General features: G+C 42.6%; 1 protein-coding gene across 1 annotated transcript; it reads left to right on the top strand.

The window, feature by feature from the left end:
- Nucleotides 1–20,434: 20,434 nt before the first annotated feature.
- LOC148021984 (thermosome subunit gamma) lies at nt 20,435–67,329 on the top strand. Its single transcript, XM_087697537.1, has 5 exons — nt 20,435–20,992; nt 64,556–64,593; nt 65,824–66,106; nt 66,209–66,495; nt 66,604–67,329. Exons 1-5 carry the CDS (start codon nt 20,675–20,677, stop codon nt 67,046–67,048), a joined length of 1,371 nt encoding a protein of 456 aa, XP_087553663.1. The 5' UTR covers nt 20,435–20,674; the 3' UTR covers nt 67,049–67,329.
- Nucleotides 67,330–72,089: the final 4,760 nt, after the last annotated feature.

The following is a 72,089-nucleotide window of genomic DNA, read 5'->3' as shown; positions in this document are numbered from 1 at the left end:
TGCTTTCAAAGAATCTATTTTACTTGCATTTGGTTGAAGAAGAGACCTAAACAAAATCAATATCACAAATCAATACAATTAATTATAAATAAATTTATATTTCATATTTTAAAAGTAAGTGAAAAAAAATATACATTGCTACTTGGATTCTTTTACTACAACCACCTCCTCCTCGTCTAAGACTCTCAATATTTCTAAGAGCCTTTTATCGATTTTGAAGTCCTAAAATAGTTTGCTTTCGTTGATAAGAGTTGATGCATTTCTCCAACAAATGAATCCTCTATTGATAGCCTTCTAGCTTTTGCAGTAACTAGTTGTTATGTTTTGATAAAAGATAGTTCTCCAATTTGAGGACATTCTTTTCTGCAACCAAGTTAAGTGTATAGCCTAGAAACCCATTATAAATATCACCAATGGAGAGTTATTATAGAAAGGTGAAGTGCTATTTTTGCTAGAATCTTTGGGATATAACATGCCATCTAACCAAAGATCAAGATTATTCTTTCCTTCAGACCTGAGTATATGTTTCGTAGACTCTATAATAGTAACGGGTTTTGTTCCCTTCCTTATTGGTCTGATGTGACCATAAGAATATCACGACAATGACTTATTAACAATTTTTTATATATTTACTTACCAAAATATAAAAGTTTTTAAAAATAAAAAAATAATTTTATTTTCTAAAACATTTTCTCTTTCTAGGATTACTTACAGGGCATTTTTGAGACCTCAAAACTCCCCTAATGACCTCGTGAGGATGTAGCAATGTATCGACGAGTTGCAAGGTTGTACGAAGAGCTGCAAGAAGAAAGCACGAGAAGAAAGGGCATGTAGGTATCAAAAGGAGATAGAAAATTTAGAAAAGGAGGCAACCTTGGGGCAGGAGGAGTAAAAAAGGTTGGAGAGAGAGATTGAAGAGAAAGAGCAACATCTCATACTCCTGGCTCAAAGGCAAGGGGAGAACCTTGAAGAAATGAAAAAGAGAGCATAAGATTGGGCTAACCATAATGAAAAAAGAGTCAGAGACTTGGTGTGCTATTTATCCTGCATGGAAGGAGATAAAGTATTAGCAAAAAGCAAGGCAGATGCCGCTCAAGTGAGCCTAGAGACCCAACAACGTGCCTTCCTTAACACAATCGTGGATATCGCTCAAACAGAAGAATGGGAGGCCATTGAACCATTGAAGAGAAAGCTAGGGATTGCTCCCAAGGCCCTGAGAGCACAATTGTATATGCCAGCGCAACCAGTGGGTGTTAACCTTAGCCTCAAAGAACAGAGGACTTATCTACTAAGGGCATCCTTGACCCCACAAGAAGTGGATGCCCTAGGGTTTGCGGAGAGGGACAACTGGAGGACAGAGAAGAGGAAGAGGCAGGAACAAGTTTTGAGATGGAACCTCAAGAGGAAGAACTCATCCCACTATCCCCTTCCCCTCGACAAGAAGAACAACAGCAAGTGGATACCTCTGCAGAAAGGAAAGCTACACTTAAAAGGAAGAGAGAACAAATGGTAGAGCAAGCATGCAAGAGGCTAAATGCTCAACCAGTAGCAGTGCTAGTAGCACCTATCCTGCCAGGTGAGGAAGACCTCCCAAGAAAATTCCATGCTGAACTCATAATCTGGGAGCATCAAGAGAATGCTCGCAAGCTGTTCGACTTTAATTTCTGATTCCCCACCAATTTGAACAAAGTACTGTCAGTCAAGGTGGTGGAAGAGGTAATTAATGTTGGAAGAAGGCTAGGAGACATATGAACATCCAAGAGAGCACAGAACCCTACCCGATGGGGGACAGAGGATGCAAATTATTGGCAGAACAAATTTTTTGAAGTGCCTAGGTTAGTGAAGGGCTATGAATGCCAACTAATGTGGAGAATGCACATTTTTTAGGGAAAGATGGATGCTTGGATAACATTTTGCAACACCCTACCCTTCAAAAAGAATAATCCCGACTTTCATGCCATATCCAAGAAGTGTAGGAGTGTATTTTAATCCAAGCATTCATGGCAGATATGACTTTCCATGGATCTATAATGCGAATGCTACTAAACCCAAAGAAGCCCATGTCATAGAACCTATACAACTCAATAGTCTGCTTCATTAATGAGTTCTCTTGGTGCCCCAATCCCACCTTCATCACCATGTGTAACTATCTTAGATTGCTTAGGATACTACTAAGGCAGGATATGACACCACAAGAGCACCGCCTCCCAATGGCATAGACAACTGTGCTATCGTTAGATTAATGATGCGAGCTACTCTACTACCCTCTTTTTTCTTAGCCCTCCTAGAAGATATGAATGATAGCCACTTCACATGCTACAATCATCCATTTCTTTCCACCACCACTCTAGAAGTATGAATGAACCTCAAGGGGTACATGCAAAGCTATAAATTCCTTGAAAAATCCCTTAAACCCCCAACTTCACCCTCTCATGACTCTGATAATGAAGACTAGCTTCTCATCATAGTTATGTAATTCAAAAAAAAGGAGAGAAAAAAAGAAAAAGAAAAGCAAAGGAAAAAGAAAAGAAAAAAGAGAATAAGAAGAAAAGATAAGGAAGTCACGAGAAAAGCAATCAAATCACCTCACTACACGTAGATCACAGTCACTGCACCTAGGGGTCCTCAAGTTAGGGCGTTCGGTGGCTTTGGTCGGCTAGCTCTGCCCCTAGCCCCCTAGCCCATTTTGAATCCCCACATCACACTTAGCGCACATCAAGGGCAGGACATACCTAAGGAGGTCACACTCTCCTATGGCTAGACTGGTCTCCCTAAACCACACCCATTGCACCTCCCTTACACACAAATTGGGTCCTCAAGTATGGGACAATACCCAAGCTTGCATGGGTCAAAACCAGCTCCCAATTCCACTAGCACGACACAATGCACCACACGGTAAGGTAGATACTCCCCCTAGGTAGCATATTTCTTTTCTTTTCACGTACAAATAAAGGCTGCAAACCACCAACTTTGGATGCCCTGTCATCCCCTTCAACCATTCTCAGCCTCCACCACCTCAACATTTTGATCAGCTTCTCTCCAACGACTAATCCCCAATAGGCCCCATCATCATCAACTCACCAACTACCCTTTAGATCATGGAGCCCTCAACACAAACACGCAAGTGCCATGGGATTGGCACTCGTCTAGCAGGGGGTAATGTTAACCCCAGTTCGAGACGAAGAAAACGGTCCTAAGAAGTCCAAGAAAACTCCAAATGCAGACACAAAGGAAGAAGCAGGAAGGGAAATTGCCAAAAGCGCAAGGGACAAAGAAAAAGAAGTCCAAGAAGACTCCAAATGTGGACACAAAGGAAGAAGCAAGAAGGGAAATGACCAAAAGTGCAAGGGCGTCCTCAAAATCTAAGTCAAAGGCAAAAGTGCATTTTTCAGTGCAAGGCGCCCCTAAAACTTTTGTTAAAAAGTGCATGCTCCCTCCTGTGCAAATTGTAAAGGGTAGACAGGCGTAGGTAAAGAGAAAGGGCAACTAGAAGGGAATGGGAAAAAGGGGACCTTGCCACAATGGCCGGTCATGTTAAAAAGGGGATGGGTGCCCAAGGGATTTAGGGTTTTTCATATAAACTCAAAAAGTGAATGAGAAGCTCATTCTTTGGTGTGTGGCAAAAGCTCTTCTTCGTCTCCTTCTTGCTTGCTTGTGTGTGCTTGAGAGAGGGAGAGAGTGTGAAGGAGTGAGTGTGTGAGGGTGAGGTATCTTGGAGAAGAAGCTCTCCATCATCTCCTCTCTTCTTCTTCTCTTCTCTTGTCTCGCATGCGACTATTGAGGATGGAGCTTCAAGGAGAGGAATTGCGAGCTTGCATTACGAATCTTGGAGCTACTGGTGTGCACAAGGAAGGAGGGTGCTCAATCAGGCATCAAGGTAAGCTCACTACACTCGTAGAGAGGGATAGTGAGAGGTAGCCATTAGTGCTCGGCTTGAAATGCTTGAAAGAATAAGCGGTCCATGGGTCTTGGCGGTCAAGGTGAGCTCCAAACATATGGAGATTGTGATGGGATTTTGGCTAGGAGGTGGGTAGGATATTAACAACAAGTTGATGAAGATATAATTCCTAATGAGGAAGATCAGGATAGGACCCGAATTTGTTGATGTTTCTTTCTTTTTTGTGTTAAATTGAGTATCTTCACATACTTGCCACTCTCTCCTCTATACAGTCCCTCTTCTCTCTCTTTCACACACACACAATGTGTGTGTATGTGTGTGTGTGTGTGTGTGTGAAATCTTCAGAATTAGAAGAATTGGTTTTTGATTATTGAGAAAAAAAACTTGAACTACAGGGGAATAAAGCTACTAAATAGCTTACCCCTTCCCATTCTTCTAATCAACTAATTGCCATCGTTGGACTCTCTCTCTCTCTCTCTCTCTCTCTCTCTCTCTCTCTCTCTCTCTCTCTCTCTCTCGTTAGAAGGCTTGATTTTTTATTATTAAAACAAACTTTGAATCATGGGGGGAAAGGCTACTATATAGCTTACCCCTATCTCTTCTCTTCTTTTAATCAACTGGTCTCACCTCACTCTCACTCTCTCTCTCTGTCTCTCATCATTTAGTATAACTATGGGTGTGTGGGCTTTTTCTTTGTTTAAGTTTAGATTCATGGAGGTGATTAGCACAATGACCACTTCATCGATAGTTATGATGGAGGAAACAATGAAAATGGTGGCAACTAGTTTTGCTTCTTTTTTTAAAAACAATTCTTCCATTCATGTGTGCAACATTATAGCAATAGAAAGGTGAATGGTATCTCTCCTGCATTGCTTCTTTCATTTGATTGTATGTAGCAATGATTTCCAAGGTCTCATTATCTCAACACACTATTTCCACCAAAGGTTCGCCTCTCTTGTTAACTTCAATTTGGCTAGCATGGTTGGTTTGGGATGTTAATTCCTGAAGCAAGGAAATAGTCCTTCGTGGATTCTATCCATACTTCAACATGTCTCAACATCTTTGTGTCAAGATTGTGGGAGAGAAGGAAGGAGTCTCACTTGTAGCTTTCTTGCTTGCACAATGGGGGAATACACACAAGGGTGGAGGCTGAAAACAGTTTTTCCTCTTCTTAGTTGTGTAAGCCAAAAGAACTCAAGTACAAAGAAATAGAAGAACCCTAGATATGGGTCTCAAACCAAACTCAACTAACTAAGGTGGCATACTAACTGAGCCACGAACTAGAGTAGATAAGGATAGCTATCATGTAGCTATTATTCATGGGCGGTGTACCAACCGCATCTGCAACTGACACGTCGGTGGTATAAATGCACAACGGTCACCCTGGCGTATCACGAGTGGAGCTCGATATCTCAACACTCCCCCTCGAGCTCAATCCCAATTCCTGCACACCAAGCAGGTCTCTGAACTTGCGCAGCTTCCCTGCGCCCAATGTCTTCGTGAATATGTCAGCTACCTGATCCTCTGTACTGACATAAACTAGATCAATAAGACCTAGTAAAACCCTCTCTCGCACATAGTGATAATGCACCTCAATGTGCTTTGTTCTAGCATGATAGACTGGGTTATTTGCCAAGTGTATACTACTCATGTTGTCACAATAAATGACAATTGGCCCATCTGTAGGCTCATGCATATCATAAAGTAGCTTATGCAACCAAGCTACCTCACATGCAGCCATTGTTGCACCCCTGTACTCGGCCTCTGTGCTCGACAAGGCAACTGTAGGCTGTTTCTTGCTGCTCCAAGTGACTACAGCACTCCCAAAAGAGAACACATATCCACTGGTAGATCGTCTATCAGAAATACTACCAGCCCAATCAGCATCAGTGTATCCATGCAACTGTATCTGAACCCCAGTCTCATAAAATAGTCCATACTGCAATGTGGACTTCACATACCTGAGTATGCGTCTAGCCGCATCCAAATGTGGTTTCCTTGGAGCCTGCATAAACTGACTTACCAATCCAACAACATAGCTCAAATCTGGCCTAGTAATAGTCATATAAATCAAGCTTCCTACTATGCGTCTGTACATAGTAGGGTCTTCCAGAAGCTCACCTGCATCTGCGCTCAGCTTCACATTCTGCTCCAAAGGAACTGAAATAGGCTTACAGCCTGTCATCCCATATTTGGACAGCATGTCCAATCCATACTGCCTCTGCAAGAGCTGTATCCCACTTGGTGATCTAATCACCTCAATGCCCAAGAAATAACGCAGCTCTCCCAAATCCTTCATCTCAAACTTCTGCTTCAATAGCATTTTCACATGAAGGATATCTTCATCACTGTCACCTGTCATAATCAAATCATCAACATAAATGACAAGTAGCATAATACCTTTCTCTGTTTTTCTCACATAAAGTGAGAAATCTGCCTTGGAAATCTGAAAGCCAATAGTGACAAGATACTGTCCTATCTTGTCAGACCATGCTCTAGGTGCTTGCTTCAAGCCATACAAGGCTTTCTTCAACCTGCAAACAAACTCAGGATGAACAGCATGCACATAACCTGGTGGCTGCTCCATATAGACCTCTTCTTGCAAATCACCATGCAAGAAAGCATTCTTTACATCCATCTGATGTAAAGACCATCCCTTTGACGCAGCCATAGCAATGACTGCTCTTACGGTTGCCATCCTTGCAACCGGACTGAATGTTTCTTCATAGTCAATGCCATATGTTTGTGCATACCCCTTGACTACTAATCTTGCCTTGTATCTGTTCACAGAACCATCTGCATTGTGCTTCACCTTATAGACCCACTTACAGCCAATTACATTCTTACCTTTAGGCAAAGGTACCAATTCCCATGTAGCATTTGCTTCCAAGGCATCCATTTCTTCATCCATGGCTTTCTCCCATTTTTCTTTTCCCATGGCTTGCTCAAAAGATGTGGGTTCTGGTTCATGTATCACCTTGACCATATATGCATAGTGAATGGCTGTAAATCCATCATATTTCAGCCTATCCATAGGATACCTAGCTCTCGTAGACCTGCGCAAAGTAGGTTCACTCCCAGGTGCTCTCAAAACATCCCTGGTCTTCCTTACTCCAGGTGTAACAATAGAAGGAATACCCAACTCATCATCAATGCTCTGTTCTGAGCCACTGGATTCACCATCCACATAAGAGTGACCTGCATTCACATCAAACATGGGCTGATCAACCTTCTCTTTTCCTTTTCGTGATACCTGCATACCACTATCTGCATTGCTTTGAGAAGATTCTCCTGATCTCAATCTGCCTGTCCATGGCGAAGAATGTGAACCACTGCTAGAGGACGCTCCAGGTCCACTAATATTTTGTGACTGCTGCTGTGAATTCTGTGCAGCATTACCATTTTGTGCATCTACATCATCAATCACATTTACTGGTTTATACCAGCTACTCATCTCATCAAAAACAACATCTCTGCTCACTGTAAACTTACGAGTAGAAGGGTTATAGCATCTATACCCTTTTTGCTGCAGAGAGTAACCAATAAAGATGCACTTCTCAGCTTTTGGATCCAACTTGGATCTCAGCTCATCTGGCACATGTACATAGGCAATGCAACCAAAAATTTTCAAATGAGAAATATCTGGTTTCCTACCAGTATACCTCTCCTCTGGAGTCATTCCATGTATTGCTGCAGTGGGAGTCCTGTTCATTATGTAGACTGCTGTAGCAACTGCTTCAGCCCAATAAAAATCTGGCAAGTCTTTTTCATTGAGCATGGCACGAGATACCTCTCCAATATGCCTGTTTTTCCTTTCTGCAATTCCATTTTATTGTGGGGTATAACTGCATGAATATTGCTGTTTTATGCCATGCTCTTGCAAGAACTTTGCAAACTCATTTGAGAGGTACTCTCCCCCTCCATCTGACCTCAGGCATTTTATTTGCAGACCTGTTTCTTTTTCAGCCATAGCTTTAAGGGTTTTGAAATGCCCAAAAACTTCACTTTTCTTTTTCATAAAATACACCCAAATTTTTCTGCTATAGTCATCAATAAAAGTGACAAAATAATGACAGTCTCCAAGAGATGCAGCTTTAGTAGTCGACACATCAGAGTGGATTAATTCCAATGGCTTCTCACTCTCTTGAACATGTCTAAGAAATGGTTTCCTTGCCTGTTTTCCAAACTGACAGGCTTCACATACCTTATGCATTTCTGCAACCTTGAATTTTGGCAATCCTGCAACAATATTTTGGGCCTGCATTGATTTAAGTCGCTGTACATTAACATGACCAATGCGTTTATGCCAGATATCAATATCTACAACTACACCGGTCCCATGTGCAAACATTGCTGCACTCAATTCAGACATGTCTGCATCCAACGTAAACATTCTGCCCTTCTTCTTTCCTTTTGCTATCAAGCGACCTTTATTTTTCATATCCTCAACAAAGCATCCATGAGGATTAAATCTGACCTGCAAGCCCTGCTCAACCATTTGACCGACAGAAACCAGATTCTTGGTGATATTCGGGACATGAAATACATCGGACAGGTATTTCTTTTTCCCATCCTGCATAGACAAGGGAATTTTTCCAATCTGCACAATAGGATGTGCAGTATCATCACCAGTCTCCACAAATCCTGGTTTTTCCATTTTCCTTGCATCCTCCATCCATTCTGCATGACCTGTCATGTGGTTTGATGCACCTGAGTCAACATACCATACATCATTGCTTTCTTCTGCACTTGTCACAGAATTGTTCATGTGCTGCACCATGAACAAATGCTCATTTCTGTCATCACCCTGTCTGCTAGAAGATGCGTAATTCCCTTGTTGCAGTTTTCCATTCATGATGTCATTCTGCTTTTTATAGCAGTCTTTAGCCATATGACCCATTTTACCACAGTAGTAGCATTCAACATTACTGTTTGCATTTTGACCTCTTTGCCATCCACCACGACCTCTTTGGCTCCCCCTGCCTCTAGAGTTACCACGTCCTCCTCCATAGGACTGGTTTTCTTGAGTTTGCTGCATATTCTGATTTCTACCACGGCCTCCAAATCGGCCTCCTCTACCTCTGCCTCTACCTCTTCCAGCATTTGAGTAGAAGACAGCTTCTTTTGAAGTTCCTCCTGAAGAAGATGCACCACCATTTCTCTGTTCCTCAGAAATTAGAAGAGCAATCAACTCCTCAAAATCAGGAAATCTTTCACGAACTGAAATGGATGTCCGAAACTGTGCATAATCCTTTCCTAGACCATTCAAGGTCACAGAAACTAAATCATCATCTTCCACTGGTGACCCAATGGAAGCAAGTGCATTTGCAATCTTCTTCACCTTCATATGGTAGTCGTTGATGCTCATATTTTCTCTTTGCACATTGTGCAACTCTTGCTTGAGCTGCATTTTCCTGGCTTGCGTATTTGTGCTATACATTTTTGACAAAGTATCCCATGCCTCCTTTGGCGTACTTGCATCCTGAATATGCACAATCATAGAGTCTGAAATGCTGATAGACAGCCAATACATAACTTTCCTGGCTCTCTCATGCCATGCTTTAAATGCCTGCATTTGCTATTGATTGGAAACATCAGGAAGAACTGGTTCTTCTTCATTTCCTGCAACAAATTCCCAATATCCTTTTCCCATAAGGAAATTCGTCATTCTATACTTCCATGCTTGGAAGTTGTTCTTGTCAAGCTTTTCAGTGACAATCTGTGAAAGAGAATCAGATGCCATTATAGAAGACTGCAAAAAATTCTGTCACTGCAAAAACCACAGCTTCACCCTCACAAGGGAAAATCTGCAAAACTGGCGAAAGTGGTATTTGACCACACAGTCACTTCCTAGTGACGATTTTGCATCAACAGGCAACAAGGATGATTCTGCAACTCCCAATGTCTCTGCGCACAAGCATACAATGCAATTTTTACAGTAACTATTCACCGACCTGTAGAATAGTGGCTGCACAGCATAAAACTGGGCCTTTTCCTGAGTGCGTGTAGAAAACTTCCGCCTCCAAAACAGGCCCCGAAATGGCCTCAAATCAAAAAAATAAGGTCGCCAAGGGCTAAAGCCCTTTCCCGCAGCATATACTGCCCTCTTGCTTCACCGCGAAGGGCGTCTCAACCTGAGACAATGCACTCCTGCACTTTCCGGCTGTGCTATCTGCAGAGATCTGCTCCCAAAACAGAAGATGAAAGCAACACTGCTCCTCTTACCAGAACACCGCGAGCTTGGCTTGCTTTCTTGAGCTCCTTACCACGAACAAGGCTCTGATACCATGTCAAGATTGTGGGAGAGAAGGAAGGAGTCTCACTTGTAGCTTTCTTGCTTGCACAATGGGGGAATACACACAAGGGTGGAGGCTGAAAACAGTTTTTCCTCTTCTTAGTTGTGTAAGCCAAAAGAACTCAAGTACAAAGAAATAGAAGAACCCTAGATATGGGTCTCAAACCAAACTCAACTAACTAAGGTGGCATACTAACTGAGCCACGAACTAGAGTAGATAAGGATAGCTATCATGTAGCTATTATTCATGGGCGGTGTACCAACCGCATCTGCAACTGACACGTCGGTGACATAAATGCACAACGGTCACCCTGGCGTATCACGAGTGGAGCTCGATATCTCAACACTTTGCCTTTACCATTGAACTCGAGAGGTTTTGCTTTCTATAGGAGGGATCTCTTCTCTTGTAATTCAAATACATTAGTGGACATGCATGGCATCCTAATTACATTGAACGTATTATCTCGATATGAGTTATCAAAGTGTTAATATAAAGTTTTGTCCATGCTTCATCGCAAGATTAATGACACATTGATTTGTGTACAATTGGAAAGAAAGAGGAGACATCTTTTATTTAAATTTCAATAGTCAAAAGTTACTACATAGTGACACAGAACTTTCCAAGGTCTGGCATACAATTCACTTTCCAAGGTTGAGCAAATATATCTAAGGTTCTATATGGGAATGGAACCTTTGGATAATACTCTTTAAAATAATTATGGCAATGAGAGCAACCTAGAATAGTGACTCTTTCATGTAGAATTACTTGTGTTGCTTTCTTATAAATATACTGGTCTTGGCAAGTTCCTTGTTCTCTTATGTGAAGAATGGCACTTGATCTTGATTCTTCGAGTATTAAAAAAATGAATACTTTTAGGCTCTCCATCCATTGGGTTTGTGTCCCAATATAGGTGAGATAATCGGCATTGATGAAACAATACATGACACTACATGTCCACTATTATCCATAGTATAATGGTGATGGATTGTAGATGTGATTGAGGATCCACATGACTTGATCTCTCAAATCTTTGAGGAGGTAAATATGGCTCAAAATATTGTTGCCAAGCCTTATTATTTTGACATAAGATCCATTACACATTAGTGGCTATAGTAATGCACACAAGAATATCATCAATTCAATTGTAACTCTTAATAAGATTTGTTGCACACATTTTCCAGTTGGGGAGAAATGGTTTAAAGGTTCGAAGTCTTGCAAGTTTTCAATTTCATTCAACATTGTTTTTATGAACAATTCCTAAGGTTAACTATCAATAGTGCTTTAATACCAAGTGTAACATGCCTACGTAACACAACCCTAATGGCAAGTTTTAGTAGTCTATCAAGTGAGGTGTCTAGGTAGTGTCTAGGTAGTGTCATTTGGAAATCCCATTTGAAATAACAAATATTTATTACCTAATGTGGCTTAAGTGCACCTCACAAAAGAAGCTTGAGATTGACATGTAGGTCCTCATTCATTTCTAGGTCTCCTATTGGAATTTCTATCATCGGTAAGGGTACTTGCTTAAGCAACATCCAAGATGAAGCAAACTAGTTCCACACTTGGTTCATTGAGAGTGAGAAACAAGGGGGATCTAAACATATCAACCCCTATACCCATAGGGTAAATTCTCACCCCAACCCCCTAAAGTGGCACTAAGTTAAGGTTCTATGATGACATTCTAGGGTGATTGATGTTTCAACCCTCCCTAATTTCCTAATCTAATGTTTCTTTTGGAAATATATCAATTAGCCAAAACCATCGTGCCATAGGATGAATCCATTAGGGAATTCACCCCCCCCCCCCCCCCCCCCCGCTTCCATCAAAGGCATTCTTCAGTTTTCTAATTAAATCCTACCACATTTACATAGTCCACATAAAGATAGCTTTCTTAACTTACCTTCACATAATATCAAGTAGAAACATTAAAACAAGTACAATAGTCCTGTAAGAAAACATGATATTTATTCCAAAATATGTTTGTACAACCATAATTTTATTCCATCAATCATAGTTTGAAAGTCGCTAACAAAATAGGTGATGTGGCTCTCACAATTACAACTAGTCTAGCCTAGTATCTCATGACCCCCTTATTCTACTAGCATCGTATAATGGATATACTGTGTGAGTTCCACTGCATTGGCTTTGTTTCTATCTAATCTAAATGATTTTTTCATTTTATATGTCCTCAAATATCCTTTAGGAAAATGTGTGGTGCGATATTAAAATTTCAACTACATTCTATGTGTTCATAAGTTGTTGACCTATATTCAATTTGTCAAGTGAATGTAAAAGAAAAAAGATGAAGTTGCTATAAACATAGAGAACTGAATGGAAGAACAACAAAACATTAACTTAGAAAAGAAATCCATATACCAAAGCATAAGAGTGTGTACAAAGGGATCATGTGCATGTATCAAATGATTGTGAGATGGAGGAGAGGTAGTCTTTAAATAGGATGAATTAATGCAAAATAATATATGGGTTAGCCAACATTTAATGATGAATGCAAGTTAACTAGCCATAATTATACTGCCTACTCAAAAATGAAATGCACTCATTTACTGTGCCCATACAACCATGATATGTACATTGTTAACACCCTATCTCAAATCATCAATGTTAAGGACAATAAAATATAAAATGGTGAAAGACTCATCATACTACATACAACAATTGCAATCAGATATGACCATGGATACCAAAGCACTGTGGGGTGATCAAGCTAGCACCAAGACATTGATTGTACCAATCCCTAACCACATAGAATAGAAATAGTTGAATCTTTATGTCTATCATGAATGAGCTCCATGGAAAGCACATCATGACCATGGATTCCCCACCTTTGTCTAGGACTATCAAAGCATCCCCTCATGTGGGAATAGACTAGGAGCAAAGCCTACTCTTTATCTCACTTCCCATCATGAACCTGAAAGATAAACTAGCATTGAGATTTCAATCTACCAAACTTCATCAGTGCCCATAAAAAGGCACACTTAGGGTCCACCACACACCTACATATGGATGATGCTCACATGCCCCACCACCACCACCACCACACATTCACACACCCTCTCTAGCATTGGAGAGTCATAAGGGATGGTGATACCATCATGGCTAGAAGAATGGAGTTTAGAGCTATCGCAGCCTTTGCAATATGGTCTAAATTTGTGTTGGGATTTGAGGAAGATGAAGATCGATAGGAGTCCTTGCCCTTCTTCTTCTCCTCCTCCTTTTGTTTTTGCAACATCACTAGTTTCTAATAGTCCTTGTGGAGGTGCCCTTCCTTGCCATAGAAGGTGCCCCTTCTTCACATAGAAGTGGCACTAACCCTTCATCTCATCATCTTCTACATGTCACCCCACTCAAAGCACTCAAAGGGTGGCCATCAAAATGAGATTGAAACCTCCCTTGTCATTGTAAGGTAGAATCTTGCTCAAAGAGCATAATGTCATATGTTAGAAACTAATGGGAGAATTTGATGTCTAAGGTATTTGCAACACAATCAAATTTCAAATATAGTTTGTAGAGAACACTCCCCACCAACTAGGCTTTGGGAAGAGAAGACTACATTTTGCAAAATTGATATTAGATCTATGTCACTAAGAGAATAAATAAGTGAATTGTTATTTGGAACTGATAATATTCCAAAGGGTGCCACCACATGTGTCATAGCTAGGGGACAAACATATCAAACAACAACCATCCTTTTGTGTGAGATTCTTTAAAATGGGCATGGTTACACTATGATTCCATTTGTATGTGTAACATACCCTCATCTATCCTAGACTGCATGTCTCATGGAAAAATGGATCCCTACATTATAACATGATACCCAAGTATACTTATGAGTCTATCACTTCCACCTAGTTGCCTCTATAAGTGATTAGTACCTCTCTCATAACTTGTTTAGACATGTATAAGACTATGGGCCTTGGTTTTTCTAAGATTTCGTAAGAGCCCATTTTTGTGGACTTTGATTTGTCGCATGATACTAACTTGTTATGTGTGTGTATGCATGTAGCATTGGATGTATCGTGCTTAGTGGATAAATAGCAAGAAATTAATCTGTTTTGTGTTATGGTAAGCTGATTATTAGATGAAGTTATGCATAATTATTTTGAGTAGAGCACATTTTAATGTGCAATGATTAATTATTTTTGGATGCTTCATTAGTAAAAATTTATTATATTTTATCTATAATATCTGGGATTTAATCTATATCGGATTGTTATTAATCCTTTGATACCTTAAATTTTATTTTAATATTGTCATGAAGTTCCTCTAGGTTAATGTTACCCGCCTCAGGTTATTATGACCTTACACCCTTTAAGCCTATTCAACTCATTAATATAAATTTATTGGTCAATATATTTTATCTATTATGGCAAAAAAAAATCGAGACATGATTATTAATGTGTGATGAGCTTATGCAAGTCAAGCCAATAAAGTTCAAAGAAAATGATTTAGTATAGCTTTATATTGAAATGAGGAGACTCTATAACATTGAAAAGCATTCAAAGTTTGATTTAGCTTTAGCATTTACACTTAGATTCATTCCATAGTAGTCTTCTGAAACTTTTCAAGGGAACACTACTTGTGACTCCAATTGTAGATGATCCTCCATTATTAGAAGAATGTACTAAAACTCTAGTATCTAAAGTTATCCTTGACCATGACTAGACCACTACCAAAATATGTGCTTAATATCATAAGTAATTAGTTAAACATAATAACCATTCTGTTGAAGAACCCCAAATGGATACAAAAGTTATCACTATATGTACATACCACTCATTGCCACGTAAACCTCATTTGTTTATGAGCACAAATTCGATGCATGATGTAGTGTTTCAAGAAAATCCATGGCTGCCTTATTTTCACATGGGATATATAGATTCACTACATTGTAGTGGTGCATTGATATTTTGGATTACCTCATTGTTGATATAGTATGTCATGTGAGGCAAAACTAGTATGTGGCTAGCCACCCATGCAATTTGTTTTATCAATTGAAGATAGCTGCCTTTAAACCCCTAGGCAATGTTATGATAATTGCAATGAAAATAAGATGATTTCTATTTACTTGTTTTTGTGGATTTTCATTTATCTATTTGTCACATGATAGTGACTTGTTGTACACGTGCATATGTGTAGCACTAGTCATATTGTGCCTGGTAGATAGTTGGCAATAAACTTATGTGTTTTGTGTTGTGATGAGCATATTTATGTAGAATAATTATTTTGAGTAGAGAGTATGTTAGCATGCAAGGATTAATTAGTTTTGGGCACTTCACTAGCATGAAATTACTATATTCTTTAGGTTCTCTCTAGCATGGGATTATTGTGTGAATAAGACCTTATTTATTTATTTGTAATCTTTGTGTAAAGTCTAGAGGTCTAGAAAATTATTTTAGTAAACCATAGAATAGGGTTATTAAATATAAGTTAGAAATTATCGTGCCAAATGTATGGCATTCAATCAAAGAAGGCAATAATTGCAAAAAGGATGATTTTTCAATGTGTTTTGAGTAAAAACAGATGATGCAAGCCCATCAATCCATACATGGGGGAGATGCTCCCTTGAATGGAGAGAGATTACCCATGATTGTGTCGTGCACTCTTTCTCTATTTGCTTTCTTCTTGCAATTTATTTCTATTAATTTTCTTGGGATTAAGTTTATTATATGGTGAAAGACTATAACACAATGCATCCTTGTAGCATAGTAATCCCACATGTACTGAGTCAAATATCATAATGATCTCATTAGTATAAAGCAATTGAGCAACTAGTCCAAAGAGTGATGCATCACTACTAGCTCCTTTATATATAACCTTAGCAATCTCATTAATGCGTAGGCCAAAGAGTGTTGGGAATAGTGGCCATCCTTGCTTTACCCCCATATGCTCAGTATCTTATTTGACAAACTACCTCGTACAATGGAATGATCCCCCATATTATCTCTCATGGTATCTTGAGCATCTATAATCTCTCAAGAAGTTGATCTTGTGGCACTTTTTCAAATGCTTTGTTCAAATCCACAATACAATGGTAAAAGTGTATTGTCACATGCCTTTGCCTCCTCAATCAAGCCCTTCAAGTTGAAAATGCAATCTAGTATGCCTTTGCCTACTCAATCAACCTCCAAGCTTGTCAAGTGGCTTGGAGAGGCTTCCTTTTCACTAAGTCACTACGCTTTACCTCAAATGTTGGTCCATAACGGTCTTGTAATTTTTGGCATCCATGGGTCCCTCAATTCTTGATGGAGGGTCATAGTGTGCATGCTCCATGTGTAGAAAGCTCTCTTAAGAGTGCCTATTGAAGGGATATACTAGAAATGGAGCTAGAGTGGTATAGGCATACAGGGAGTGCTCCTCTTAAATCCCTCAATGATTTGTTGATCTCCCTTACTATAACCTCCTAATGGCTTTTTGTACCAAGCCCAAAGTGTGGTGAGAGGGAGATAATGGGGGCTAATCCAGGACTCGGTAAATGGACTATGCATAGGTGTGCGAAGTGGTGGGATCAATTATAAGTATAGGTGATCATGTCTCGTGAAGCTACCTCCAAGCCTTCTTTGAGTTGATGCTCATAGGTAGTTGGTCACTATTTCTCAATCTCATATTGCCATTTCCTATGATGAGCTTTCAATAATCAAGCTTCTTGCTTAAAGATCCCCCCCATTTCCTTTTGTTGTTTGAGTTGTGCATGAGTCTTGTGATACTCATCACCATACTAGCTATTTTGAGGCATTGTCACTACTTTGGTTTTAAGAGGGATTGTGATGGAGGAGAGGTAGTTTGTCAAGGGGGACTTAGAAGTCCTATACGAGCTAGGATACCTTGCATGATCCCAACATATAATCTACTTCTACTACTCCCTCCTCAATGTGGCAAAGATGTGCATCCACTGGATTGTGGCCACTCATTTATTCCATCATAAATGAGGAGACGATGCTAAGATCCTAGGTCTAATAGCTTCTATCCATAGTGTGTGAGTGCCCCAATGGTTGCAAACACTTTATGATCCAACATCCTCCTCTATCATAAGAAAGTGTGTAGGATCTCCCTCAAAATCAAAGGTAATGCAATGTTTGCATCCTCCTCACATTGACTCTCTCTCTCTCTCTCTCTCTCTCTCTCTCTCTCTCTCTCTCTCTCTCTCTCTCTCTCTCTCTCTCTCTCTCATCGAATTCAGGGGGGGCAACATGCTTGTAGGCAACCTTATTCCTTTTATGTGCATGCAAGACAATGCACAATTCTTTACCTTTTTCTCTAGTAGAAGGTGTACATCCAATGCAATGTGCTTGATGGAAGAATGTGAGAGCGATTAGCTACTTTGAATAGCTATTTAATGCCTTCTACAAGTGGCTATGCTATGAGAAGCTAGTTATATCTCCTTCAATGTAGGCATTTTAGGAGTAGAAAGCTCTCATATGGTACTATCAAGCATAGTCCCCCCCCCCCCCCCCCCTTGGGATGCAGGCATGAAGGGAAACTATGCCAATAGGCCATCAAGCTTGGTGCAGGCTATGGCCTTGCATGTTTTTGGGGCTTGCCCTACTTGGCCTTCACACCTTCCTCATCGACATTGCCCCCTTCCTTCCTACCTTGAAGTGCATGTGAAGAAGAGCATGGCTATTACATGTCTCAAATCGAATCTACATGTTTTTCATTTTTGCTCTATCTATAACAAGTGGGTGTTTTTTTCACTGAAAAAGAGCAAATGATTGGCATCATTTCTCTCTCTCTCTCTCTCTCTCTCTCTCTTGCTACATGCATTGTGAGCATATTGCAAAATATATGTTCTCTTAGAGCTATGGAGATATATATATATATATTTGCTACATGCATTGTGAGCATTTTGCAAAATATATGTTCTCTTAGAGCTATGGAGATCTATATATATATATATATATATATATATATATATATATATAGAGAGAGAGAGAGAGAGAGAGAGAGAGAGAGAGTAGAGCATGTGTTTTTACTCAATTGATATCGATTAATCTTCTTCGGATTCAAGGGTGGGGTTGGTAGAGCAAAGGCCATGGATGCCTCATGATTATTATAATTGAAGGACCTCTCTCTCCCTCTCTCAATCAATAGAAGACATTTGAAAGAGTTGGGGTCTTACCCCCTGAATGGAGCTCTACTTTGCTCTAGTCGCTCCTGCAACATTGCCATGCCTACCATACCTACCTTGCAATTCTTTATGATGCACAAATGCAATCTATCCACAATTATCAATTGCTTTTCTTGTAACTTCTCTATGAGGTGATTATAGTAAGTAAGTACACTGTGATTGGAAAACCAGAGTAGGATCAAGTGACTGATTTGGAATGTGGATGCACATCACGTGTTGATATTTTAGATATCATTGTCAACAATACCCTTACAACCATGTATGACAAGTGCAAATGCATTGGTGAAGCATTGTTAGCAATACCCTTATCACCATGTATGACAATGCCTTATCACCATGTATGACAGTGCCTTATCACCATGTATGACAGTGCTGATGCATTGGTGAAGCATTGATTGAGCCAAGTTTGATAGCATGGAGTGCACTGCTTTTAGCATATGTAGAGCATGGACTTGGAGATAAGGCTTTGCAATTGTACAAGCACATGAAGAAGGCAATTGTGGCTCTAGATGACATGTCAAGCACTATTGCCATGTGTAGGTAGCTCCATTTTGTCCTATTTTTACTAGGTATGATATCAACCGGATGTTGTGTAGAACTCGAACCTAATGCATGGTGTCTTTTTTCCTCTAGATGCTCTAAGAGAGAGAAGAGCCACACTAAACTATCAAAGTCTTAAAAATGCAAAGTTTGATGAAGGAGACTTTGTTTGGAGAGGAAAAAATTTAATGACTTGCAAAGCTCCTCTTATTGCACACATTTGCACACATGCACACACGCACGCACGCACGCACACACACACACACACACACACAAAGAGAGAGAGAGAGAGAGAGAGAGAGAGAGAGAGAGAGAGAGAGAGAGAGAGAGAGAGAGAGAGAGAGAGAGAGAGAGAGAGAGAGAGAGAGAGAGAGAGAGAGAGAGAGAGAGAGAGAGAGAGAGAGAGAGAGAGAGATCTTCAACAATACGTTCTTTTTGTTTCCTTTGTTGATTTTGCGAGTAAACTCCTTGGTTGACACACACACTCAAGTATGTTTGGGGCTCAATTCCCCTTGAGTTATTTAAAAAGTCTACCTTGCTTCAACATTGTCTTAAATTATGATTGTTTTGATGGAGTACAAACATATACATGTATAAATTTCTTCCTTGGTTCAATAAGTTACAACATGATCCTCAATTGCAAACATTTGCAAGCCCTAAAAGCAAATTAGATTCATGTTAGTTGGGCAATCTAAAGAGACTTCAGGCATAGATAAGATTGTCATTGGAAGAGAAATCTAGAGCTTGCAAACCTTTAGACATATACCTCGTAGAGTTAATTGCCAAGAAGAGGTGAAATAGCTTGACCTTGACAATGAGATGTATACTTTTTGTGCTTTCTATTGTAAAGACAGTTGTACATGGTAGCAATGGGATTGGACATAGCAATTCTTCTATTATGTTAGCCTTCTCTAGCATCGTAGAAGGATAGCAAACTTGGTGTATCTCACAAGTGAAAGTATTTTTACATGTAGACATACATATGTTCTTGACATTTCACATATTGGGTGCGAAATGCCTTGTACAAAAAAGTGCGAAGCATGCGATTTCCTCACAGAAACGCAAAGCGCATGGGGTGAAGCTTCATGAGTTTTGCAAGTGCACAAACCGCACAATGTGTGGTTAACGACGTTGGCCAGCCAAACCAGCTAGTAAAAAATTATGACAGATGTTGCAAGGTTAGCTGGTTTGATCTGCAAGAACAGCTAGTAAAAAGTTATGATGGAAACCACATCGACGCAAAGAGCGAGCAATCATGAAGTGTAGAATCTATACTATTAGTTAAGGAGAGGTGGGGGCGGGTGCCACGTGGCAGCCCCCACCTCCCCCACAAAAAAAAAAAGAGGATGGGGGGGTGGGTGCCACATGTCTAGCACTTGCCCCCTGCAAAAATCGCGCCCGCCCCGCTGGGGCGCCGGGGCGAGTCTAGGCGCGGAGCGCCTAGCTTTTTTTGGAAAGGAAAGAAACCAAAGAAGCTAAAGCGTCACGGAAAGGTTATGTATATACAGGAACGATAAATTTTGAAAACCATGGTGGACATGCAATTCATTAACAGCCTTCAAAGGTTCACACTTTTGTACATATCCGCATTTTTTGTCTCGTAAAGGCGATATTATGAAGCCGTGCGTTCGTGGCTACTTGTGCGAGCTGCTTCTAGCACCTGCTACAGGATTGCTACGGCAGGGAATGCACATTTCTGCGATCAGCCATGTGAGATGATTATGGTAGGGAATTGCTGAGCCGGCTAAGCATTCTGCGAGAGCAAAAAACGAATTAGTCCAGTCGCTGCTGGCCATGACCTCCATGGCATCATCATTCGCTGCACCGCCTACCATCTCTTACTCGCTCACAGTTGACAGTTCCGCAGTGGACCGCGTTTCTTTAGCTAGGGTTTTCTACTCGCAGCATCGTTACAAGCGCGGCAGTTGCCTTGCCTCTGCTGGCGTGGAGCAAAGGCGTCTTGCCGCAGAGTCACCTGAAAGCACGGCAAAGAAGTCCCTCTCTGATTTCATACGGTTTTATTCTAGTGGAGAGGAAGAGCTAAACCTGCAAACTGCAATCGTGAGCTATCGCAAGCCGTTTCCTTTTTCGATCTTGCAGCCCAACTTTCAGGTATGTCTTTTGAAACATCGTTCCATTTCTGCGACTCTGCATTTACTGTGTCTAACCAGCGCACACAATGAAGGATAAGAATCATGCTTGGGGTCTGTTCGGAGGTCATTCTGTCTCTGGGAACCCATACTATGACATCAAAACGCAATAGACCTTCTTCCAAAACATCCACAAATGTACCGGCATCGGCCCCCTCCAAACGGTAGAAGGCTTGAAAGATGAAGAAGCCCCTTCTGAACAATGGCACCATTATGACAATATCCTTGATCCAACTCATTGGAAGATTGTGGCACATGCACTATGAATGCCATAGATGCAGATGTAAAGGGAAAAACAAAAAGAGGTAGATGAAGATGGAACTTTTATGGCAAGAGGGTGGGACTCCAACTGAATAACCTTTGTGAGTATAGGAGCCATTTGCAAAAGAGCAAGGCTTGAATAAGCTTGTTGACGAAGACATCATAACTGACCACCTCCTCTCACCTCCCGAGGACAAAGAACCAATAGATCACCAGTGGGAGATTCTCTCTTCAGAGTTCTAGACATAGATCTTAGATCATTCCTTTTCTTCATTGACTTAGTCCTTCAGTTCTTTTCAGCTTTGGAGCTTTCTCTTCCAATGCAGAGGAGGTTAGCCATTGCTTCTTAGTATTGGGAGCATGGCTTATACAAACCCGATTGACTTACTCACCTGTCATATGGAGATCATTCCTGTTAGTATATGGCCACAATAATTTGGGAATGGCCTACTACTTGGATCAGCTGCTACACTGAGTACTTAGGTCTTCTGTGATTTATTCTGGATCTAACGGTGGCTGTGGAAACCCTCATGGCTGCTGCAAATTAGCGTTTCAGTAGCAATTTCTTCAATCGCTCTTCATCAATGGCTGGATTGTGCTTAGAATTGTTGAGGGAATGTTAGAGGATGAGCCAGAAAATTAGCTAGAAGGAGTATCTTTTGAATGGTAACTCTGATTGCAATTCTAATGGTGCCAACAGCTTTGAAAGGGGGTGTTATTGGCAAGTCCTCCTTTTCTATTGTTGCCTCTCACTAAGGCAGAGAAGGAAACTTGCTTCCCTTATCTTATCGCGTTGCACGATCAGTTGTTGTCTTTCTTAGAGCTCATCGCATAGTGGCTCCTTCCTCTCTTAGCATTTGAATGTTGGGATGGCCCTCGGCTAGCCTCGAAACAATCTTCTCTCAGCTTCCATGGGTAATTTTGACAAGGGCAGTCTCTTTTACCACTTGGCAACCTTCTAATTGTAGTTTTCAGCTTTAGCCTTTAATTAATTAGTTAATTAGTTATCCATTTGACCGTACCCACTCGCAATTTATGTGCTACTTCTTATGGGACATTTAATGGTCCCAATATTAATTGGCCTTGCACTAGTATTAATTTATTAATTAATGCCTAGTCCGGCAATGTTGCCATTGGATATTTAATGGTCCAATTAATGGCCTAGACCCCAAATTGACAACAAGTACCCATAATTACTTGCTTGATATAACTTTGTACAACTTTTGCCAATGTTACCCACTATTCACTTGGGTTACTTAAGCTGTTACTTTCGTGACTTAACTGACTTGCACTTCACATGTTCATGTCACACGCACAACTTAATAATGCCAAAGCTAATCATTAACAATATATGTCCATTGTCCTTGTGATAGATCTCCCCCTTGAAATCTTTGTAATTGTCCTCAATTGCATTGCAAGGTGTTACATTAATGAATGTAACTTATGGGAAAACAACATGAGAGATAAGAGAGTTATTAATTAGTATAACTCCTAAGAAATCGACAGCTGGCAACATGTTAGACACACATGGTTCCTAAATCCTCCTAAGTGTGGCTGGGTGGAGAACAAAGGGATATCTCTCGTATCTTGTGCTTCCGGAGTGTGACACTAGTATCAGAGCTGTTCGACACCTGTCGGACGTGAGAGGAGTAGGAAATAATTAATCAACTTGGAGAAGGGTATTGCTGCTTAAAAAGCTATGCCAATGCTAGAGTGAGAGGTAGCGCGCTACGTTTCTGGCCTTCCTTTGTGAGAGCTAGCGAGGGAGGTAGCGTGCTACGTTTCCGGCTTGCCGTTGCGAGAGGTAATGAGGAAGGTAGCATGCTCCATTTCCGTCCTCACGCGGCCCTCCCTTTCTTCAAAGACCGAAAGATGCCAGCCGTCATGTACTGTCTAGGCGGCATCAATCTTACCCACTTGCAACTTGGTGACGGGCGCCCCTATTGAGGGTCGTATTTATGTACGACTTCGCATTTCGGTTCACGTGCCAGCCGTCACTTACTAGCTGCCGATATCTGCCCTGCTGATCAGCAAGTCTACACCCCCTAAGCAATTTCAGTAGGGAATTTTAGGAATTTCTAGCGGGCTGTGTCCTGAAAACCGAAATTCAGTGTATACGTCTTCGCTCCTTGCCGAGAAATCGGACAGATGTAATATATGGAAGTTCCCCAGCTTTGTTTGCAAATTTCTTACATTTTCTTTCCAATTCCAGTGTATAGATGGAGGGGAAAGAGAGAGAGGGGGTATCCGAAGGCTCTAGTTCCGGGGACCACCCTATGGTGGATCGCCACGAAATTGAAATGCAAGAACATTGGGAATAATTTTTTGCCACATGAGAACAATTTGATGATTTAATTGCTCGTGTGCAAGCACAAGGGGTTCAAATGGAGTTGCTAACTCAAGCACTCATCGAAATAAAATCCCAATTAGCCTTATTACTAGAAAGAGATAAAGGTAAGAAAGAGACCTCAGATATTCCATCTTCATTAAAAGATGTAGATGTGACTATGCAAGACCCAAGGTAACCCCATCAAAGGCTGAGGGATAACCTAGTGTTAAAAGATATGAAACCCCCTCAGTTTCATGGGGAGGAAAAAGATAGAAATAAAGATATTATCTTTAACTTCCTCCAAAAATGGGAGGATTTGCACAAATTAAAGAATACTCCACCACATCTCCAAGCACTGGAGGCCAGTTTAACCTTGGGGCCAAAAGCATATAAATGGTGGAGAACTTTAAAGGAGACAAATAAAATACCTGAAACTTGGAATCAATTTGAATCGGTCTTTTTGAAAGAATTTCTTCCTGAAAATGAAATGGAAAGAAATTGGGAAGATTGGGATTTTGTCAGACAAAAGGGAAGACCTTTGCTGACATATCTCAAGGAGTATCGTGAGATAATCCTCAAATTGGAAGGAATAGATGAATTTCAAAAGACAAGAGGATTCATAAGGGGACTAGATAAGGCCTGTAAAAAGGAAGTGATTAGGAGTTCACCCAAGATGCTTGAAGAGGCCATTGAATTTGTATTAATCAATGAAGATAATACGTGTCCAGGTGCACTCACTAGTCTCACTGATACGGAGTCCAAGACCAAGGAATTTGAAGCCTCAAAATTTGTAGGCAAATCCAAAAGGAAAATGCCATTCCTTAAGGATAAGAAACAACCCTTTGAAAAGAAACAATATGTACGGCCGAAGCTAAGTCAAGATGACTTTGGTAAGGCCAAAAAAAAAAGGTTGTGTTTCAATTGCCTATCCCCTAACCATGCTGTTTGGAATTGCCCTCAAAGAAAGAAGGGGAAAGATAAAGGAAAGGATAAGGGCAAGGGCAAGGGAAAAGAGAAACAAATCCATGTAATGCAGACCTTGGAAGCATGAAAAGTATAAATCCTTAGAGGTCTTGCACAAGGATGTACAACATAGGTGTTGTATGTCAACTTCTATGTGGCAACCTACCTTCGGGCCATATGATTTAGTTAGAGTGCATGGATTGGTAGCTGGAAAGAGGGCTAGAGTCATGATTGATGACTCTGCCATCCACAACTTCATAAGTTATGCACTTGTCAAAAAGTTGAAACTTCCCCAACAAAAGAGTGAGCATCAATATGTTGTTCGCATGATGCAAGGTCAGGATAACAAAATATGGGATACAATGGTATCCAATTTGGAAATCGAGATCCAAGTATATAAAGATAAGCTTGATTTCCAGATTATGAATATGGAAAGAGCCGATATTGCTTTAGGGAGGGAGTGGCTATGGGGATTGGAACCATCCTTAAAGCGTAGTTATCATCATAATATACTGGGATTTGAAAGGGATGGTAAGACTTTTGTGATTCAAGGTAAACATGAAGTATTTGATAACCCTTTGATGTGTTCCTTTGAAGTTCGGAAGCTGATAAAGAAGGAAGCTTGTGAGGTATATATGTTATGGTCCCTTCCTGTACATGACATTTTTTCTTCTTGTAATATAAAGCAACAATTTTCTTATGTTTGTGAGTTGAATGTAAATAATGAATTAAGTGGTTTGTTAGATGAATTTAAAGACATGTTTCCATCTGACTTACCTAGTGGCCTTCCACCAGATAGGGGTGATGTAAATCACCCAATTGATATAGATAGGGATACACACCGTATTTCTAAACCACCTTACAAGCTAAGTGAAACACAGCACCAAGAAGTCGAAAGACAAATCAAGGATTACCTTGATAAGGGGTTTATAGAACCCAACAATTCACCTTGGGCTTCGCCAATTTTATTGGTGAAGAAAAAAGATGGTTCTATGCGACTTTTTGTTGATTATAGAGCACTTAATAAGATAACGGTGAAGAATAAATTTCCTATGCCCAGAATGGAAGATCTTTTTGATCAATTACTAGGGGCAAAATTCTTCACAAAGATTGACTTAAGATTAGGCGATCACCAAGTAAGAATTAAGGCCCAGGATGTTCCTAAGACGGCATTTCGTACTAGATATGGGCATCATGATTTTTTGGTGATGCCTTTTGGTCTCACTAATGCACCGACTACTTTTATGAAGCTGATGAATAGTGTGTTACGGCCCTATCTAGGACACTTTGTAGTAGTCTTCTTGGATGATATCTTAATCTTTAGTAAATCAAGAGAAGAACATTTGGAACACTTACGGTTAGTATTCCAATTGTTAAGAATCCATTCTCTTTATGCGAAGAAAACTAAATGTGAATTCTTCGCATAAGAGGTCAAATATTTGGGGCATATTATTTCAAAAGAGAGAATCAAGATGGATCCAAAAAAGGTAAGGGCAATTATTGAATGGCCATCTCCAAGGAACCTGGAAGAGTTGCAGATCTTCCTAGGTTTATCTGGATTTTATCGTAGATTCATTTAAGATTATGCCAAGATAGCTGTTTCAATAACGGACCAACTTAAAGAGAAAGGGAAGAGCTTTAATTGGGGAACAGACCAAAATGAAAGTTTTCAAAAACTTAAGGTAGCTATTGCTACAGCTCCAGTATTATTAATTGTGGATTCCAATAAACCATTCGTAGTTGAAGCTGATGCTAGTGATAGGGCAGTAGGCGCGGTCTTATTACAAGAGGGTCGACCGGTTGCTTTTGAAAGCAAGAAATTAGACCGTGCAAAACGGAATTATTCCGTTTATGAGAGGGAGCTGTATGCAATAGTACATGTAATGAAGAAATGGAGGCATTATTTGTACGGTGCCAAACTTTTGATCTTGTTGGATCATGAAGGCTTAAGTGGCTTAATGACCAACCGGATCTATAAGGGCGTAAATCCAGATGGGCCGAACTCCTCCAAGAGTTCGACTATGAGATAAGGTATAGAAAAGGAAAGTATAATATAGTGGCTGATGCACTCAGCAAAATGCCCATCATAAATGAATTGAGTTTTACTTAATTCTCTTCCAATTTGCTTGAATCCTTAAAAGGCAAATGCCAGGTTGGTGCGACATATTCCAACATATGGGAAGCAATTGAAAATGGGGATCCAAATGGAAGGGCCTCCACTGAGGAAGGAACATCTAAGGATGTTCAACTAGAAAATGGAGCATCAAGGGTTGCTCAAATGGGATTCAAGTGGAAGAAATTTACCATTGATAATGGTTATTTACTCTACAAGGGTAGGGTATGTGTCTCGAAAGATGAAGAAATAAGGCGTCAGATACTCTTTGAGTGTCATGATACCCCTAGTGTGGGACATCCAAGAGTTAATAAGACTTATAGTCTTATTAAAAGACAGTTTTATTGGCTTGGAATGAATAAGGACGTCCTTGACTATGTGGTCAAATGTAATAAATGCTAGGTTAATAAAGCTGAAAGATTGAAAATGGGAGGACTTCTCCACCCATTAGAGATTCCTTCGGGAAAATGGGAGAGTATCTCCATGGACTTTATTGTCACATTACCCAAAACACAGAGGGGGCACGACTCTTTGTGGGTGATTGTGGATAGGTTAACCAAAATGGCTAGGTTTATTCCAACTTCGACTGATGTTAAAACACCAGAATTGGCTAGATTATTCATGGAGAACATATGCCGATGTATGGCCTTCCGGCAAATATAGTTTCTGATCGGGATAGAAAATTTGATAGTCAATTTTGGCGTGCAATATTTAGGAAGTTGGATACTAAACTTAGCATGAGTAAGGCGGAGCATCCGCAAACTGATGGGCAAACTGAAAGGGTTAACCAAATCCTTGAAGATATGTTGAGAGCATATGTAAGTAAAAGGCAAACTAATTGGGAAAAGTATTTACTGATAGCAGAGTTTGCATATAATAGTGCCAAACACTCTTCCAATGGATATAGTCCATTTATGCTAATGTATGGGTTTCAGCCCAGAGCTCCTCATGCAGTAGGATTGCATAAGGAAAAGGTTCAGGCAGCAAAGGTTTTTTTGGAGGATATGAATAGTATGTTAAGATTTGCTCAAGAAAATATTAAGAAAGCTCAAGACCGAGCTAGAGCTTATGCGGGGAATTGGTCTATCTTAAGGTGCTTGAACAAACTAAAACCATGAAAACGGGACGATGTCCAAAGCTTTCACCCAGGTATTGTGGTCCTTTCACAATACTTAAGAGGGTGGGGAAACAGTCTTACAAGCTCCAACTACCTGTTGGTAGTAAAATACATCCAATTTTCCATGTAAGCAAGCTAAGAATGAAGCTGGATGATATGGATAATCTAATCTTAAATGATAACATTGAGGAGCTATTAGGTGACCAATCTATTCCACATGAACTAGAAAGAATTTTAAATGTTTGTAATAGACGAACAAGGCATACTATTTATCAAGAATATATGGTGAAATGGAATATAAACGCCTCGAACAACGTAGTATGCTTAACAATTATGATTTTTGCTTGTTTTCGAGATTTCATATAAAAGAGAAAGAACACTTAAGCTGAAAATGAAAATTACTCACAAAATTACAGCCATGAAAATGTAAAAGTAATGGAGACAAGATTGAGGGTTGAAGATGGGCAACCCCCCCCGAAGGAATGTATTTCTGCTCAATTCAAGTCCCTTAGGGAAGAGCTCAGTTACAATCAACCTGAGAGTGAGGAGAAGTAATTCTCACTCTCACAAGATCATGCAAAGATGTACAAACACACATGCATTATCTATTATGCAATGATAAGAACTGATTTCTTTACAGTAAGAGAGAAGAAAGAGGGGAAATCAGCCTTTCTCCATCGTTGAGCAGCAGTACATGGATAGGGCTTTCTTCTTGTTGCTAAAATGGAAGAAAGAGCTCGAGAAGGAGGTGCTGTAATGAATTTATAGGCTTGCTGTCCTGTAAAACAGCAGTGGTAGAAGAGGGAATATGGAGGAATTTGATAATGGAGAAGTGGGGGATGATGATGGGGATGGATGGGGCCAGTTTCTGGCTATCTGTGGGTGCTGTACATGAGTTTATAGCAAAGAAAAATGATGCTGAATGAAGAAAAACGAACTCTTATTTATAGGAGAGGGAAGACCTAGTACAAAAGGGGAAAGTGGAGTAGCACAAGACAAGTGTCCAGCCACATGTCACGAGATGTGACAAGTGGTGGGACACTTGGAAACTTGTGTGACAAGTGTCATGACACTTGTCTCTTCTCTATGGCCTTCTTTTTTGGGCTGAATACTGTCAAGAATAGAAACAACCAAATTTAGTAAGCACAGTCAGGGTACAGAATTTACTATTTTTAGAATGACATCCCTATTTTTTAGGACTAGCATTTTTAGGCTAATTCGAGGCTCCTAAAATTTAGGGACCCCCGCAATATGGGTGTCATATGAAAGCTTTTTCCGTGTACATCGCAAAAACGGTATCAAAATCTTCATGTGACTTTCCTATGCAAAGAAATGTGCATTTTAAGCTTTCAGCCCACACATGCACATTGTACAAGCATTTCATGATCATGCCATCTTGTTGATTGTAACTGTCTGTTCTGGCGGATCTAGCCCACACTTCAAGGCATCAATTCTTTCTGTGTGTGAGTCTAATCCTGATATGCGTGAGTTCTGGTCACAAGTGCCCAATCGGGCCATATAGGTGGAAGTGTGAACTATCTTTTCTCTAACCCACCGCGTGGATCCACCATAACTTGTGACCACTCATCAGTGGCCAGCTCCGATGCACTTTTCTTTATATCTAATTAGTGCAAAGGAAACAAATTTAATAAATCATTATATAGACAAATTAATGAAAAAGGATACAAATTCTGTTTCTATAGAGTTGTGACAGCCCTTTGGCTTTTATTCAGTTGTCCTCAGTTGAAAAGCTTCTTGATATGATTGAAGAATGTCTGGGTAATCCTTCATGAATTTTCATCTACCCACTGTGCATCTGTTGTGGGTAGATTCTTGAATTTTAGTAAGAATTTTCGTGTCACAAGGCCACTTCTCGTGGTTCGATCCTTGTGAAACAAAATCTGTTCAGGTTCCAAGAGTTGCTCTGTTTCTTCAACTTTTGGGGGATCTTCAGTAATGGGTTTCTTTGGTTCTGGTCCTATGTAAGGTTTTAGCAAACTTACATAAAAAGCATTGTGTATTTTCCAACGAGCAGGAAGCTCAAGTTGATAAAAACTTCATTTATTTTCTCAATCACTTTGAAGGGTCCAAAGTATCTATTGGAGAGCTTTGGAAAAGATGAATTTTGACCGGAACCTTGTTTGAGCCTGCTTTTATCAAACTTTAGCAAGACATATTGACCTTTTTCAAAAGCCAAAGGTCTTTTTTGTTTATCTGCTTGCTTCTTTTGTCGCTCTTGGGCAACTTTGATAGTGGCTCGAACTTGATCCATTGTTGTTTTTAAATCTGAAGCAAACTCATCAGCAGCAAAAATCTTATCTTTAGTGCGAATAATTGGAGGAGGAATCACTTTACCCTGTACTATTTCATTTGGAGCTTTCCCTGTGGATGAATGCACTGTATTGTTGTAAGCAAACTCCAATAATGGAAGATATTTCTCCCATTGTGACTTATGTTCACTAACATAAGCTTTCAGCATATCCAAAAGAGTGAGATTCATCACCTCTGTTTGGCCGTCAGTTTGAGGATGAAAAGCTGAGGAGAACTTTGTGGTTCCCAAATTCTTAAATAAAGCACGCTAAAAGTTACTTGTGAATTTGGAGTCTCTATCTGAAATGATCTCAGAAGGCATACCATGTAATCTGAAGATATGTTGAATGAAAAGTCTTGCAGCTTGTGCGGATTTCAATGTTTTAGGACATGGAATAAAATGTGATTGCTTGCTGAATTAATCAATTATGACCCAAATCATATCATGATCTTGAGGTGTTCTTGGAATACCTGAGATGAAATCCATTGTGATAGATTCCTATGGATCTTTGGGCACTGGAAGAGGTTGCAACAATCCTGGAGTCTTCTGCCTATCATACTTGGATTTTTGGCATACTAGACAAGGCTCAATGAAGTTATGTGTATCTCTTCGTAATGTTGGCCAATAAAAGTAGCGCTCAATTGCACTTAGAGTGGCTGCCCTCCCTCTATGCCCTGCATAAGGGGGTTCATGACTTTCTTTAAGCACCTTTTGTCGAACAGGAGGAGTGACACAAAGGCGATTGTTCATGAGAAGGTAATCGTCTTTGATGGAATAATCTGGATGAGAACCTCCTTGCTGTAAATTTGACCAAATTGCTGCAAAATAAGTATCTTCATCATAAGTATTCTTCATCGTTTGAAAATCTTCATGATGAGCCACTGTAATAGTTGCAATGCGGGGCACTCTAGAAAGTGTATCAGCAACTACATTTTGTTTCCCTGGAGTGTACATAATTTGAAAATGAAACATAGACAAGAAATTTTCCCATCTTGCATGTTTCTCCTGCAAATGCTTTTGAGTCTTGAAATACTTCAAGCTCTGATGATCAGTTTTAATAAGGAATTCATTGCTTAAAAGATAATGTTTCCATATCTTCAAAGCATGAACCACTGCTAAGAGCTCCTTTTCATAAATGTTATATCTTTTCTCCACATCATTTAGACGGCGGCTTTCAAAGGCTACGGCATGGCCTTCTTGATTTAGCACTGCACCAATACAATCACCGCAAGCATCTGCTTCCACCACAAATGGTTTTACCAAATTTGGAATGATAAGAACAGGTCCAGAAGTAAGAGCTATTTTCAGGCTTGTGAAGGCTGCCTTCTCTTTTTCCTTCCATTGGAAAGAGGTCTTCTTCTTTGTAAGGTCATGAAGTGGAGAAGCCATATGTGTAAAATGCTTGATGAAGCGGTGGTAATAAGAGCATAAGCCAAGAAACGATCGCACCTCATGTACATCATGAAGATGAGGCCATTCTTGGATTATCTTGATCTTTTCAGGATCCATCTGAATCCCTTCAGAAGAGATGACATGCCCAAGGTAATTTATTTTATGCATGAAAAATTCACTCTTTTTATCATTTACCAAGAGTTGATTTTGTTGAAGTAATTGTAGAACAATCTCCAAGTGCTGATGATGCTCCTCTTCATTCTTGCTAAAGACAAGAATATCATCAAAGAAAGTACCGATATATTGTCGATGCTCTCTAAAGATGCGCTCCATCATTTGATTAAAGGTGGCTGGTGCATTGGTTAATCCGAAAGGAACTACCAAGAATTTATAAAGACTGTATGAAGTGCAGAAAGCAGTTTTGTGTACATCTTGTGGTATTATCCTAATTTTATGATAACCACTCTTTAGATCAATGCGGCTGAAAACCTTTGAGCCTCCTAGACGATCCAAAATGTCGTTAATTCTGGGAATAGGAAACCGATTCTTCACAGTGATTTTGTTGAGGGCTTGATAATCAATGCTCATCCTGAATGTGCCATCTTTCTTTTGAACAAGAAGAACCGGTGAACAAAATAGTGAGCTACTTGGCCTAATTAGCCCACGGTTGAGTAGGTCTTCGACTTGCTTTCTGATTTCTTCTTGTTGAGGACGGCTCACAGAGTATGGTGCTATATTAGGAGGAGAACTGCCCGGAATAATATCAATATGATGGTCTTCTGGCCTTTCTGAGGGAAGCTGATAAGGAAGATCTTTCGAAAAACAATCTTTATACTTTTTCAAGAGTTGAAGTCGCTCTTGGTTTTCAGCATTCATATTATCTTTTACATCAGTGACAAACAACATTGAACACAATCCTTAATTGCTCTAGAGACTTGCATATGGCTTACCATAGGTATGGTGTCTCCAGAAACTCCAGCTTGGATCTCGTACTTCTTGCCTTTGTTGGTGAGTTCTACCTTTTTTTTCTGAGAGAAGATGGTTGAATCTACTCTATGATTCCAGGGCATGCCAAGAATCACATCGCAACCATCAAGGTCTCCGATACAGAAGGTATCTTCGTCACTGTAGCCTTGAATTTGAAACTTGAGCTTGCCAATGTAGGGTGTCACAGTCTTCACTGTGTCACCTTCATCGGCATTTAAAGCTGGAGTGCCCATCTCTTCATTCTTTAATCCAAGCTCTTTAGCTAATTGCAAGGAAATGACATTTTCATTCGTCCCAAGATCTATCAAGAATAGTGCTTGCTTACCTTGCAACTGTCCCCAAGCTTTTAATAAATTGCGCATCTCTGGAGTGTGAGTTGTGTTTGCAACTACATCACTGATAGCATTGATTTTCATTGGCGACTTAGGCTTGTTGTCAGAAACCTTGCTTTGTCCTTTGTTTGGACATTGCTTCGCTATGTGGCCTGCTTGTCCACATTTAAAGCACTTTCCTTCTTTTATGAAGCGCTGCTTTTCTTCTTCGGAAAGTTGCTTTGCTTGTGGGTATAGATTGGAGCGAAATTGAGGAGCATTAGGAGGTGCATAGGGCTTCATCTTCTTTTGATTTGATGGCTGCTTTTGCCGCTGTTTTTGTCCTTCATTTGGGGCTGAATACTCCTCATCATCAGCTACTCTCTTCTTATCATTCTTTTGGAATGATTTGTTGGCATTGTGCTCCATTTCCCATGTCTCAGTATGGTCAATGAGTTCCCTGAGACTAGAACAATGATAATGATTAAGAGCAGTACGAAGTTTAAAATGCAAACCTCCTTGAAACTTCCTAAGCTTTTCCGAACTGTTGATCTTCTTGAAATGTTGGACCTTCAAAAGTAGCTCCCAAAATCTCTTGGTATAGTCACCAAGTGACTCATTTTTCCTTTGCCAAAGCCAATCCCATTCCATTTTTACATCTCTTTTGAAATGAACAGGAAGAAATTGGCTTTGTATCATGCGAACAAAGGACCGCCATGATTTTGGGGCAGCTTGATCATATTATTAGAGATCAGTTGCCTGGTCGGACTGCACAGTCCACAGTCCAGTCGGACTGCCATGTGGCAGTCCGACCTGCTGCAGTACAGTCGGCTGCATTAAATGCAGCCGATTTGCATATTCTGGCGCCCAGGTCTTTGGCTATTTATAGCCGAGTTTTTAGTCTTCTGCCCACATTCTTCTGCTCGCAGATTACAGGCTGGTGGCTCGCGCAGATTCTGTCTCTGTTCGCAGATTTCAAACAGGAGACCGTGCAGACTGCAGCGGACTTCGAGGTGAACAGCAGGTTGCATCGTCGAGGTGGAGACACGCAGTCCAGCGCACTGCGCCCGTGTACATATCTGCATATCTTTGTATATAGCACACTTTATACAGCAGATCTTAATCTTCCATTGTCTCTTTCTCTCTCTTCTCTCTGCGTTCTCTCTCCCTCAGTCCTACGCTTCCGCACCGCTGCACTCTGACATGGTATCAGAGCAGTGTAGAAGGGCTGATTGAGTGCAGAACCAACCTGAAGAGGAGTTTCCATCGCGACACAAGGCTGCATTTTCAACGTTTGAGGGCAGGCAGGAGGGCTGCGCCTTGGAACAAGGCTGAAGCAAGCGTGGGCGTGCGGGAAAGGAGTCTAGGTGGTGGATTTGCTGCTGTTTACTGCTGTTTGACGAGAAGGAAGTTTGAGTTTTCAGCTTTCAAGTGCAGGTTTTGCTTTTTCATCGCCTCTGGCGGGTGAAGAAGTTTCGGGACGCGGAAGAGCCCTAGCAGGCTGCGTTTTCACAGTCAGAGAGGGTTGCTTTTGCGTTTGTGAAGGCATTACAGGTGAAGATGCTTACAGAGATTGACTTGGAGTTCCAAACGATTATGGACCGGAAGGTGCCTGTCTTACCGGCTCTTCCCGCAGATCAGAAGCTCGATGGCGACAACTACCGCATCTGGCGCGTGATGATGTTGGCCATCCTTGAGTCCTACGATTTGGCGGAGCTTGTACAGGAGGAGATCGACCGGCCCTCGGTGAGAGATGAGTCCAAACTCTCTTCCGATGCTCGTGCGGAGTTGGCCAAGGCATAGTCTCACTGGGACAAACTGAATGCCAGGATTCGTTCCTTTCTTTTTCTGTCTTGTACTACAGCCGTGATAGCTCATATCAAGCACTTGACGGTGGCTCGGGAGATATGGCTGGAGCTTGATCAGATGTATAACCGGATGACCCTTATGAAGCGGGTTTCTTTGGAGGTTCAGATGCTGACCTTGTCCGTGAACAAGTCTTCTTCGTTGTGGGAGCACATCAACAAGCTTAGACAGCTTCAGATGTAGGTTCAGAATGCGGGGAAGCCGATTTCCTCCGAAGACATGGCGATCACACTCTTGTCCCAGTTGCCGCCACGATTCGGTGCTTTCTACTCCGCCCTTATTGCTTCGGGGCGGGAGTCCACTCTTCGGTGGGAAGAGTTGGTTCCTATGGTCTTGGACCAAGAGGAACAACTAAAGGGACAGAATGCTTTCAAATCGGAGGCACTGACAGGTCAAGCCTCTCAGAAGAAGAGGAAGGACCAAAAGAAGAAGAAGGGGGATAACAAGTCAAAGAAGGACAAGGACAAGGACAAAGAATCCACATGCCATATTTGTGGAAAGACTGGCCATTGGAAGAAGGATTGCCCTGACAAAGATAAGAAGGACACCAACAAGAAGGACACGAAGGATTCTGGAGCGGTAGCTGCACCCTCATCAGCTGCATTTCTTCATCTAGCTGTCATTGAGGACTCTACACCGAATGCTTCTGATGCTGCGATGATGGCTCCCCAGGCTTGAGAGTGGATCGTTGACAGTGGTGCCTCCCGGCACATGACTCCTTCATCAGATGGTGTTGCCCAGTTGCGACTTTCGCGTGGGCAGATTCTCATTGGAGATAGCTCTTCAGTGTCTATTGCAGGATGGGGTGAGATGCAGCTTATTCCAGATGGACGTGGTGGTACCCATACCTCAAAGGTCTTGCATGTACCAGGTTTAGGGTATCATCTTCTGTCAGTTCATAAGATTTGCTCCCTTGGCCTTTTGGTGGAGTTTGACAGTGATTCGGTGGGAGTCCTTGATCGTGCGTCTAGGAAGGTCCTCTCATCTGGATATGAGGAGAACGGCATCTACAAATTAAAGTCTTCCACCGTCCTCTCTACTCTTCTTCTTACCTCTTGAGACATAGTCAGAGCTATGGCATGCTCGGTTTGGTCACCTCAACTATGATTATCTTCGGAGGGCGTCACGTGGACAGCTTGTTCGAGGGTTGCCGGACATAGTGGTGAGCCAGCAGCCATGTGTCTCCTGCATTCGTGGGAAACAGCATAGGGATGCCATTCCCCACAAAGCTTCGCGCTGGTCTACTTCACCGATGGAGCTTGTATCTACGGATCTTTGTGGCCCAATGAGGAACGAGTCCTTGCGAGGGAGCTCGTACTTCATGTTGATCGTCGATGACTACAGTAGGATGACATGGGCCTATTTTTTGGCATTGAAGTCAGAAGCTTTCTCCCACTTCAAGGATTGGCTTCTCTTTGAGGAGAACCGATCAGGCCGGAGATTGAAGACCTTGCGATCCGACAAGGGTGGTGAATTAATGAGTTTGCTCGTTTTTGTGCAGGTAAAGGTATTCACCAGGAGTTTGCTAATACCAACACTTCTCAAGAAAATGGCATTCTTGAAGGGAAGAATCGAAGTGTGATCGAGATGGTGCGCACCATGATGGAGCACCGACAGACACCTCAGTTTCTGTGGGCCGAGGCTGTGGCTACTGCAGTCCACATCCTTAACCGATCCCCCACTTCGGCCGTTGATGGTATGACACCTTTTGAGGCTTACTTTGGGACTAAGCCCGATGTTTCTCATTTTAGGGTCTTTGGGTGTGATGCCTATGTTCACATTCCAAAGGCTCATCGTGATAAATTTGAAGCAGCTTCCTGAAGACAGGTATTTGTTGGCTAAAGCTCCCAGTCCCAAGGCTATCGTTTGTATGATCCCGTCAAGCGGGATGTGTACACCAGTTGAGATGTGCGGTTTGTGGAGGTTCCGGCCATACCGGCGGGTGAGGAGCATCCCGTTCTTGGCGATCCAGGGGAGAGTTGGGCTCCCGCTACAATTGCTTTGGAGCCCACGTCTTTTGATTCAGATTCTGTTTCTGACACAGAGTCTACTGTTCCACCGGTCACCCCCAAGGAGTTACCACCGGTGGATATCCCTGAGTCTTCAGCTGATGGAGAGAGACGAGGAGAGGTCCGGCCTCCTCCTCGTTGGGCCCGTGACACACTCCGTGATTCAGGGATCGAGAGGGTCCCTGAGGAGTGGGGACCGCAGGATGGTCCGCGGCGGTCATGGCGGCACCAGGCACATTCTACGGAGCTTGTTTGCTCAAACTATTGTTTGATGACCCGTGTTATGCAGGATCGAGAGCCCACCTCCGTGAAGGAGGCTTTACAGTCTGCACCATGGAAGAAAGCTATGGAAGCCGAGTTGGAGGCTATTGAGAGGAATGGCACTTAGTCACTCGTGCCACGCCCCCCGAATAAGAAGGTGATTGGCGTCAAATGGGTCTTCAAGACCAAGTATCTTAGCGATGGTTCTTTGGACAAGCACAAGGCTCACCTTGTTGCTAAAGGTTTTGCACAGCGCCCAGGGATTGATTGTCATGATACTTTTGCCCCCACTGCTCGTATGGCGACTATTCGAGCTGTTCTTGCCTTGGCTGGCCATAGGAGATGGCCTGTCTACCAGTTGGATGTGAAGTCGGCCTTCCTCAATGGTGATCTGAAGGAGGAGATCTACGTAGAGCAGCCTCCTGGCTTTGGGTCGTCAGATGGGAAAGTCTATAGGTTGAAGAAGGCTTTGTATGGCCTCAAGCAGGCTCCGCGTGCATGGAATGAGAAGATTGATTCGTTCCTTCAGTCACAATTGGGATATCGGCGTTCTAAGACCGATCTGTAGCTTTATGTACACACTTCCGAGGCTGGTTGTGTGCTTTTTGTGTTGTATGTTGATGATTTGATTGTCACAGGTGATCATACACAGCAGGTTCAAGAGACAAAGGCAGCTTTACATCGGACGTTCGAGATGATGGACTTGGGTCTACTCCATTTCTTCTTGGGCCATGAGATTTATCAGTCTCAGAGGGGGATCTTCATCTCTCAGCAGAGATATGTACAGGAGCTCTTGGTTTCTTTTGCGATGGAGGATTGTCGGACCCTTTCTACTCCTATGGATTCGAACTGGAAGGCCACTTCCCATTCAGCTTCTCCCATGGCGGATGCTTCCCGCTATCATCAGTTGATTGGATCATTGATTTGGCTCCTCAACACTCGTGTTGATCTTTGTTTTGCTGTTGGGCTCTTGGCAGGGTTTATGAGTGAACCTCAGACGCTGCATTGGCAGGTTGCTCAGAGGATACTTTGGTATTTGAGGGGGACGTCTGATTTAGGGATACATTATCCAGCAGGCACAGGTGGTTCAGATCTTGTTCTTGCAGGTTGGAGCGACTCGGATTGGGCCGGTGATGTGGACCACAGGCGGTCTACTACAGGTTATTGTTTTACCTTGGGTGCAGGTGTTATCTCATGGAGTAGCAAGAAGCATCCCACGGTAACCCTTTCGTCTACTGAGGCGGAGTATCGGGCCGCATCTTCCACCACATGTGAGGCTGTGTGGCTTCGGAGATTGTTGGAGGAGCTTGGCTGCCCCCAGACTCGTCCTACTTTGCTGCAATGCGACAATGAGAGTTGCATTGCCTTGGCACGGAATCCTTCTATGCTTGGACGAAGCACATAGAGATCCAGTACCATTTTATTAGAGAGAAGCTTCTGGATGAGACCATCACCGTGGAGTATTGCAAGACGGAGGACAATCTTGCAGATTTGTTTACGAAGGCACTTCCCTAGGCTCTACTTCGGAGACATTCCAGATCCCTCAGGCTTCTGCCCCGCCCAGGCTCTGAGATGGGGTGTTAGAGATCAGTTGCCTAGTCGGACTGCATAGTCCACAGTCCAGTTGGACTGCCACGTGGCAGTCCGACCTGCTGCAGTACAGTTGGCTGCATGCCGACCTGCATATTCTGGCGCCCAGGTTTTTGGCTATTTATAGCCGAGTTTTCAGTCTTCTGCCCACATTCTTCTGCTCGTAGATTACAGGCTGGTGGCTCGCGCAGATTCCGTCTCTGTTCGCAGATTTCAGACAGGAGACCGTGTAGACTGTAGCGGACTTCGAGGTGAACAGCAGGTTGCATCGTCGAGGTGGAGACACGCAGTCCAGCGCACTGCGCTCGTGTACATATCTGCATATCTTTGTATACAGCACACTTTATACAGCCGATCTTCATCTTCCACTGTCTCTTTCTCTCTCTTCTCTCTGCGTTCTCTCTCCCTCAGTCCTACGCTTCCGCACCGCTGCACTCTGACACATATTCCAACCCCGCCCACCAAGTATGGGCTAAGTTGGTCAAATATAAAGCTGCAAACTTAATCTTTTCTTTTTCTTTATACTTGTCACGACCATACAAAATTTGAAATTGATGAATAAATTTCAGAAGAAGATCAGGATTTCGGGAACCATCATACATACTGAACTTGATCTTCTTTTCAAGTTGAGATAGTGACTTAGTCTTCTTTTTCTTCTTATGCCTTCGTCCATGCCCGGATCTTGAGGTTGAAGATGATGAAGTGCTTGATGGGGATGAAGATGGAGACGAGGGTGAAGAATGTCGACACCTTTGACGATGATGAGGTCTTCCACGAGAAGGGTGTGACTCTTCGTCACTAAAAGAGGGTCCATCAGAGTAGGCGCCATATGACTTTGAAGAAGAGGATGAGCTTCGACGCGATCTCTTTCTTTGTCTTGAAGTAGAATGAGACTGCCTCTTAGAAGTAGTTGGACTTCTTGATCGGCTCCTTTCATTGGTATGGCTTTGTCTCCTTGAAGCAGATGGGCTTCTTTCCTTTAATTCTTTGGGATTCTCAACTTTTTCTAGTTTGAGAAGTTGCTCACGAATTTGCTGATTCTCCTCTCTAAGACTTTGAATGGCTTGAAGGATAGCACTCGACTGATCCATTGAGACTCTAAGAAAAATATGCTCAAGCACTCAATGCAAGGGCTGAAAACAAACAAACTTATAATTGTAGCACTACCAGTGTTGGGGTGAGGACCGATCCAAAGCCCTGATACCACTGTAAACGCCCTGAACAACGTAGTATGCTTAACAATTATGATTTTCGCTTGTTTTTGAGATTTAATATAAAAGAGAATGAACACTTAAGCTAAAAATGAAAATTACTCACAAAATTACAGCCATGAAAATGTAAAAGTAATGGAGACAAGATTGAGGGTTGAAGATGGGCAACCCCCCCTCGAAGGAATGTATTTCTGCTCAACCCAAGTCCCTTAGGGAAGAGCTCAGTTACAATCAACCTGAGAGTGAGGAGAAGTAATTCTCACTCTCACAAGATCATGCAAAGATGTACAAACACACATGCATTATCTATTATGCAATGATAAGAACTGATTTCTTTACAGTAAGAAAGAAGAAAGAGGGAAAATCAGCCTTTCTCCATCGTTGAGCAGCAGTACATAGATAGGGCTTTCTTCTTGTTGCTAAAATGGAAGAAAGAGCTCGAGAAGGTGGTGCTGTAATGAATTTACAGGCTTGCTGTCCTGTAAAACAGCAGTGATAGAAGAGGGAATATGGAAGAATTTGATAATGGAGAAGTGGGGGATGATGATGGGGATGGATGGGGCCAGTTTCTGGCTATTTGTGGGTGCTATACATGAGTTTACAACAAAGAAAAATGATGCTGAATGAAGAAAAACAAGCTCTTATTTATAGGAGAGGGAAGAGCTAGTACAAAAGGGGAAAGTGGAGTAGCACAAGACAAGTGTCCAGCCACATGTCACGAGATGTGACAAGTGGTGGGACACTTGGAAACTTGTGTGACAAGTGTCATGACACTTGTCTCTTCTCTATGGCCTTCTTTTTTGGGCTGAATACTGTCAAGAATAGAAACAACCAAATTTAGTAAGCACAGTCAGGATACATAATTTACTATTTTTAGAATGTCATCCCTATTTTTTAGGACTAGCATTTTTAGGCTAATTCAATGCTCCTAAAATTTAGAGACCTCCTAAAATTTGGGGACCCCCGCAATATGGGTGTCATATGAAAGCTTTTTCTATGTACATCTCAAAAACGGTATCAGAATCTTCATGTGACTTTCCTATGCAAAGAAATGTGCATTTCAAGCTTTCAGCCCACACATACACATTGTACAAGCATTTCATGATCATGCCATCTTGTTGATTGTAACTGTCTGTTTTGGCGGATCTAGCCCACACTTCAAGGCATCAATTCTTTCTGTGTGCGAGTCTAACCTTGATATGCGTAAGTTCTGGTCACAGGCGCCCAATCGGGCCATATAGGTGGAAGTGTGAACTATCTTTTCTCTAACCCACCGCGTGGATCCACCATAACCTATGACCACTCATCAGTGGCCAGCTCCAATGCACTTTTCTTTATATCTAATTAGTGCAAAGGAAACAAATTTAATAAATCATTATATTGACAAATTAATGAAAAAGGATACAAATTGTGTTTCTATAGAGTTGTGACATGGAAAGATTGTTTAGAAGAAAGCTCAACATGGGAGCGAGTAAGTACTTTAAGGAAAATGTTTCCCAATTTACAGTTGGACCTCCCAAGTATCGTTTTCGAGGACGAAACTGATTCTTAAGGGGGAGGAAATGTTACATTAATGAATGTAACTTATGGGGAAATAGCATGAGAGATGACCGTCCGGGAGCCTTGGGCGCCTGTACGGGGTTCTGAGGGCTTAGGAATGAAATTGGAAACAAGGCAATTCGAAAGAGAGTTATTAATTAGTATAACTCCTAAGAAATCGACAGCTGGCAACATGCTAGACACGCACGGTTCCTGAATCCTCCTAAGCATGGTTAGGTGGAGAACAAAGGGATATCTCTCGTATCTTGTGCTTCTGGAGTGTGACATAAGGTGACATAAATAAAGCAATACTAAATTAGAAAAAGCATAGGCATCATAGTCAAATAACATCTGCCGTTGTTGTTTATACTATGCTATTACCAGAACTCATATTGAAATTTCCAGCCAAGATAACCAAGTCATAATTAATCAAAATTGAATTGTAACCTTTGTTAGGATCAGATGAGATGCATCTATCAACTCTAAACCAAGTGTGTTTTGAATAAACAACCTTAGTAAAAAAGCAAACACCTCTCTTGTTATCACCTGATAGTTCTCTGCCTCGGGTGATTAGTTTTCAGCCTTCTCAGGTGGTATGCTATTGCATTTACAAGATTTCAGCCTTCGACTGCTGTGTTTTGGTGACCAATCTGCGGCCCTTCATTATTCAGCACTCTCTCACTCCGATTGGTGGTCATAGCACTTGGGATTCATCTTCGGTGGATATCACTCTCCGACATTGCATTGCTCTACCCTTGGGCATTCTGTACACTCTTACATTCATTTACAGCATTCATTCACTTCAAAGTTTCTTCTCTTTGTATTTGAGTTTTGAGTTTTTGTGTTCTAGGTTTAGGGTTTGAGTTTTGCTTGTCTTTGTCTGAGTGTTTGTGTTTCAATCTTGGTTGCACATGCTATGTTTCCTCAATGCAAACCCTAGCATATTTTCATATGGTATTAGAGCGGGTGCTCTTCTAAAGAGTATCTTGTGGTGAAGGTGGAGGCTAGTTTTTGTGTGAGGTTCACACGCGACTCGAATTCGACTCGTAATGTCTTAGGTACCTTCTTCTAGGGATTCTATAATGCCCTATCACGATTCTCCATCATTGGAGGCTTTGAGAAGATGTTGTGGTCTTGAGGAGGAGGTAGACACATCTTCACCTTTACCATCTTCTTCTCGTTTTGCTCACCTTACAAATGAAGAGTTTGAGAAGTACTTGCGCATCATGTATAGTTTAGTTTACCCTCCTTTAACGAGTGCTGCTACTCCGTTTGGACCGATTGGTGAGACTGGCCATCTCTTTGATCTTGGAGGGAACATGATATTTAGTGCGTTTGGCGATTCATTTCCTTTATCTTAGCGAGACCTTATGTTAGGTTCGTATAGTCCTTTTGAGTTATATGAGCCAAAACCTATCATATTTCTTCCTTTACTGTGTAGGATTTGGATGATTTTTAGTTTATTAACTTTAATAGAGGAGGTCTTGAAGTAGATACCCTTCATCAGGTATATCTTGGCTATGTGTTTCATTTGAGCAAGTAAATCGCACTTCGCAACTCCCTCCCATCCCACCACAATCTTCTCCACATGTTGATCTACTCACATCTTCATTTCAAAATCTTGGATTACATTCCACTACGCTTAAAGTATACTAGGGGTTGGATCTTTCATCTTAGCTCCTACCACCTTGTCATTCAGCATCCCACCATCTATCTACCCTCCATTCACTCCACCTCTTGGTGCATGGTTAGGTGGAATGCCACCCTTTAACAATGTACCTTCCACCTATGCCCACTTTACCACATCCTTTCACACTAGGACAACTATTATGGGCATCCCCCTCACTACGACGGACACTCACAAACCTCCCATAACCTTTCAAACACAAATATATCCATCCTTTGCTTATGGATTGTCCTCACACATCCCTTGGGTCACTTCTACACAGGGATTTTCATCCTTTGTGAAGTGAGCTATGCGTAGTGGCGATGCAATGTCCTGCGATGAAAATGCCAGGTAGAGAGCAAAACGTGAGCAAGAGTAGAGAGTGAGAGTCAGAGAGAGAGATGCACGATATTCTTGGGTACAATTTTTTGTGTGTGTGTACCTCTTTAGGTTTTAGATAGATATATATGAAAGTACAAATGTGCTAAGTGTGTGTTCACACCCGTGTACATATAAAAGGCATGATGGCCTTTTATTCCCAACAACCTTCCACCCAAAGGCAATGTGCCTTAAGAGGAGAAAAGAATTAGCTAAGTCTAGGTATGCACAAAGCTGAAATACATATACCTATCCAATTTCCATCATCTGTTGGCAATGAGCAAATTGCTTTGCTGGAAAACCCTTCGTGAGATGATTTGCAGGATTATCATATGTATGCATTTTGATAAGCTCAATGCTCTTGCTGTCAAGTGCATCTCTAATGAAGTGATACTTCACCTGTATGTGCTTCGTCTTTGCATTAAAGATGGGATTCCATGCTAGCATGATAGCACTTTGACTATCACAATGGAGAACAAGTAACTCTGTAATGCCAAGCTCTCCCACCAGACGTGAAAGCCATAAAGCCTCCTTGCATGCCTTAGTGGCAGCCACATACTTTGCCTCTGTAGTAGACAATGCAACACACTTTTGTAGACTGGAGATCCAAGAGATTGCTCCTCCTGTGAAGGTAAACACATACCCAAAAGTGGTCTTTCTGCAGTCCGTATGACTAGCATAGTTTGCATCCGAAAAGCCAACGATAGATGCCTTCTGCTTTTCAAAGCAGATGCACAAATCCTTTGTGCCTTTGAGGTATCTCATAATACCTTTCACTGCTTCCCAATGCTTTTTACCAGGGTTTGCCATGTATATGCTAACCACTCCTACTGCAAAGGCAATGCCAAGACGTGTAGGAACCATAGCATATATCAAACTGCCAACAGTTGAAGCATATGGTATCTTGGCCATTTCAGACTACTCATCATCAGATGTAGGGCTGTCCTCTGCGCCTTCTTGGTGTACAAGCAGTGATCCACTTGACTTCTATGAAAACCTTGAGGTTGCATAAATATATCAAACTTATGATACCATTCTCTTGGTGCTTGTTTCAACTCCTTTTGAGTTTACATACCATCTTCTCTTTTTCTTTTGCCACAAACCCTTCAGGCCGCTGTATATATATGTCTTCATGCAGATCACCATGTAAGAATATAGTCTTTACATCCATCTATATGAGCTCCATATCTTTAGTTGCAACCAAGCTCAAAATGGTTCTCAATGTAGTCATCTTGACTACATGAGAGAAGATCTCATTAAAGTCAACTCCATGTTCTTGCTTGTACCCCTTCGCAACCAATCTTGCTTTGTACTTTGGCGAGGAACCAGAAGTGACCTTCATCTTTTAAACCCATTTGCATGGAAGGGTTTTTTGCCCTTTAGGCAACTGCAACAAGTCCCCAGTGCCATTCTTCTCAAGAGATTCCATCTCTGACAACATGGCTTTATATCATTTCTTGCTGTCCTGTCTGTCCATTGCTTCCTTGAAGCAAGATGGTTCACCACAGTCTGTCAACATGACATAATCGGCCACATTGTTTGCATCAGGAACGAACAGGTTGTCTAGTAGCTCTAGACGATCTCCTAACCCAACAATCATTGTTTGCTGGCTGTTGAGCCTGCAAATTTCCATTTTCAGCTTGTTGTCTTGACATTTCAGCCTACAAATCAGCATTAACAGCTTGCTGTCTTGGCTGTTGCTACACATCCAGTGGCTCATCATTATGGGCAATGGTTGGTTGATCATTTCCAACATTATTTTCTGCATTTGCAAGTTCATTTACAGTAGGTATTTGCTGTAGTACAACGGGCACATTTTGCTGTCCAAAAGGTATTTCTTTCCTAGATTACAACCCTAAAGTCGTCCTCAGGCTTTTGGGGCTGTTTATGCATGCGATCTTCCTGAAAGATAACATCATTGTTGCATACTATTTTCCTTTTCTCGAGATCCCATAATCTATACCCCATTTCACCCTCGTCACCATATCCTAGGAAAATGCATTTACAGGACTTTGGCTCAAGTTTGCTGTGTTCTTCTTTATGAATGTGCACAAAAGCCTCGTAGCCAAGCACTTTCAGGTGAGCATATGAATGTGGCTTGCCCGACCACGCTTCCTGAGGGATTCCCCCCCACCCCCCAAAAGGCCTGTTCGATGACCGATTAATCAAGTGAACAGCTGTCATAACAGCCTCTGCCCATAAGCCGAGGATAATGCAGCATGAGACATCATAGTACGGATTTTATCCTGTATGGTCCGATTCATACGCTCTGCAACTCCATTTTGGGGTGGATTATAAGGGGTAGTGAGCTTCCTCTTTATCCCTTTGCTATCACAAAATGCCTTAAAGGCCTTGGACACATATTCCCCACCATTGTCAGAGCGAAGACACTTAAGTTTCTTATTAGTTTGATTTTCAACTAATGCCAAGAATTTTTGAAACTTTTCAAGCACTTCATCCTTGCTACGAATAGGGTAAACCCATACCTTTTGTGTAGCATCATCGACAAAGGTGACAAGGTATTTCTTTCTCCCTAAAGATAACCCTGGCATCTGACATACATCGGAATGTACTAACTCTAGAGGGGAAGATTTCAACGAAAGATACTTCTTATGAGATGTCTGTGCATGTTTACCATAAACACAATGATCACAATGCTCAAAATCAACATAACGAAGACAAGGCAAGTAACCCAAACGAGAAAGCACTTTCATTCCAGTTTGACTCATGTGTCCCAACCGGCCATGCCACAAAGAAATACTTGGCTGCTCTCGATCACGGCAACAATGTGGTCACGCACACTAGATACATGGGGAGGATACAAGGTATCACTTTTACAACCTTTGGCAATCACTTTAGATCCCTTACAGATCTTCCATTTTCCATCACCAAAAGTGGTATGAAATCCATCGTCATCTAGTTGCCCTGTGCTAATCAAGCTTTTCTTGAGCTGAGGTATATGTTGTAGATGCTGAAATGTGAAGACAAAACCATGCTGAAATTGCAACTGCACATTGCCAATACCTGCAATGTCACATGCATAGTTTTCCCCAAGATGGACAGACTCCGACAACCTTATGTCGACCCCTTGTATAGTTAGAAACCACTCACGATGAGGGGTGACTTAAAAGGAAGCACCTGAATCTAGAATGCAAGTGTGCATATCATCATCCGTATCTGCAAGTAAAGCATGTGTACTAAATTGTGAAGAGACAAAGAGTACGCCATTTTCACTGTCACTATCACAAGTGACTCACCTCTTCAATTTTGACACTGTTTTTCTTAGGCTGACTCTCTTTCTTCTCTTCCTTGCTATCATCTGTCTTCTTGCCCTTTTCTTTCTCTTTCTTCCATTTGTAGCAGTCACGTTTAAAGTGACCCTTCTTGCCACAATGATGGCATTTAACATTCTTACCACATGATTTACTGTGTCCCTTGCTATCAGACTTACCTTTTTGCTGTGATCTGCCCCTAGTATGCAAAGCACTGGAATACTTATTGGATGCATTGTTCTGCCGATTCATTTCTTCCACGAGTAGAGCACTCTCTACATCAGTATACAAAAGCATCACATTAGAATTGTTCATAGCAGTCCTGAATGTATCCCAGCTCTCTGGCGGCAGAGTGCAAAGCAAGAACGTAGCCTTAAATTCTTCATCAATCTTGAACTTCAAGGCAGGTAGCTGGTTGAAAATGGAGTTAAAACTCACTCAAGTGAGTAGACATTGCTGTACCATCTTTCATATGCAAATCCATAAGCTTTTTCAGCTAGTAAACTTTGCTTGCAATACTCTTTTGGGCATACAGTTCTTCTAGTCGAGTCCAAATAGCATAGGCAGAATCCAAACCTTCAATGTTAAACAGCAAGGCATCATAAATCGATAGCTCAATGGTTGAGCGTGCAAGCTCATTTAACTCATCCGAGTCTTCCTGTTCCATATCTGCGGGCTTTGCCCCTTTGGTCTTAATCGGCCTTGCCTGCTTCTTTTGCAACAGAATATTATAGCACTGTTTTTGCTAGACTGCAAAGTTATGTGCTCCTTCAAGCTTCTTAATGTGCATGAGATGATTGCTGTCACTGTTGCCAGCCATGATTTTCAGCCCAAATGTGACCAAAAAAATTCAGCCAATGCAGGCCCAAATTGTCACACAAGTGACCAAGGTATAAACAAGTACCAATCAGCAATAAATAACCATGTAAAAGCAGAAATTTCAGATCTGCAAATAAATTTTCAGAAGCACTAAACTCGTGCTACAACACTCCACAACTGATTACAGCTGTTCCAAGGACAAATACATCACATTACATGAGAAGTCCCAAATTTTAGCTGCAATTTCTATTGTGCATGCATCCACGGGCACAAAATTTGACACGCATGGTCAAAAGCCCCAAAATTTTTGTGCACAGGGATTTCCGTCCTTTACTCCCGGTGTTCTTATCTCTCCACCTTGGGCTTCATAGGCGGTTACCATGTTTGTACCCAGTTCGCCCTTGCACACATATAGATCCACTATGCGCACTTAATCCAACACATTATATCACTATCTAGATTGTCGACCTTCTACAAGTTTGAGTGCCAATTCTTGCATTACACGAGATTGCATGATCAAGTCCATAAGAAGTCCTTCACACACATCTATTCAGAGAGGCGAGGGTTGGTGGTTTCTTCTTTTAGAGGGAAAATTACTAATGGCAAGAACTCGCAAGATGCAAAGGCAAGCCAAAACAAGGGTGACACCACTTCCTTTGACGGAACCAAAGAAACACGACCCGACATTGCAACCATGTATGACAGGGTTGAAAGAGATTGGGGCTACATGATTACGAGATTAAGAGTGCAGTCATCCTACTTGTGTAACAAGCTATAAACCATGCATCAAGGCATTGAACAGCAGCGAGAGATAAACCACATTAAAAGGAGGATGAAGAAGTTGACAAAGAAGACACTGAAAGAGTTGATATCGAACAACAAGTGATTGCACAACTAAAGGTTGGATATTATTTCATGAGTCATTTAGTGGTGATTGATATTTTTTTCGGTATGCAAGGTTTAGATTGAGACTTGCCATTAGTATGTGGAAGAAAACCGTCATCATTTGTTGTGGAAGAATAGGCTCAATTTACCATAAGGCTTGCAAAGACCTCGTGCATGTGAGTGGAGAGGAGAACCTTGGAGTCTATGACATCAGCTTTCTAGAGTTAGGATGCTGAAGGAAGAAAGAGAATGAAGACCAATTTGGCTGGTCGTATGCAACATCACGAGGAAGCATCTCTTTTGGAGCTGGTGAAAGTTGTCAGAAGTAGCAAGAAGAGCGAGCTCGAAAGTGGGGAAAGAGCTATTGCTATTGGGAGGAGGTATCATCAATAGCTATCTATCAGTGAAAGTGAGTGTGTTTGGTGGATTGATAACCAATAAGAGTTATTGGCCCGTGTTTTTTGTCACTATTGTGGTGTTTCCTAAGGAGAGTGGTCTATCCTATACTTCGTAAATTATAGAAATAAAAATTGGAGAGTTCATATTGGGACTATTGTCTACATCTCTACATAAGGTGGTTGGGTGGTGGCATTGTGATTGTTTGTGTTAATTTATCTTGTATTTCATAGTTTTGAGGTATCTAGAAAAATTATTGTGGCTAGAGTTTGGGGTATCAGAGGCTAGCATCAAGTCACACATTCATACCGGCTCCATTTCTTTTGTGTCTTCGGGTTGTGAGAGAGGGCTATCCTCGATCATCACTCGTGATACATCTTTTTTTGGTGCCTCCATAGAGGAACACTGTTTTGTTCATCTTGTAGGTTTTGGCGTGAGCAATCGGACATATAGAAAGTTTCAGGGATTGTACCAGGTATGACTCAATGACATTAGAGAGATGGGATGCTATTATGAGGATTACATGGATGTGTGATACAAGAGGTGTTATGTCTATTTACTTTGGTTTGGACTCCTTGGTTTGCAAGGAGGGTCTTGATGTTTCTTCTGGATTTGGTGATGTATTGAGTGATGTTGTTAGTCATCATGATGAAGAGACCCATGATGATTGTGGTAATGTTTTTGGTATTGTTGATGGTGAAGAGTTGCTTGTGGAGATGTTTGTTGAAGGAAGTAGACTAGAGCACTTGTCCTGTATGCTAGAGGATAAGGGAATTCTTGATGGAGTACTCTTTCAAGTTGGATGATGCTTCTTGTATTGAGAAGATATTTTTGGATAATTTGGAAAGTGATGAAGATGAGCTTATTGTATGTCAAGAGCTTATGCAAAGTGATGCGTGTGGAGTAGAATTTCCACTTTTTATCTTTTCCTCTACTTTGGATGAAGATATGTTTTATGACTTGTACTTGCAGGGTATGCTTTCATATGATTATATAGATGGTATTTTTGGAAAAGAACTTGGTATGGATATTTCTTGTGGAGGCTATCATCTAGAGTGTGCTTGTGAGAATGTTTAGAGGGATGTTAGTACTATAATCTTATTGGAAAAAGCAGCACAAGATGTGTCTATAAAAATGGGCCAAGGTATGCTTATAGAGGAGGCTATTTCTAGTTTTTGGCAAAAGTATTTGTTAGATGTATGCAACAATACGTGGTGTTGAGCTAAAAATGCATTAGCTTCACTTAAATAATCCCAAAACATGCTTAATTAAGGAAGAAACCTTGTTTATTTAAAAGAAAATGCGATCTTAGAGAGTTCTGTATCCTATAAGCATAAACCCACTTGGGAGGGTCCAAACTTTCTATAAATAGGTATGTTATCCTCCGTTCAGCCTTAATCTCGTTTTTGCAGGTTTCAGGTATTTCAGCGTGCTGCCCACACCCTGGATGTGAAGGATATGGCGGTCCAAGTTGGCCATTGCTGTCTACAACATTCTGGCATTTGTTTTCAGCCTACCACACATTGTTTGGAGTTGATTTAGCATGCTAACTGCTGCTGCCGGTTTTTCTTGCATTTTTAGTCTCTCTCTCTCTCTCTCTCTCTCTCTCGCAATGTGTGTTTGCTATTTTCTCTCTCATGCAACTAGCATTTTTAGTCTCTCTCTCTCTCTGCTCACTTGTGTTTTTAGACTTTGTCCTATACTGCCATCTGCATCAGATTTAGCCTTGCTTGGTTGCGTTTGCTGGTGTTTGACATTTGAAGGCTGCTTTGCTACAATTCGAGATCCATACAGAGTATAACACACTCTATAACTCATTATCTCTACCTTGATCCTTGAGATACAGGAGTTCGAGGTACAATATTCATTCACTACATAGTTTTTATTGCATGAGCATTGTATATTCAATAGTCATCATGTCATTTTATTCATTCTCTGTGTTCATTGTCTCTGAGTTACCCTTACCCTAACAACGTTTTTCTATTAGTCTATGCTTTGTCATATGGTATTAGTTGTGTTTCTGTATTGGGGTATTTCTTTACATGGTATTATAGCCAAGTTCTCAGAGAGAAACCTAGGCCTTGATCTAAAAGCTCAATACAAGAAGCATGAACAATAGAAGGACAGATGACTTCGAACTCTACTTCCGTACCACTTTTCACATCTGAGCTAAATCCATCAAGGAACGAGTTGGAGTGGGTCTTATAGCTTGCTTTGCAAGCTCTCGACATGGTCGAATAGACATTGGACTACCATGGAGTTCCGTAACCTTACGAGATGACTGCAGTTGAGTACGGTCTCATTTTGATGCATAGAGCCCAACGTAGATCGAAGGTAAGTCTGAATTTCACACTTTAGATTCGGTACACCAATCTAATGACCATGCAAGAAGGGCGGAATCTCCACTTAGGACTGGCCATCTACAAGTGGAAACTGGCATAGAGTACTCTCCATTGCCTTTATACTTATTCTCTCAAGTGCCAAGTATGTCTACCATTTCAGATTCTGTTAATGATGATTTTTCTTCTCCTATTGGTATGGATGATTTTCATGATGAAGGACGTATGCAAAATAATTTTTGGTTTATGAGTAACGAGGAAGAGAGATATTTCTTTATGAACTCAAGACTAGGTAAGGAGTTGAAACAAGAAATTGTGAGTACTCCTTCCCTTTCTTTTCCTTCAAATAACTTTGTTTTCAAATGTCAAAATGAAGTAGGTGCATTTTCATAATCATTATTTCAATTTAATGCTTTTAATGGACAAAAGAAACCCACATTATTTCCCACATCTACACCTATCACAAATCCATTTAATCTCCCTTCCATCCCACCCTCTCATTCCCTTGCCATATCCTTTTAGCCTCCATTAAATGCACCCTATGTTGCCTCTCATATAGGATCACACGTGTTTTCATTCACCATATCGGGGGGTTCTTCAAGCTTAGGCACAATCATTAGGACCTCATCTTTTCCTTAGTGGAGTGGTGTTTCATCTTTTCCTTACACACTTTCGGGATCATCGTAGCCTAGGTATTCCCCCTAGTCTCTCCCAAGTGTGGATCAGTTGGTGCCACAGCTTGCCTCCATGGCATTACCTAGTGGACCCTCTAGTCATTAGGTTGTGTCCTAGCTGACATTTGGATAGGGCTTATGTGTCCCAATGCCTCCACCTCCATCGGCACCTCATGGAAACATTTATTATCCAATGCCTCCGCATCAATCGGCACTCATTGGACGCTCACAGTCTATGTCTGCCTACCCACCTCTTCCCCCTCCTCCTCCTTATGAGATACCACCACCACCACCGCCACCACCACCATCTTGTCCTCCACATTCATCTTACTCCACATTCCCGACACCTCATGGTTCTACCTCATCTTCCGCAAAGTGTGCATTCAATGCCAATACTCGTTTTTATGTGTCAAACTTTATAACTTGGTCGAACTTGATGAGATATGTTCTCGACTCACAGAATCCATGGAATCTTGTGCAAGGTTTTGAATCCCAACTTGATTGCACACTTGTTCCATATGAGGTCGTTTGCTCATGGAAGGCTAGGAATGCCTCCGCTATTGTTGAGCTGATGTAGGGCTTATTGCCTGAGCTTCATTCTCAGCTTTAGCATTTTGATTTAGTGTCAGAGCGATGGGCACAATTGATTGACTGCTATGTGGCTTTGGATAGAACTCGTCGAATAAATCTTGACCATGTGAGAGTGCGCAACCGAAGAAGAAACTCGAACACAGAGGAAGAGAGAGACAATCTGCAAGAGAAGAAGAAAAGAAACCTGCATTGGACAAGGAACAAATGCTGAATACAGGAGGATTGATCAGTCCCTATATGCAGCCCACAACGTCAGTGAGGGCATCAGATTAGACTGATGATGATGGTAGCACAGAAGATGAAGGAAGATGACGGAGTCAGAGTGTGCATCTGCCAAGGAAGGAGGGAAGATGATAATCTGACTAATTGCCAAGTGGGAAATGACTATATATAGCCAAAAATCCCAAAAATTGGTCGACTGAAAATTTGAGATTCACAAGCAGGAGATGACAAGGCATGACAAACATGACTGCTAACAGACCATGAGCTTTAGAACTTCAAAATCTCTGACCGGGATGACTTGAAAGTCAAGTTGACTGAATATTTGCATCTTCTTGCTGAATTCTCCACTGTAGGCACTCCTAAGTCCTCTGATGATCAAGTCACATTGTTTCTTAACAAGCTATTGCGTAAATGCTTCAATTTTGTGCAGCAAGTGGTTTCTTTGCCCAATTTACCCACATTCTATGAATTTGAATGTCAGCTATTGCATTATGTACGGGTGGTCGATCAATTTCATATGAATAATCCCTTAGAGGGGGCTCTTGTTACTCATCCTCAAAAGGGGCAGCAAGGGAAAGATAAACCAGATAAAAAAATCAAAATCAAAATCAAGCAAGGGAGTCGCAAGGAAACTCCCTGTCTCAACTCAAACTTCGGTGGTAAAATGTATCTAAAAAGAATGGGTATTGTCAACATTGTCAAAAAGATGGTCATTTTGATGACGAGTGTCGATCAAAGGCAGGAGACACAACACCAAAAGCCAAGTCACAGACCCCCGCCCCTCAATGGAGTAATCCCTATCAGGGGAGGTAGGGTGATGGCAAGGGGCAGTGGAAAGATTAGACTCACACTGCTACCGGTCAGCCATCTCAATCGACAACATTCTCAACTCCAGAGGGCTTGTATGATGGGTGTGTAGAGTTCCATATCGTCTCCGTAGAGACATTCGATGCGAGTCTTGTCCACATCTATGAGTTGCCTCTCGATGAGGTTACCGTAGAGGCCCACTCGTCACAATTGAGCACATCAGCATTTGTTTGGATTGTGGATAGTGGAGCTACACATCACATGATTTTTATAGCGGACATATTTCATACTTAAGCCCCTATAGCTGGGCAGGTCCACGTAGGAAACGACTTCTCAGTCAAGATCCAAGCTCAAGGTTGCATCAGTTTTGCTATTGACAAGGGTCCGGATTTCGCTTCGTTGGATAATGTATACCATGTTCCTCAGCTTGGGGTGAACTTGTTATCTATTCAACAACTTTGCCCGTTGGGCAAGTAGTTTTTTTTCACAGTGACCACAGTGGAGGTCCTTGACTCTCAAACTAGCTTAGTGATTGCTTGCGATGAGGCACAACCTAATAGCCTATACCACATGATCCATTTTTTTACTGAGCCGGTAGTCGAGGGCTTTGTGTTCCATAGCTTCTAGGCATTAGCCACATCTTGGAAGCTTACGAACAATGAGCGTCTTTGACATTTCCACCTAGGGCATCTTGGCTATGACTCTCTTTATGTTGACTGATGAACGTAATAGGCACATTTCGGGCATTATAAGCTAAGCTTGCGACCTTTTGTTTCAGGGGAGTACCTTAGAGAATGAAGCTGCGCTACTCCTTGGTGGGGAGGTTGGTGGGGTGTGTTTACCCAATTGGGTAAGCACTCGTCCGCACTCGAGGAATGTTGTTCCGGGGCACCACCTCGTAGCAGCATTCCTTGGCGAGGTGATGCCGAGGTACTTGGGAGCATTATATACGTGATCCCTATCCTTAAACGGATAGAGAAATGATGATATCCTCCCTTTGCAAACTTGTGCGGAAGCTCTTACTCGTATCAATGCTGGCAATGCCTCGCCTAAGCAAGCGAATGCTGTCGGGAGGCAATGTTGGCTTGGGTGCGATGGGACACCACCTTTGAGCCAATACCAAACGTGGTGTCTTAGTAATTCAATCAAGAGGTTGAATGTTTTGGAGACTCCATGCTATTGGTAAGGCAGATGCAAGGTACATGGGCATGCAAAAATACAAACCGCTCTAGTAGAATGAGAAAGGCCAAATCTCTTATGAGAAGATTTAGGGAGGCACAAGTACATCATGTGCCAAGAGACCAGAAAAAGGATGCTGACCATCTAGCATCATCAAAGCTGAATGAGTCAATGGTGGGAGCAGTGGCCATCAAACCCCCACTTCAGCAAGGCAAGGAAGACTTAGAAGATATTCTACACCTCTTAGAGCAAGGAGAAGCTCCCAAACACCTGACTAAGGGAGAAAGACAGTGGATAGCTCGGAAGGCTACAAGATATTGCATGGTAATTGATAGTTTGTATTGTCTTGGTAAGGATGGTGTGCTTAGGAAAGTGCCTTCAAAGTGGAAAATTGAAGAAATCTCTCACCAGCACTACTTGGGCCTCTGAACTGGGGTGCTCGATGCTTACCCACGTTCCACCTTCTGGGCAGAATCTTCCAAGGACCTCGGTCCTGAAGGAAGTAGCGAAATCATAAGCTAGTAGTACAAGTTTTCGCCTTTGAGTCTGATTAGGCACGTGGCTCAAAAAACAAAAACAAAAAAAAACTCTCTTTATGAGTTATCTTGCTGTGAGATGGTTGAGGGTCTTCCTCGCCTGAAGCTAGCTCAAGATGTCCGTAGAGCATGCCAGTTTTGGAAGCAGCAACGCACCCCATTTCCTTAGCATTCTACACATAAGAGTTGAGGCATCTCTTAGATTGATTCACGTTGATCTTTGTGGGCCCACATCCACTGCTGCCTTGAACGATACCCTATACTTCTTTTTGATAGCGGATGATCATTCAAGATACATGTGGATGTACTTCCTTAAGCATAAGTCCGATGCTTTCACATATTTCTCTGCTTGGGTGTTGTTGGTTCATAACTAGATAGGTTGTTGTGTTGGTTGCATGAGGAGTGATAGCGGTGGTGAATTCAACTTCCACGAGTTTTCCGAGTTTCTATAGCAACATAGTATCTCTCGCCAGCTCACCTCTATCCACTCCCCCTCTCAGAATGAAGTCGTAGAGCATCAGAACTAGACAGTCATGGAAATGGCACACTCTATGCTGCTCGCAGTAGAGCTCCTTGAGCGCCTTTGGGTTGAGGTTGCTAACATTGCGGTGTACATCGTCAACTGGTGCTCGACTGCGGCTCTTCCTTAGAAGACCTTGTACAAGGCATTCTTTGGCGCTCAGCTTGTCATATTCCATTTCAGAGTCTTCGGGTGTCGTGCATATACACACATGCCTGATGATAAAATAGGAAACTATCGGTCTGTTGTAGGGAAACTTCTTTGGTTAATTCATAATAGGCCAGACTTAGCTTACTCAGTCAACATTCTAAGTTAGTATTTCACAACACCTAGAATGTCACATTGGATTGTATGTCTTCGTGTGCTGCATTATTTACAATGTACTTATCCTTATGGCCTCACTTATGGTTTTGGTTTATGTTTGCAGGGGTATACTGATTCTGATTGGGCAAGAGATCCTGACACCCAGTGTTCTCATGGCGGCTACCTCTTCACCTTGGGCATGGCTTGTTGAGCTAAAAATGCATTAGCTTTACTTAAACAACCCCAAAACTTGCTTGAAGAAACCTTGTTTATTTAAAAGAAACGCGATCCTAGAGAGTTTTTGTGTCCCATAAGCATAAACTCACTTGGGAGGGCCCAGCGTGGCAGCGCTGACGTCAGACACTGCACGGTTGCAGTGTCTGTTTGGATGCCAAGAATGTGATTTGCATCACCAAGATCCTTCATGTCAAAGCTGGCTTGAAGACTTTGCTTCAGTGAGTCCAAGACATGAGTATCCCTGCCAACAACCAGTATATCATCAACATACAAAACCAAGATAATCAGGCTGTCATCTGTTGCCTTCTTGGTGTACAAGCAGTGATCCACTTGACTTCTATGAAAGCCTTGAGACTGTATGAATGTACTAAATTTATGATACCATTCTCTTTGTGCTTGTTTCAGCCCATACAAACTCCTTTTGAGTTTACATACCATCTTTTCTTTCCCTTTTTCAACAAACCCTTCAGGCAATTGTATATATATGTCTTCATGTAGATCACCATGTAAGAATGCAGTCTTTACATCCATCTATATGAGCTCCATATCTTCAGCTGCAACCAAGTCCAAAATAGTTCTCAATGTAGTCATCTTGACGACAGGAGAGAAAATCTCATAAAAGTCAAATCCATGCTCCTGCTCAGAGCGAAGATACTGGAGTGTCTTATCAGTTTAATTCTCAGTCAATGCCAATAAATTTTTAAACTTGTCAAGATCCTTGCTACGAATAGGATAAACCCATACCTTTCGTGTAGCATCATCGACGAAGGTGACAAAGTATTTCTTTCCCCCTAAAGATAATCTTGGCATCTGACATACATCTGAATGTACTAACTCTAGAGGAAAAGATTTCAATGAAAGAGACTTTTTATGAGACGTCTGTGCATGTTTGCCATAAATACAATTTTCACAATGCTTAAAATCGACATAACGAAGACAAGGCAAGTAACCCAAACGGGAAAACACTTTCATTCTTGTTTGACTCATGTGTTCCAACTGGCCATGCCACAAAGAAACGCTTGACTGCTCGGTCACGGCAACAATATCGTCACCCAAACTAGATACATGAAATGGATACAAAGTATCACTCTCGCAACCTCTGACAATAACCCTAGATCCCTTACAGATCTTCCATTTTCCATCACCAAAGGTGGTATGAAAACCATCATTATCTAGTTGCCCCGTGCTAATCAAGCTCTTCTCGAGTTGAGGTACATGCCGTACATGCTGAAGTGTAAAGCCAGAGCCATGTTGAAACTGTAACTACACAACCAATACCTGGAATCTCACATGCATAGTTGTCCCCAAGATGGAAAACACCATGTCGACCCCCTGTATAGGCGGAAAACCACTCACGATGAGGGGTGACATGAAAGGAAGCACGTGAATCGAGAATCAAGGTATGCATGTCATCATCTGTATTTGCAAGTAAAGCTTGTGCACCAAAGTGTGAAGATACAAAGAGTACATTACTCCCACTATCACTGTCATGAGTGACTACATTCACCTCTTCAATTTTGACACTGCTCTTCTTAGGTTGACTATCTTTCTTTTCTTCCTTGCTATCATTTGTCTTCTTGCCTCTTCCTTTCTCTTTCTTCCATTTGTAGCAGTCACGTTTAAAGTGACCTTTCTTCCCACAATGATGGCATTCAACATCTTTGCCACGTGATTTATTGTGTCCCTTGTTATCATATTTGCCTTTCTTCCCACAATGATGGCACTAGAGGACTTACTGGATGCATTGTTCTACTGATTCAATGAGTAGAGCACTCTCTATATCAGCATACAAAAGAATCGCATTTGAATTGCTCGTAGCAGTCCTGAATGTATTCCAACTCTCTCATAGAGTGCAAAGCAAGAAAGTAGCCTTAAATTCTTCATCAATCATGAACTTCAAGGCAACCAACTGGCTGAAAATGGAGTTAAACTCACTAAAGTGAGTAGACATTGCTATACTTTCTTTCATATGCAAATCCATAAGTTTTTTCAGCCAATACACTTTGCTTGCAGCACTCTTCTGTGCATACAGTTTCCAGTCTAATCCATATAGCATATGTAGAATCCAAACCTTCAATGTTGAAGAGCAAGGCATCAGAAATCGATAGCTCTATGGTTGAGCGTGCAAGCTCATTCAACTCATCCCAATTGTCCTAATCCATGTCCGTAGGCTTTGCCCCTTTGGTTTTGATCGGCTTTGCCTGCTTCTTTTGTAACAGGATATTGTAGCACTGTTTTTGCCACACTGCAAAATTATGTGTGCCTTCAAGTTTCTTTATGTGCATCAAATTACTGCTGTCATTGTTGCCAGCCATGACTTGCAGCCCAAATGTGACAAAAAAACCAGCAAATGCAGGCCCAAACTGTCACCCAAGTGACCAAGGTACAAACAAGTACCAATCAGCAATAAATGACCACACAGAATGACAGATTTCAGATCTGTAATTAAGTTTTCAGAAGCACCAAACCAAAGTGCTATAGCATTATCCAACTGATTACAGCTGTTCCAAGGGCATGTGTATCACATTACATGAGAAATCCCAAAATTTCAGCTGCAATTTCTGTTGTATATGTACCCAGGGGCATAGAAATTTGACACGAACGGTCAAAAGCCCCAAAATTTTGTGCTCAAAGCATCAAACACATATCTGCATTTCCTCTGTCATGCATAGGACAGGCCAGTTTTGCCAAAATATAGCAATTTCAGCAAAAACCCCAAATTTTACGAAGTGTTGATGTCCAAATTGTGCGGAATTCAACCTGCATGTACATAAAATGACCAAATGCTGCACAAATTTGCCCAAACTGCAAAAGCCCCAAATTGCACAGGGTCCAATGTGCATCAATGTCAAGAAATTAGGTAAATTTGAGCTCAATTTGCGCATGTACCATAAAAGCCCCAAATGTCGGAGGCAAGATTTCACAAATCCCTGGAATTTCTGAGACAAATTTGCTTGTCCTGCATCACATTTCCCAAAATTGGGAAAAGCCCCAAATTTTATGGGTCCAATATTGAGAAATTTCACTCAGATGAGTAAAATTTCAACAATTTTGGTGAAATCCCCAATTCAAATGCGCATAATGTTTGCAATTCTGACGCAGATGCCTCAAATTTTCATGAACAGTACTCAGTCTGAAGAAGCCCCAAATTTATGGGCTGAAATTGCACAAATCCGACCTTTTGTGCTTCTGTGTGCGAATCCCCTATCAGGCCAAGGGAAAATTCAAGAAGAATTTTGAAGGAGAAAAAATTGAGACCCCGTTGACCTGTGGGGCGGGTCACGTGTGTTAGCGTCACGATGCTTGCTCGACCGCCGTCCCGTGATGCCACGCGCTGGCGCCTAGTCGTTGGCGTGGCGTGTTTGATGTCCACGTGCCCTCGCGATTGCTACCCGACACGCTAGTGCCTGGTCGCTGCTCCCTGCAGATGTCACGTCCACTGGTCCACGCTGGACCTGCTGTCGCCTGTTGGACCACACTGGTCAATCGTCAGCTGCAATCGCTGTTAGCTGCTGCACCAGTCGACTGCCTCAGGCTTGCACTTGTTGAATGTCTCTCCAGCACACGAGCCTGCCTGCGACTCTCCTGCTCGCCTTTGAGCTGTCTATTGCCAGCTTTGGTCTATTGCGTCAGCCTGACGATCGTCTGGAGCACCTTACACGCTGATACCACTTTGTAGGAATCGATTAGGCACGGAGATCCAGACAGTCTGTCCTACACGCAGTGAGAGAGACAGAGAGAGTGAGAGAGCAGAGTAGAGAATGAGCACGTTTTTGGTACAATGGCGAGTGTATCACTTTAGGTTTTAGATAGATATATATATGAAAGTACAATGTGCTAAGGGTGTGTTCACACCCGTGCACATATAGAAGGCGCGATGGCCCTTTATTCCCAACAACATTGGGTGTCGTGCTTCACTCACACAGTACTATTTTTTGTGTTGAGCTTCGATCCTGCCTTCCTCTCTCACAACAAGGGTGGTAGAATGCACCTAAAAAGAATAGGTATTGTCAACATTGTCAAAAGGCTGGTCATTTTAACGACGAGTGTCAATCAAAGGCCAGAGGTAGAACACTGAAATCTAAGTCTTAGACCCTCGCCCTTCAGTCGGAAGCAGGGGAGGCAGGGTGATGGCAAGGGGCAATTTAAAGGTCGGACTCGTACTGCCACCGCTCAGCCATCTCAATTGACGATGTTCTCAACTCCAGAAGGCTTGTCTGATTGGTCTGCAGAGGCCCAAATCGTCTCCATAGAGACAACAAATGCGAGGCTTGTCCACATCTGTGAGTTGTCTCTTGACAAGGTCACCGTAGAGGCCCATTCGTCACAGCTGAGCACTTGAACTCCTGATTGGATTGTGGACAGTGGAGCTACACATCATATGACTCCTATAGAGGACATTTTCGATACTTGAGCCCCTGCAGTCGGGCAGGTCTGCGTAGGAAACAATTCCTCGGTCAAGATTTAGGCTCAAGGTAGTGTCAGTTTTGCCACCACTGACAAGGATTCGGATGTGGCTTCGCTGCACAATGTATACCATGTCCCCCAGCTTGGGGCGAACTTGTTATCTGTTCAGCAGCTTTGCCAGTTGGGGCGAGCAATTTTCTCTTTACAGCGACCACAGTCGAGATCCTTGACTCTTAGACTGGTTAAGTGATTGCTCGTGGTGAGGCACAGCCTAATGGCCTTTACCACATGACACACTTTCTGACCGAGCCAACATCCGAGGGCTCTGTGTTCCACAACTTTGAGGCATTAGCCACCTCTCGGGAGCCTACAAACAATGAGTGTCTTTGGGACTTTTGCTTAGGGCATATTGGTTATAACTCTCTTTATGAGTTATCTCGTCATGAGTTGGTTGAGGGCCTTCCCTGCCTAAAACTAGCTCGTGATGTTTGTAAAGCTTGTCAGCTCGGAAAGCAACACCATACCCCATTCCCTTAGCAGTCTACACATTCACCAAGAGCATGTTTGCATAATCATGCTAATGCTATGGAGTTTGTGATGGCAGCAAACACACTTGATGATGATGAGCCTGATTCTTTTGAGGATGCACAACAGAGTGAGCATTGGATGGCAGCAATGCAAGTTGAATACGATTCTATCTTGAAGAATCAAATATGGGATTTAGTTACATTGCATATTGGAAAGAAAGCCATTGGTACTAAATGGGTCTATAAGATGAAGTGAAAAGCGGATGGATCCATTCATAAGTACAAGTCTTGGCTTGTGGCAAAAGGCTATGCACAAAAGAAAGGCATTGATTATGAGGAAACATTTGCTCCTACATCTTGTATGATCACTATCAGGTGTATGGTTGCATTGGCTGCCCATGATGGTTGAATTGTGCTCTAGCTTGACATTAAAATTGCATTTTTACATGGGGAACTTCAGGAAAAAGTGTATGCCCAGTAGCCCATGGGTTTTGTAGTTAAAGGACCTGAATACTTGGTATGCAAGCTAAAAAAGACTTTGTATGGTTTGAAACAAGCTCCACGGACTTGGTATGCTAAAATTGATGCCTTTCTACTCTACCAAGGGTTCATTAACAGCCCATCAGAGTCTACTCTTTACGCATGCAAAGAGGGGAGATCCTTATTGGTCATTTGTCTTTTTGTGGATGATCTTTTGTCCACAGGGCCACATGCTGGTCAAATTTCAGCATTTAGGAAAAATTTGCAGCAAACTTTTGATATGTCAGATTTAGGGCCTTTGCATTACTATTGGGCATTTAGTTTATTCATATACTAGAGACATTGGATTGTCACAGTCCAGATTTCAGCCTTCAGCAGATATATGTATAGCCCACACATGTCACATTGGCAAGCTGTGAAGTGTGTTTTCTATAACTTGCAGGACATTATGACTCTTGGATTGCTTTATGCCGTGGGGGGAGGGGGGGGGGGGGACATTGCAATTATATGCTTACAGTGATTTTGATTGGGTTGGAGATTTTGATTCTCGTGATTCTACAAGTGGAAATTTGTTGCATCTGAAGATATGGAACTCATATAGATAGATGTAAAAGCAACCTTCTTACATGATGATCTACATGAGGAGATCTATATGCAACAGTCTGAGGGTTTTGTTGCAAAGAGGAAAGAGCACATGGTATGTAAACTCAACAAGAGTTTGTATTGATTGAAATAGGCACCACGAGAATGGTATCATAAATTTGATACATATATGCAATCTCAGGGATTCTATAGATCTCAAGTTGATCACTACTTATACACCAATAAGGCTTTTTTTTGTATGTGGATCTTGGTTTTGTATGTGGACTCCTTGAAGCAAAGCCCACACAGTAGTTTTGATATGAAGGATCTTGGTGAGGCCAATCATATTCTTGGCATGCGTATACTTAGGGACAGATTGCAAGGTCTTCTCTCTTTGTCACATCAGGAGTATGTTACTAAGGTTTTGCAGTGTTTCAATATGGAGGGGAGGAAAGTCATTGGTGTACCGTTGTCTCTATATGTGAAACTTAGTGTAGATGACAACCCTACATCTGATGATGGAAAGTTTGAGATGGCCAAGATCCCTTATGCTTCCAACTGTTGGTAGCTTGATGTATGCTATGGTTGCTACACATCCTGACGTTGCATTTGTGGTGGGAGTGGTTGATAGGTACATGGCACATCTTGGCAAAAAGCATTGGGAAGTAGTGAAGGGTATCATGAGATACCTTAGGGGCACAAAGGACTTGTGCATATGCTTTGGGAAGCAGAAGTCATCTGTTGTTGGCTTCACGAATGCAGACTATGCTGGTCATCTTGATAGTAGGAAGTCTACTTGAGGATATTTGTTCACGTTCACAGGGGGGTAGTCCCTTGGATACCGGGCTGCAAAAGTGTATTGCATTGTTTACTATAGAGGCAAAGTATGTGGCTGCCATTGAGGCATGCAAGGAGGCTTTATGGCTTTCACGTCTAGTGAGAGAGCTTGGCATTGCATAGGTTCCTATCCGCCATTGTGATAGTCAGAGTGCTATCATGCTAGCACGGAATCTTGTCTTTCATGCAAAGACAAAGCACATACAGGTGAAGTACCATTTTACCAGGGACGTACTTGATAGCAAGGGCATTGTGCTTGTCAAGGTACCTACCGATGATAACCTTGCAGACCTTCTCACGAAGGGTCTTCCAACAGAGTGGTTTGCTCATTGTTGCTAGATGATGGGGTTTGGATAGTTTATGTGTATTTCAACTTTGTACATACATAGACTTAGCTGATTTTTTCCTCTACCTTAAGGCACGTTGCCTTTAGGTGGGAGGTTGTTGGGAATAAAAGGTCATGGTGCCTTTTACGGTGTTCGGGTGTGCATGCACCCTTACACATGTACTTTATATATATCACCTATCACTTGTTGTCCAACAATCATTGATTGCAGCCCATCACTATCCAGCCCTAGGTGGTCTGTTTTCAGCCATTGCCTTGCTGTTTGGAGGTGTCCATTTGCTGCGTCATCATAACACCTGATCAGCCTGCGTTTTCAACATTTGGTGCCAGGTGACTGACTAGTGCCATCTCTCTCACCAGGCGATTGTTGTAGTACTTGCGTTTTTGTTGTCTACTAGGCTGTCTACATTAGTAAACACCTCTCCGTTTTCGCCTGACAGTTCTCTACCTTGGGTGATCAGTTTTCAACCTCCTTTGGTGGTGCACTGCTGCATTTATCAGATTTCAGCCTTTGACTACTGTGTTTTGGTGACCAGCCTGCTGCTGTTCATTATTCAACACTTTGTCACACTCTGACTGGTGGTCACAACACTTGGGATCCGTCTTCGGTGGATGTCACTCTCTGACATTGCATTGCTCTGACCTTAGGCATTCTGTACACTCTTACATTCATTTACAGCATTCATTCACTTCAGAGTTTCTTGTCTTTGTGTTTCTCTGTGTTTGAGTTTTGAGTTTGTGTTTTGCGTTTAGGGTTTGAGTTTTGCTTGTCTTTGTGTGTCTTTGTGTTTTAGTCTCGGTTGTACATGTTGTGTTTCCTCAGTGCAAACCCTAGCATATCTTCACAACCTTCACTCCTTGAACTCTGTGATGGTGTTGAGGGAGGCTGCCTTCGTTGGCACATACACGTGTGGACTTGGAGAGGAGGCTTTGGCTGTTTGCATTGAAGAATACCTTTGGTGGTGATGGGCTTGCTACGTGATGAGATGGTGACGGAATGGGGATGGGCCTGCTTGGCTATGCTTCTCCTCTTTATTTTCTTCTTTCTCACTTTGTTCTCTCTTCTCTGATTCTGCTCTCTGTTTCCTTATCTTGTTCTCTTTTGAAGTTTCAAAAATGTAAATGAAGAAGCTATTAGATCTAGTTTGCAAAAATTTCCAGAAATTTCAGTTAGCGTCATATTAAACTGTTAGCTAGCTAGATGTGATAGGTGTTAATTCATTAACTGCTAATAACATTGAACATAACTGGGGTTTGTGCAGGTTGATTTGGTGGCTGCTGTACATATTGCTGATAAAGGGTAAGTTTTAGAGTTGCTTTATTATGAGGTTTTTTTCCAACCATTTTGCACCTTCAGACTTCATTTTCTATTTCTTTTGTTTCTCTCCACAAAAAGTTCCAAAAATTGAGGAATTGCACATGTGGCCCATTTTATTGAATCTGCAAGGCATTGTTTTGAATATGGATGACATTGCACGATTTTGATTGGAACCTGGATGAGTATGTGCAGTTGACTTAGTAGATATATGCTGAATTTATCATTCTGTAAGTGCGTCGTATATCCACACTGCTTTTGTTCAAGTGTGTCATATAATTGGATATAGCTTCAACAAAGTTGGTAGGAATTTAAGGTTTGCTGGTCACTTATGGTATGTATGCATATCCACAATTGTCATCTCAAAGGAGCTAGGCTGTGAGCTGCATTCATTAAGAAAAGCTAACAAAGGTAGTCTTGTAGATTTTTGCAATAGAGTGTATTTAAGCTCCAGGGACTATTTAGTATAAAGCTCTTGCAAATGAGTCTACAGGAGCTTGAGCAGAATGGTACCGATATAGAAGTCATTTGCGCATTATCAAAACATTCGAAAACAGGCATATTGGCCAGATTCACTGAGACTATCTCAAGGTAATACAATATAGAAACAGCACCTGGGGCGGGGCAGGGGTGGGGGAGCTGGCCATTATAGCTCACCTGCTGTGCTCCCTGAGGTGCTTCTTTGGGCTACTATGTGGAATCTGCCTATTGCATACATTGCTGATTTGGCAACTGGCCATTATAGCTCACCTGCTGTGCTCCCTGAGGTGCTTCTTTGGGCTACTATGTGGAATCTGCCTATTGCATACATTGCTGATTTGGCCAAGAACTTGTATCATTGGTGATGCCTGTGTCACAGGATGTGTTAATAAACTGCCCCCAAGTGATGAACGATAAGTCCCAATGCTAGAGGTACTAACCATATGATTTGCAAAGGGCACTCTCCAGTTAATTTGGGTTTATGGCAGCCCTACAGAGCTCTGGATGGTCTCTGTGGCTGACTAACTGTAACTGCCTAGTATCTTTCACATTTATAGAAGCAATAAATTGCCTTGCTCCCAAGTTCTTCTATGCATCTGTGAGATTTGCCCATTTATGCACGTGGAAGTTGCACATACGTGTAATCTAGGTCTTGTTCGTTCGATCTATGTATGATGTTTTGAAGGCTTTGGTTGGTGCGAACTGTGTGAAGATTTAATGCTTGTTCACTTACAGTTATTTTGCAGATCTACAGGAGGTGCTTGCAAAATATGACAGAGTTTTATATGAGATGGTGGCAGATAAGGATCCGAGGCAGACAAATAGGAATTCTAAAACCCGATGGAGGCCATCAAGAAGGCTGCCAGGAGGTCGCAGTCGTAACTTCAGCTTCTTTGCTGCGATACAACGTGCAATGGCACTTTTGCTGAATCTAGATTTTCAACTGGAGTGTTTGGATTATCGGAAGGAAAATTGGTATCATGCAGACTTGGACTACCAAACCTTTTCGAGGCTGCAGGTTAGAGCACTCTGCCACTCTGAGATCCATTTGCCTTCCCATGTTATGATATTTTATGCTATAAGTAAAAGCACATGGTTTAGTGGTACCTTTCTGTTTTAGCTTGCACGAGGTGAAAGCATGCTCAGCTTTGCTCGAGACTTTGCTGTCATTTCCATGAAGAAAATCAGCCGGTTCAACATTGTTCCAGAAAATGTGGATTCTTGGAGAGCAGGACTATTATGGGCAGCAAGGACTTTACCCATGCCGTTAGCTGGTACATTTCTCATCGAAGGTGTTTGTACTCCCCCAGATTCCCCTCTTACAAAGTCGCCAGAGATGAAGGCACTGTTGGATCTAGATATACCCACTGCCATTAAAGTTATCTTAGCCAAGCAGTTAGCAACAGAGTAAGCTTTGGTATTAGAATGTTTTGATGGATTTGTCCAACTGTTTGTTTGTACATGGTTTGGTAGGCCTTTCTAGGTCTGATATTTTCCAGGATTCTCTTTTGGCAGTTTTACAGTTGACACGTCTTTGGTAGTTGAAAAATCTGTGATAGTTGGAGAGCGGAATAGAGTTGCAATGGAGGAATTGAGGGAAACTCTTCGGGATGACTGTAAAAAGGTTGCCATATTCTATGGTGCTGCCCATATGCCAGACATGGATCGACGTCTACGTGAAGAATTCGGTCTTGTTGCTCAAAAGGTCCAGTGGCAGACAGCCTGGTCATTAAAAAGAAGGCGACACAAAATAGGTAGTCAATCATCATTTTTAGGCTCTATGGCTAAGATCTCAGGCTGGCCTTTGGATAGATACCAAACTTCTGCACTTATACTTTTTTCTTGGGTCTTAGCAATTGATTTATGGCTCTGGGAAGTGCTGTTGAAGTCAGCAAATGATTTTTCTTTTGAGTTGACAAATATGGTGGTTCAATTTCTGGATAAAGGTTGGGGTTTGTGATGCCAACGGCTCATGATCTATGCAGGGTTTGGAAACGTTGTGGTATAATGCTCAGTACATTGAAATCTCTCTACATGATGTGTGACAGATTGGCAAGCTAATTCTTTTACTCAAATCTACCCTGGACTGAGTGATATATTTTCTTTGTAACAGAAGTTGCTCGGCCAGTTGAGCAAAGTAGGTATGACGTCCTGTATATGCCCACCCTACTTCAAATTCGTTGAACTAAACGTGTACAACCTTCAAAGACTCCTGTAAATACATTAAATTTGTGAATACCACTCCAGTGTTCTCTTCATGATACAATGGAAGCTTCAAGGCTGAGCATTACCACAAAGCATACAAACCTTACTATAATTTCGCACTTACGCCTCATGGTAGCCCAGGATGAGCAGGATGCATGTTGTCAAAATTTGTATGGCTGAGCATAACCAAATCAATATTTGAAGGGAATTTGTAGTTGGTTTGCGGCTAAAACTCTAAAAGGAGAGGATTTACAATTACAGATCTCAAAGAGAATACAACATATATGGACTTTTACACTATCACAAAAGAAATTAACGATCAGTGAAAACATGGTCATGGTTGAAAACGCAATTCAGCAACAGAACATATACACTCAAGATGTCTTTTATGCACCTTTTTGGGGGGAGTGTCAAGGGACATCTTGACGGGGAGCATTTACACACATTGAATAATGGTTATTTGCCTGCTACAGAAGCCTCTTGTGCAGCTGAAGGTTACCCACTGATCACATATTGATGAGTCCAAGCGGTTGCCCAAATGGGCTTTTCAGAATATCAAGGATAGCAAATCAGTAGCTCCTTTCCCTATCAATTCTGTGCACATGAGCAGGGTTGCAACAACGTTCAGAGGTACAAGAACGACATCACACCAAATGTTGCAAGGGATATAAGTGTAGATTCTAGGTATGTGGTAGCATCCATGATACGGTCGGTGATCTTTTGTATCTCGAGGGCCTCCTTGCCTTCACGATTTAAATTAAGTGCTTTCTTTGATTGGTATGACATGTTTACCAACCACAATTCATCTTTACCTGTTGGTATCCTCTCATTTGCACATCATGTGTGCATGTATGCTTAGGTTGTGCTACTCATCAAGCTCATCCTAATATTTCTTGGCCACCAAAACACCTAGCTCGAACCGTCGCATCGCTTGCTATCCTTGCCTCCCTCACGATCGTCGCTTGCGCTGGCGCCCCCTCCTCCGCCTGAGCCCTCGCCTTGCCTACCCGTCGCCCTCGCAAGTCTTCCGCCTTGCCCATCACTTGTCTTGTCCGACGTCTTGCCCTGCCCTATACACCGCCCCACCCCCGCCCTACCCATGGCCCCGCCATGGCCACCAATATTCCCCCACCCTCCAATTGCGCCCCCCCCCCACCCCCCCCCCCCCCCCCCCTTCCCCAAAGGTAGCACCGTGACGTGATTGTTTGTCCTCTTAGTAGGGACGTGCAATGGAAACCCCTGGTCAGACGCCGGTGCACTCAGCGAGTGCCCCCAAGTCAAACACCTTGCGCGTAGTCCTCTCTGAGGAACAGCTCTTAGCCGTTCGAGCTAAGGAGCTGGAGCTAATGGAAACAACGATTTATGGTCAGGTAGTAGGACATTCCCCAGCCAGGGCCCAGCTTCGGGACTCGCTATACTCCACGCTGCGCATCGGGATAGCGCAGATCGAGGAGGCGGTCCTATTGGACCAAGGGATCTTCATGGTCCGGCTCAGCTCGACGGACGCAGCTCGCGAGTTGCTCACCAACTCACCATATGCGTCCACGAGGGGCATCATATATATGGTCCCTTGGTACATGGGCTTCATTGTGGAGGCATTTGCACTCCACAACAGGTTTCTTCAGTACTCGATCACGCTTCTTTTCCCTGGCATGGCGATTGAGTATCACAAGTTGATGGAAGACTTTAGAAGGCTTTTTGGTGCTATCATTTTTGCGTCCGCGGATGTAGTGACAGCTGCAGGAGTCCCAAAGATACGAGTGGCAGTGAAAGAGGTCAAGAATATCCCACAGCTCTTAGAGATTGAGGCGGGTGGGCACTCCTTTAGGCAGCATGTCATTGTGACGGGGCAACCAGGGCAGTGCCTGTGCTGTCACGACTTTGGGCATCAGGCAACAAGTTGCATACGTTTCGGAGCCAAGGTGGCTCCGTCAACAGGCCCATAGGTGGACGCTGATGGCTTCACACGGGTTCAGAGATGACAGCGAGGGAGACAGCAGGGGAGGCGCAGCCTGCTTCTCAGACCTAGCCTCGGTAGCAAGGAGCAGGTGGGTGTGCGACACCCCCTCGATAGAGCACTCCTCAGCCCCCTCTTGCTCTCCCCACCTGGCAAGACCGCAGCTCCCCACATCCACCACCTTTGCCACAGACTCTCTCCTGAGTTCCCACAGCCCCCACACCCACCTCCCTCCACATTCCATGCCCCCCCTCCCACTGACCCTGGTCCACAACCCCCCACTCCTAGGACCACTAGCCCTCCCCCACACCCGCCATGTACTTCCGTCTACCCCACCATCCCTCGATCATCCTCCCCTCTCCCTACCTCCTGTACCGAGCACCTCCCCTAATCCGCGCATGTTTCAAGCGACCCCCCAGTTCCATTCCCTCTTGCCTCCCACAAGAGGTGATGAGCCACACACACCTATATCCTCTTCACACCACCAGTCCTTCCCCTCCCATATAGCCACCAGCTCATCCACCCCCGTCGCTCGTCATACCTTCCCGAGACAGTTCTTCCGCAGTGGCCCATGGTTCTACTTGAGAGTTGCGGAGCACGGTGATGAGCCACACACACCTACATCTTCGCACCAGCAGTCCTCCCTCTCCCATATAGCCACCAGCTCATCCACCCTTGTCGCCCGTTACACCTTCCCGAGATAGGCACACCTGTTGCCACATGAGTTCTTTCGCAGTGGCCCATGGTCCTACTTGAGAGTTGTGGAGTGCAGAGAGTTTCCACTCCCTCTAGAGGTGGGGATCTTCGTAGTTTGTAAGTCAAGGAGGGGCAAGATCCATCTACTAGTACCACCGGATGGACCAAACTATGTCTTCTTTCTTCAGTCCTCTCACTGTGGGAAGTGGACGACGACACAGATAGAGGAAGAGTTGAAAAGTTAGGTGGCGAACCACACCTCCTAGTGGATGGGAGAAGGACTAGCATTGTTTGCACAGTAGTGGGTTGGTTGTATGATGGACATTAACTAGTGGGCTAGTGTCGAGGTCCCGCACTTGAGCATTATCTTTCGAGCCCCTCCACAGTGGAGAGCTTCGAGGGATGTGATTGAGTGGCCCTTGGCATAGGTGGCCCGTTTCTACCACTGCACAAAGGCTCGACTCTCAGCATGGTTGATAGATGCATTGATAGTACCACCTGGAACTTCTATCACCCCATTGGTCCGATCGAGGGCCACCATGGGGGAATGGAGCTCCCCGTCCAGACCGACGGCAAAGCGTACATGCATGCCTCGTAGCTTCTCGTCATCATCAGCCTTCACACCGAACAGATGCTTGTTCGGGCAGTCAGAGGTTTCCCCATGAGCTTACATCTTGCATCCTGGAATGTGAATAGCCTCCACTACAGTGGGGCACGTGGTTCCAATTAATTGTTCATCAGGAGTTGCAGCCTGCCCTTGCCGGACGGATCGACATCTTACTTCTATAGGAGCACAAGCTCACCCCCACCTAGGCTCAGCGGGTAGGGAAGGTACTCCCAGGTAGCTTGCACACTTGCTAGGAGCACGCCATAGGTGCCTACGGTAGGAGTGGAGGCGTATGCACCTCTATTGGTTCAAGTCTTATTGCTTGTGCTCGAGACCACGGGACGATAGTGGTAGGGAGGGTGCTATGGATCAGATTGGATATTGGGGACTCGTGCCTTGGAGTGCGTAATATCTATGCCCCTACGGAGGTTAGGACACGCAGCAGGTTCTGGGTGGAGATCGCGGAAGGACTCCCAGAGGTTGACTCTTGGATTTTTGTTGGAGACTTCAACAACCTGGAGGCTTTGGAGGACCGGCATGGCAAAGGGAGAAACTACTAGGGCATGGTTGGGGAGGAGCAAGAGGCATGGGAGGTGTTTCTATTGGCAGTAGGAGCATGCGATGCCTGGAGGGACCCTGCCTTCCATAGGAGGGAGAGGTCGTTGGACTTCTCTTGGGGGTACAGGCGGCTAGGTGGAGTCCTGCTGGAGCGATTGGACAGGTTTTATGTGGGAGAGGGGTGGCTCTCGGGGAGGCCAGATTGGGGCTGTTGGCGGGCACCACGTCCGATCATTGCCTGATTCTCCTGACACTAGATCCCCTAACATCTGCCCTAGACTCACAATCTTGTCAGATCCCCTAGCATCTGCCCTAGACTCACAATCTTGTCAGATCCCTGACTTGATCTATAGGAGGGAGAAGGTGACAAGATAGATAGAGCACATTTGGACCACAGAGTGGGGTAGGAGGGGCCAGATCGTAGAGGAGGTTGCAGAGGCCCTAGTTGAGTCGAGTAGGATTTGCAAAGAGGTAGCCATACAGGCCATGCAGTAGAGCTGTGAGGAGGGGAGAGCACTCCGGAAGGACCTTGCAGCCACGCAGAGATTATTACAGGTGGCACCAGGGGATCCCACTCTCCACGCACATGAGGTGCGTGCGCAAGTAGCCATTGCTGGCCTAGAGGACAGGCGCTTTGAGTTCTCTTCCGCAGCTCAACAGCTTTCTGAGTGTGGAAGGGGGACACGATGTGCAGTGAGTTTTTTCAGGTGCACCAGCCTCGCACCTCTGGAGATCAGATACGCAACCTTCGAGATCACTATGGGAGGACCCGTTCTAGCCCAGACGAGGTGATGTAGATTGCTATCGATTACTATAGTCGTCTCTTCCAGCTGGAGATAGCCTTAGCTAGAGGACAACGATGTAGACAGTAGGTCTGGGATAATATCCCGTCCCTCGTCATAGAGGAGATGGGACGCTCCCTCCTAGCCCCCTTCACAGAGAAGGAACTAGAGGAGGCTTTTCATACACAGGACGGGC

The sequence above is a fragment of the Lygodium microphyllum genome, chromosome 17, assembly GCF_053477565.2.
Source record: "Lygodium microphyllum isolate KBCC chromosome 17, Lygodium_microphyllum_v1.1.10, whole genome shotgun sequence".
In the NCBI taxonomy this organism is placed as follows: domain Eukaryota; kingdom Viridiplantae; phylum Streptophyta; class Polypodiopsida; order Schizaeales; family Lygodiaceae; genus Lygodium; species Lygodium microphyllum.
The sequence above is the reverse complement of the archived record's forward strand: the minus strand, read 5'-3'. Positions and strand labels throughout refer to the sequence as shown.

What these genes read in the sequence shown, in the direction of transcription:
- LOC148021984 (XM_087697537.1), top strand. Translation starts at nt 20,675, where the DNA reads ATGACCTCCATGGCATCATCATTCGCTGCACCGCCTACCATCTCTTAC. An exon ending in AAACCTTTTCGAGGCTGCAG is followed by an intron (nt 66,107 to 66,208) that starts GTTAGAGCACTC and finishes TTTCTGTTTTAG; the next exon opens with CTTGCACGAGGTGAAAGCAT. An exon ending in GCCAAGCAGTTAGCAACAGA is followed by an intron (nt 66,496 to 66,603) that starts GTAAGCTTTGGT and finishes CTCTTTTGGCAG; the next exon opens with TTTTACAGTTGACACGTCTT.